Below are 60,948 nucleotides of genomic sequence, written 5' to 3' on the forward strand. Positions count from 1 at the left end.
TTCTCTTGATTTATTGGTTATCCTAAATGGGACAGGGAAAGAAAGTTGTGTGCATCAAAAGAGCAATGAGGATGCATACACAAGGCTGAAATTCAGTTTTTAGGGTACCTCACAAAAATCCGCCCAGACTCGGGAAAAAAGTTGGCAGACATGGGATATTTTTCACATGTAATAAAATGCAATTCCTGCCAGGCTACTGTTCTGATAAGCCACAAAGCCCTGTTTGGGCTGGGAGATGTTTGGGGGTGGCTGTGGGTTTTGGGGAGGCCAGGGCAGAGGGACCATACTGGTCTCTGTGCCTGGGTGGGTGGCTGTGCCACTGTGATTGTGGCTCCATAGCTGCTCAATTATCTCCCTCGTTTATTTTGGCATGATCTGAACAGCCCTGGAGGCCAAGGGAGACTTAATGGGTTTTATGGTATTCTGTAATCATACAAAGCTTGAACGTGTGGCAACATGATTGTTTTATTAAGGAGGAGTCAGAGCATCTGAAATTACTCTGGGAAATGCTCTGTTTGTACTTGGGTGCCAGCTAGCTGTCAAGCTTTACTTCTACACCCCCAGAAGCCTGAAGTTGCTTGTCTCCAGGATCCCCAAGCTTAATTTGGGGGGAGATGGAGTGGAATTGTTGCCTCCTCTTGTCCCTGGTACTTAGAGACCTGAGAAAAGTCTCTGCTGTGACCTGGGTGCCCCCATCATGAGGGACAGACTGTCCCACAGGGACTGCTGGTGCAAGGTTGCTGCATGGGCAAATCCAGCAGCAAATGGGACCATCTATTTCCTGTTCCCATCCCTCATTTCTAACCTTTGTTTCTTTCACTGAAGTCCAATATCTTCCCAAAGGCCTGGGCCAAACTCTGTCCTGACTGTAGAAAGGTTCAACAGGGTGAGCCAGCATCAGAGGAAACTACTTTTAAAGAAAACCAGGTCCACGGGATACCTGCAGCTCTTGAAATGCAGCACTGTTATTTCGAACATGTTTCTTTTTATTATTATTATTCCTCGGGAGGTTTCATTCCTCTCTATTTTTGGTACTGAGATGTAGGTTTCCATTATAAATAGCCACATATTATAATTCAGTCTGATAACTAGGACAAGGATGCGCTGGGCTTCTAGACTTTGGTTCCAGGAGGTGAAGAATGCAACATTTGCAGCCAGCTTTCAGACTTCCTCCGAGATCTTTATCTCAGGAAAAAAGTGTTCCTTTGAATCTGGAAAGTTTCCCGAGCTCCCCGGATGCAAATCACAATGGGATAATTGGCAAGGGCTCATTGCCAAGCTAACAAATCATAGAAACAACGCTTTGAAGCTCTATAGCAACTTTCCCTCAGAGGCTGAATTTAGACACGAGGGTTCCCACATCAAAGCTGGGTGATAAATATTCTTCCCATTTTACAGCCAGAGAAGCCGTGACATAAGCCTGTGCATCCTTGCATGCGATAATGAACCAAAGCCCTCTGCAAACATAAAAAACAAAGTCTGTGTGGTTTTTGAACACTGTTAAATGATTAATTACTCCGAAGACAATCAAAAGCAGGTTGCAAACATGTCCCAAAGAACAGAAACACTTCTGTTAAATAAAATAAATACAATAAATAAATAAATTACATTGTTCATCCATAAATAAGGGAGGGTTGACAGTTCAGGGCAACTATATGAGAAATGGCTCATTTACCACACCACCATCAACCAACTGTAGCCTGGCAAAAGTCTCTCAATTTATGTAATTTGCTGTGGGCTTTGGATCAGGACTTCCATCTATGTGTTTCCCAGCTGTTTGTTTCTGCAAAACAATACTTGTGGTCATGCTGCTGCACTGGGGCTGTGGAAGGGGAGGACAGATCTGTTCTCACATGGAGTCTGCTCATATATTAAATAACAGCAGCCAGTGGGGAGTATAGTTGGAACAGCTGAGGTCAGGACAAGAGGTCATGGGCACAGCTTGGAGCACAAGAGGGTCCCTCTGAACTTCAGGCAGCACTTCTGTGCTCTGTGGGTGTTGGAGCCCTGGTCCAGGCTGCCCAGAGAGGTTGTGGAGTCTCCTCTTTATAAGTCTTCAAACCCACCTGGACATGGTCCTGGGCAAGCACCTCCGGACGCTTGAGCAGTGTGGTAGAACTTGGTGGACCCAGAGATCCCTTCCAACGTCAACCCATCTGGGATCTGGATCCACACTGGGGATGATTCCTTGCTTTCTTCTTTACCCTTGAAATACCTTTCCCTATATGTCAATATAAGCCTTTGCTTATAGCTGGATATCTTTTCAAATGTCAGCAACAACCTGCACTATTTCTCACCCATGCTTCTCATAGCTTTCATGAGCAGCCATAACAGGTCTCAAATTTGGACTGGTTGGGTCAGGGTGCCCACTGCCTCCCAGACTCCTTGTCTGTGCTATACCTGCAGTCACAGAATCACAGAATCACAAACTGGTTGAGGCTGGAGGTCATCTGGTCCAACCCCTCTGCTCAAGCAGGACCACCTTCTGCAGGTTGTCCATGAAGCTGGATCTTACTTAGAAGGCTTCCAAACAGAGTGTTCCCCTACTCAATCAACACATCGTCTTTACTGTGCCACTGGGGAGAGGGAGAACCCACAATATATTCTGAGAAAGAGGTTGTTAGTTGGTAGATAGCTTAGCTCTGCATACAGTTGTGTTTATTAAGAGTCCTGGTTCCTCCCCGGGAAGCCAGTCTCAGATGTCTCCAACACCCAGGAGAAGGACTCGTGGGTTGGTAGCTGAAGCACCAAGTTACAGCCAGATTGGTCTCTCAAAATTCATAACAGCACTGAGCTAGGAAGAGAATGCAAATCACTCTGGGTTATATTCACATCTCCAAAAACTTTGACAGCAACCCATCACAGCCTAGAGTATCATTAAAGGATAGGATGGGTTCTCTCTCCACTGACCAAGGAAAATCCCACTTGATTTCCTCAGGTACGTTTCAGACACATGAAGTTATCTGCCTCACCCTGAAGTTCTCCATGCCTTGCATCTGTGATATGAACCATTGCCCCTCCTGCCATTTCAAAACATTCACTGGGATAATTTACATAACTTTTTTTCATTCTTAAATTAACAGCCCCTCTTTCCACTTCTGCCGATATTGAAAAGGGTTGGCAAAAAAGCTCCCTGAAGTGTTTAAATATTGTTCAAACATGAAATATAGTAAGATGCATTTTTGCTGTTTTCAGAATCAAAAGGTCCCATTTTTTTATTCTCAAAACAATAAATAAATAAATAAAATCTTTTATAAACAGAAAAAAAATCATTTTCATTTTTCTCTAGGTTGAGCAAGGTTGGAAAACTTCCATTCTTCTATTTAATTATATCAATCAAGACCAAGTAATTACCAGTGAAAATGTTACGGAAAATATTGGCAAGTTCAGAATATCTTTGGTGAAATGGAAAAAAAAATAAAATAAAATAGACTAATAGGAAATTCCATGAAACAAAACTCTTCTTCCTGCTCATCTCACTCTATAAGCCTTTGTGTAGGAAGATCTGTGTAGGACTGTGACACAGACCAGCTGCTGTTGCTGCCATCTAATTTTGGGTGACTCTACCTCATCATTGCGAAGTGCGTGTTATTACATTCCTGCTCTGACAATGTTTCCCTCCCAGATCAAGCACTCATTGCTCTGGGAGATCAAAAGACATGTTGGCTGCAGTACCAGCCCACACGGGCCATGTTGTTGCCACCAGGTTTCATGTAGAAATGCTGCTAATCCCATGGTCACGTGTAATGCAAAATGGGCATCACGGGATGGCAGCAATGGGTGCTGTGACAGGGAGAAGAGTATGTGGTAGTGTCCATGTGCATTCCTAAATTAAAGAAGAGAAAAAGAATATAAAATGAAGGATAAATGTCATTTAGCTTTCCATCTGAGGAGCTGAGATATTAAGAAACTCAGAAGAAATACTTCTACTTTGGGACACCGGTGCTGGAAAGACATTGAGAAACTGCAGCAAGTCTGTTGTAGGTGTTCAGGGGGCTGGGGCCCAGGAGGTACAAAGAAAGGACGAGAGTCTGGGTTTCTTTACTCAGGAGAAGGGAATGTAAAGGGAAAACCTTACAGCTATCTGCAACAATCCATCAGTAGTGTATAGAGAAGAATAGGCCAGACTCTTCTAGGAGATACACAGTACCAGGAAAAAAGGCAACAGGCACAAGATACTGGGAGAGCCTGGGAAGAGAGGCCATAATTGAACAAAAGACTCATTCTTCAACAAAGACAGACAAGCCTTCAGGGAAAGCATATGACTTGAACAGCCCTCAGGAGTGAGAAGGACCAAAATTAAAATAAATAAATAAATAAAAAATAAACCAGATGGATCTGGAGGAGATGTGGGTGAGGAAGGAACTATGCTTTAGCAAATGCCAGCAAAACTGAAGACAAAAACTTTGCTGTGACTTTTTTTGTGTGTGTGTGTGTGAAATGTATACAGTGAGGCAACAAGCCCAGAAGTATCCTAGGTGCAGACAGCTTTTACACCAGGTTAGTGGGAGCAGAGCTGTATGATAGGTTTGCATGGCATGTTACCTGCCCCTTGCAAGAGAGGCTCCCGAAACCATTACCATGTGGTTTCAGAACCCTGTTTCAATTCTGGGTGCAACTGCAAGACACAGGGCCTCACCCACACAGATTTTATGGTTTTCAGAGCAGATCTTAACCAGGAGCTGTGATCCATGCCATAATAGCTGAAATGCAGGATGCATGCTGACAAACTGGCCAGAGATCAAAGAGGTGAAGCGTCCATGGCCAACGAAGGGAGGGGAAGATTAGCCTCCTCCACATGCGGCTTGTCAAAGCAATGACAACTACGTGGACACGGAATTTAAAGCCATGGAGCAAGAGCACTGAGAAGGGGCTGCAATCATCTGTGTCTAATGCTTTTTAACTGATGAGGATCTCAAAAAAAAAAATCTCCTTGGTTCAAGCACGTCATGAAAGGGAGGGCCGAAGCACACAGCTGTGTGATAAATTCACGCCACTTGCTTCCAATTAAATCACAGGACCGTCGAGGTGTTGGGACCTTTTGATTTTCTCTGAAGTGCCGCTTTTTGTGCTCCATCCGATTTGCTACTCTCCTGCCTCTGTGGCTCCGAGGTAGCCAGAGAAATCCCCATCAAGGGCTGCCACACAGTCACAATTTAGTTTCTTTCCCAGTGTTCTTTCCCAGTTTCTTTTCCAGTATTCTAGCATATTTATTCTATGTTATTCATTTATTTATGTATTTATATATTTATTCTATCTATGTTCTTTATTCTTGCACATTGTGATGCCAGGCTTAGAACTATCATTAAAATACATTAAATGGAGAGCCTACCCCACAAAATCTCAGATGTTCCTAACATGGGAGTCTCCATCAGAATTAGTCAAGCTCCCTTGAGCAATCACCACTAAGTAATGGCTGTTTCCAGCCTACTCTGTCCTAAATGAGATGTTAACAAGGGGTTAGATTAATTGTAACCTGGCCAAATTAATTGTGCTTCTATCTTTCCACTGATTCTCAAGATAGCTATGAGGAATGGCTCAGGTGTAGATGCCTACACTGTAATTCTGTCCTGTTCTCAGTTACACCACTCCCTACAAAAAATATTTCCACTTAGAGATAATCCATCTGAAGTCTTGGTAAACTGTTACCTTGAAGGACTTCTGTGGTTAAAAACATGCACCTTATTTCTGGTCTGAATTTGTCCACCTTCAGCGTGTAGCACCTTGCTATGCCACTGGTTGCTGATGTGAAGAGTCCTCTTACATAATAACATAATCAGATTTCTTTTCCTCATAGAAGTTCTTGCATTGCTCATCCTTGAACTTCCACTCCAAGCATTTGCAAGCAATGGCATTGTACTAAAGAGAGGAGAAAGATGCTGCTCATTCCTCCTTTTCCCACTGTTCCAGATCAGAGGGGACATAACCTCATCCTTTCAGTGTTACATCCCATTGAAAACACATACAGCAATAATCCAAGGGGTTTTGGTATCTCTCTAGGAGCCCTTCTTCAAATATTTACCCACAACACTATGGTCACTTCCTAAATCTCTGCTCCCCAGAATCGTGTGTCCACTGACTGTGAGTTCCCCAGATCCCACAAAGATGCCTTCAGTGTCAAGAGGTGGGCTGACCATCTCCCATAGGGATATTGATGTGCACCCCAGCAAAATAAACAGCATTGGAAATAAAGCCTACTTATTTCCATGTCACTTAACATCTGTACACCTAGCCATCTCTCCATGCCCTGCTGGAGGTCTCTTTATTTTTGTTATGCCCAAAATCTCGTTAGAGGTAAAAGGGAAATGCACCTTACATTACCTCAAGAATTTATTGTAAGAATAAAGGAAATCTGAACAGTCTAATCAAAGCATTATGATGAGTGAAGGTTAAATTCTTAAAGAAAAAAAAAAAGGAAAAAAAAGTGCAAAGTACAATGCAGTTAAAATTGATACACAAATACTTCCTACTTTCTACCACTTTACCTGCTTTTATGTTCACTTTTCCACTAATGTTGCTTCCACATTATAGGGTGGTAGTGTGAGTCATTTGCATCCCAAACCCTTTGTAGGGAGGATTATGATGGTGGAAATGGATTCTTTGTCATCAGCCAAGGATCCACTGGGGGTCATTTTGATGATGTTTGCTCAAACACATTTACACCTTGCTTTTCCTTCCTTAGTCCACCTTACATCCAATTTAACTGTGTATGGTGCACTTTAGATAGGTTTGATTCTTTGTTCTTGTTGTTATCCCAAAATTTTGTCCACCTACAGGTCTGCATTTCTTTAACTAACATTCAATGAGTTCTTCACAGCTGAAGGGTCTCCAGAGCCAGCCTGACCCCATCTCTCAACACCCCATGCCTGCCCGTCTCCAGCACTTCCACCTCTCAAGGCATCTGCTGCTGTACCAGGTCTGTGTTTCTTTACAGCTCTTCATTACACTAGAGTCATAAATTCAACATGCAATAACTCCTTGTCACAGCTATCTGTGTGACCCTACAGCTGCACCATATGAAAACAAACAAAAGTAAAGCAAATTAACTATAACCGCTAGGTCAATTAGGAAAATTGCAATTACAGCTGAGCAAAGTCAAAATAAAGCTCTGGTCAGGTCAAGAGCAGTTCAGCCAGAGCAAGCCTAACAGGCCTCAGATTTGAGGACTTGCAAACTCAATAAAAAGCCTGTGGCCTATTACTAGCAATGCCAGTACTGTGCTTATTGAGCTGCAGGGCTATTTTGTCAGCTCTTGAAATTGGGAGACCATGGCTTTTCCTCTGTGCACCTTCTTGGCGAGATGAGTCTAGCTCCCCCAAAAAGACGGGCTCAGCTCACTTCTTCAAGCCCAGCAGTGGATTGGTTTCAAGTATTTTCGGTATCTTTGCCCATGATTTATACTCTCAGTGTCCATGGCTGCAGTGGTATTTTTAGTGGTGCTCACTACAATAACAATATAACACAATAATCTGGCTCCTGATGTATTTGTTTTTAAATGCTCTTTGACATGATAATTTTGTGATGTTCTGGGCCATGACTTCCTGGCATATCAACCAACACGGGGTAAGAACAGGGTAGTCTGAACCTTCATCTGAAATTCATGTCTGAGAAACAGCAGTGCTATGCAGGGAAAATCTTGTGATGCTTTATTTCTTTCTGAGTTCTGCTGGTATATACATGACACGGGTTTCATGTGCAGAAGTGCTGACATACACTTCTGGTTTACAGTGCTTTTCTGACAAGTGAGTAAGTAGCTAGATATTCTGGCTACATCCTAATAAACCTTCCGTTCATACACACACACTCACACACACAAAACAAAAATAAAAAAAAATAAAATTAAAAAAAAAACAAACACACGCACACAAGTCACTTGCATTAGGTCTTAGCAATAGCAAGATCACCAAAGGCCCGGTTTAATTCCTGGCAATGGGGCTGGTGGGAATATTTGTCACCCATCTTTCCCCATGGGATATATTCAGGACTTTTAGCACTCATCTCTCTATTGCAGCAGAGTACCTAGAGTAGTGAGTCACTACAGTGAGTAAAGGGTCAGAAAGGGTTCGTGAATGATACCTGGATTTAGGCAAGGTATCTTTGGTTAGGGAAAGAGCTGCTAGGGTGGACATGGGGCTGTAATAATGTAAATGGTGTAGGAAAGATAGACATGAAGCAGTCTCACTGCTGCTCATCTGTGAGAACAAAAGCTCTGAATGAACCTGTGAGGTAGAGCATTTAAAACAGAAACAAATTACCTTTAATGAAATGATGGCATAGAGCCCAAAAAGGTGTTGTGAAGGCTAGGAATGTGAATAAACTCAATGTGAAATAAGGTGTATTGACAGTGTTTCCTTAGCAATTACCAAAAGGAATGGTCCTGATGCAGCCCCTGGGCTAGCAAAATTGGAGGCTGCTAATTGCCAGAGCTGGCAGATAAAAAGGGAGAACCCCCATCTACCACAGTTGTTCAACAGAAAGCCACAAATCTCTCACACATCTCTGGGGACTAAGCTTTGGACATGGCTCACAAGCAGAAGACACTACAAAGCATAGGTTGGCAGCTAAGGCAAGCCTGCAACTGGTTTCCAAAGTCCTTCCATAACCAGTGTTGTTCCTCTGACCATCTCCAGTGCAGCACCCTGGCAGTAAGACAAAGTTGTTCCGGTGAAGGAACGACTTTTGAGCCACTTGGAAGCTGTGTATGAATCCAGAACTGCAGTTCATCCAAGCTTCATCTCACTCTGGCAATGGGAAGCAATGTGGGAGAGGACAAAATCACTGCAGAAACGTCTGCCAGAGTTTGTGCTTGAAAATAAGGGTGTTTGTGCTCTGGTGATCAAAATGGGTGGATCATAGGGAAATCAGGTCAGAAGGGGGACCTCAGGTGGTCTCTAAGCCCTATTTCCTCAGGGCTTCATCCAGCTGAATCATGAAAACTTCCAAGGATGGAAACTGCACCACCTCCCTTGGAAACCTCTTCTAATACACATGCTACACGGGAGACTTTAAATAGCACCTTTATTGTTGATTTCAAATATCATGCTACATGGGAGATTTTAAATAACATCTTTACTGATGATTTCAAATATCATAAGCAGAGTGATAATTCAAATATCATAAGCAGAGTGATAATTGCAGGAGGACATTTTTCCTGGTAGATCTTGAAAAGGGTTTTATAGGAAAATGAAGAATCAGAATATCAAATTCAGAATTCAGTAAATCCATACACAAGTCACCCAATCTTCCCAGTAGAGGTAGTTTCTCGCCTGTGGAGTTTGTGAAAGAAATATTGATGAAAGACCTCCGCCAGTAGGGAATAATAGGAACTGTCTTACACATCTGCTCCAAGACTGACAACAAAACCAAACTCATCCCACTATATAAATAATAATGAAAGGTGGAGCTGGTTTGAAATTAAGTAAAATAAAATAAAAAATATCAGAGGACAGGTGCACTATAAATAACCTTATCAAGCACTACAATTTTAGCACAACATTTTTATTCTGCTCAGAAGGGTACAGAAAACAAGAGATTTCAGCCTCCTTGGATCAGATCACTGGCATAGGAAGTTTAGTCTCCTGTCTCATAGTTTGAAAGTCCAACTTCTTACACACTAAGGAAATCTAGACAGAACAAAGAACCAACAAAAAACTGTGGGGTGGAGAGGCCCTGCCACATAAAAGTGAATTTAATCTGAGAAGGCTGTTTGATTCAGCTACTCTCCTGGTGAATACCTGGGGAAAAAGAATGCTCTAAGGAGGTGTGGAAAGCCCTTAGTTCCATGTCTTTTGCTTTAAATATATCACATACACCAGATTTTTTTTAGTTCAAAATCAACCAGATCAGCAAAGCAAAGAAATTCCAGAGTTATATTTGTGGGAGCTGTTGAAGAATCAACCCAAAAATTAGTGTTGGGACTTCCTGAGCTTTGTTTCTCTCATGGCAGGTGGGTGGGTACTAAAAACACAATTTGTGGGAGCTGTTGAAGGTAGTCCATGAGGCATCTTAATGCAAAGCTGGGCTGGGGTTCATTCTCTTCTTCATTGGGTTCTTTGGCAGAAAGGAACCTTCCTCAGCTCCTCATAATATAGTCCAGAAGAGAACGCAAAGGGAACTTGCTAACATGCCAACTGGGACAACCCTGACCCCCAAATTAGCTGTACCATCAGAGTTGCACAAGTCAGCGTAACAGCAGGTGACGGGGCGCGTCATGCCAATCCCATCCACATCAGATGGGATGCAGATGGAGGAGCACATCTTGGTGACGGTTGAGACTCCCACAAAGGGATAAACTGCAACAAAGCAAGGAAGAAGGAACAGTTAGGAATGGGAGGATTGAAGGAGAAATCTCTTTGTTCCTGGATGAAACATTAACTACATTCACCTCCAAAGTCTTAGTTATAGTTCAAACACAGTGGGACCATTTCGTGCCAGGAACATAAGAAACAGTTTCTGTTCAGCGATTCTAAGCTGAACAGTGCATTACCTCTTCTGTGCCTTGTCTGGCTCAGCTGTTTCCCACAGAAGTCCCATTAAACAGTTTGTCTCTTCTTTAACTCTATCCCGTATCTCCTTTCTCCATTACAAACAACCAGAGCCTTCCCAGATGAACCAAGCAAAAGAGAGAGCCTCCATCCTAGCAGTGCATTTCTGTATTTGGACAGGTTATGACCTGTAGGATCACCATTCAGACTGCTGATACCTTCCTGAAACCTCCAGAGAACTCAAGGTCATTTATGGTTGCCTCTAGTTGACCAGAAATTTGCTTTCCCACCTTACTGAGCCTGACTCACTTCTACCAGCCTCCCTACCCCACCCAGCAATCATAAACAGTTCTGTGGTCAGGACAGTACTGTTTAACCCACACCCATTGTGCAAATCATACAGACACTCTGGAGAGTCAGAACTCTCTAGTTCTGTACCTCAGATTCAAGTCAACACATTTCCTCTAACCATTCTCAACGTTGAGCATTAGCTATGACCTAAGTGCTCACTCCTCTGAAAATAGCAGGAGACTGTAAGACACTTATAAGTTTGGTATTATATAAATACCTTATCATAAAGGTATTGCTCCCCACACCAGAGGTCTGTGCTGGAGAAACACAGATTCATGTTAAAATACATGGATAAAGAAGCCTTGCCCTTACCCTCCTCCAGGGAATACATGGTTGTCTTGCACATGGTTTCATTCTCATTGCAGTTCTGGACCTTCGTGCACTTATCAACAGCTGTAGGTTCAATGCAGGAGTAGCACTGCAAGGTTTTGGCTATAAGGAGAACAAACATGAGACTGGACTTAGTGTAGACCATCAGGTTCTTCCCATGCTCATCCAGAAACCTCTGAAGAAGATCACTCTCCAAAATATTCATACGTTACCCAGGAATGGGTTGGTAAAATGTATTTGTTCCAAGGGGAATGAAAAATACATTAGTCTGGGCATCCAAACACAGCCTCAGCTTCAGACCCCTCTATAACAAGTCAGGAAAGAGAGAGCTACATGCAGTAGGACCAACAATACAGGAAAATCCTGTCTATAGTAGGCTGCTGAATGTTTCGGTCCTTCTCTTGTTTAGTTATCAAGGAGGGTTGGCAAATTGTTTTTTTTGTTTGTTTGTTTTTGTTCATTTGTTTGTTTGTTTTCCCCTTTGCAGGTAGGTCTGAAATAGTCCACAAAAGAGCTTAAGGGTAATTTTACATTTTTTTTTTGGTTCTGCACCCCAGAACATGCAGTATATATGTGTTGGGACATCCCAACATTAAATGAAAATAAATGAAGATGATTAAACAAACAGATCAATATTATATTCACAAACATAAGGAGGAAGAGCAGTTTGACCCACCTGCTTCTCCCTTATTGTTGTGGGGTAATTGCATTGCCTAAGACGAGGCTGCCTGTTCTGCACAGTGGCTGGATGCCAGCAAGACAGGCTTAGTGAAACACAACATTTCAGTGTTTGAATTCTTTGAAGATCTTGCCCCAGGTGCCAGCAGCCAGCTAAGACATGCAAAGAGCCAGGAGAAGCCCAACCCTTCAATTGTGCAATTTGCAAGATGTTTTTCTTTTAACCATTATCACAATTAGCTAATAGGCCCTGCTTCACATGTTTATGACAAGCCACTAACCATCCTGCTTGCCAACCAACCACATCCCCAAGTTGTTTTTATCTTTTATTACCACAGGACAGCAAACACACTTGTAGCTGATTTACCCCAAGTGTTCTTACTCTTCATCTGTTTTTCTCCTTGTCATTACATTAACAGAGCATCAGAAAGAGATCTGGACACACCGAGAAGTCAGATTTGAGTATGAATTGCACCAGGAGAATTTCATCTAGTGCTGACCACTGTTACCTGTCTCCAAAGACTTGGAGCTCTTGGGTAGGAGATTGTCCCTGAGAGAAGAAACTGTCTCCATTAAATTAACTGAGCCATGGCAGCAAGTTAAAAATGACCTTTCCCCCTCTCCTGAGATTCTGGTTCCATGAGAAGAATGTCTTAAAAGTTGTTTTAAAAAGATGACTCTGGGCACAATAATGGGCTGCATGGGGGGATGTTCTGGACTGCTGAGCTCTAGAAATAGGCCATTAAAAGGCACTTTGGTACCCAAGACCCCAAATCCAGTCCACGATAGCTTACCCTGCCTCGTCTCTCACAGTCTCCTAGCTTCCCTTTATCACTTTCCCGTTGGGCTGCAATTAGTTCCTAGACATGCAGAATAACCACAGCTTGAGCCCCTCAGTGCTTAAAGTCTTTGGAGCTGGAGAGGTTTCACAGTGAGATACCAAGGAGCCCAGTGCACAATGACATAGTGTTCCCAGAGCATTCCTGACCCTCCCAGAGCACTCCAAGCTGAAGACATCAAGCCAAAATAATTGACTTGTGTTTTCTATGACCCAGCCCTAGGGTTCCCAGGCAACACAAGCCATTTTTGGACAGGCTGTCCAGAGCAATTTGCAGGTCTTGATGAGGAACCCAACACTTGATCTTGGTCCTCTCTTCCACTTGCCAGCCAGACACCTGAAGGCGTAGCAATGCCTTGAAGGCACAGCAATGCATTTTGGTACCATCACAGGCCAGCAGCCCTTCCTTGATAGCATGCAGTCTTTTCTGGAAAATCCTTCTCACCCCATTTGTGTGACAGTCCTCGTGAAAATACTTTAAACCCCATTAAAAAAGAAAACTAGTTGGCTTATCTCAGCACACCTGAAACAAGCTGTTATAAGAGCAGGCTGAGGCAAGCAAGTCACTTTATGAAAATATACACTACCTGCAGCTTCACCCTAATTAACAACCCAGAAAGAGCCCTTTTATAAGTAGCCCCAGCAATTGGCTTGCTTTTATTCAAAGCTCACTTTGTTATCCTACTTTGTTCACTGTGGACTGATGCTTTGTTTGTGTTAATTCCCTGTCTGACAGCTGTCAAATGCGTCTTTAGGGAGGAAGCTTTGTCATTATTCTCAGATTTCATGATACTCATCCCCTGACAAGTCAAAGCCACAGAATTTGTGTTTATCTTTGAAATAAATAAATAAATAAAATAAATAAAATACAGAGGATTACATCAAAGGGATGGCAAATAAAAAGATCATTGTCCCCAACATGTGCAAACCTAGTATTTTCATTAACCTTATTCAGACTAGCAGGTTCAAACACAGATGAATATTTTAAATAGTAGCTATACTTATGAGAATCTTTTCTTTTTTTTTTAGGTTAAAAAAAATAAAAAAGAAAACACAAAAGTAGTACTTCAGTAGTCATAGTGAACTGGCATCTCACAAAGCAGGGAGGAAACACCATGACTTAAAGACTTTAAGACTTGGGATATAAAAACCCTGTTTTAAACAAGCTCTGGGATATCTGTCTGGCCTATCTGTGAAGAGTATATATTAGGGAAGGTAGCAGAACTGCAGTGATCCCTTTTTTTGATTTAAGAGCTTACAAACTTACACACAGACAAGAAGACATGCAATAGCTTAAAAAATGAAACCACAGGATGAGAATGAATGGGAACAAATTGCAAATTGCAAGCCTTCTTTAAAAGAAGAAAATACAAAACCTTAAACAATTTCAGTGTAGATATAACATCCTTTTTGGTGAGCTGAAAGAAAAAGAGGACACAAATAAGCAAAAGATGTTGGAATTTCTTAGAGATTTTGCCAGTTTCACTTAGATATTGCCAGATCTTCCACCATTCACCTCTAACTGCCTTTCTAGGAAATGCCAAAATTACACAGGTCCCATTCATGTCCAGAAGAAAGCTCAGAGATTCTGCAGATGCATCCAGGCTTTCCTCCAGCTTTGCAGAGGATGAAAGAGGAATCCACTATGCCAAATCCACTATGAAGTTTCCAAGATTTGCCCATGTTTGCCTGCTAAACCAAAGCATCAATCCTGATGATGTCTACCTAAATGGGATGGGGAAGTGGGCAATAAGCGATTTGGTGGCCCTGGAGCACACAGAAGCCTCTGTTCCCCAATTCTTGACAAAGTCTCTTTGAGCAGGATGACAAAAAAAAGTTTGGTGAGTTAATCCTAGACCAAATTTGTATCCAACCCCGTTGCTTTCCTGTTTCTTGAAGTGTTTTCAGATGACCACTTCCCCTAAGGAGATCTGACAACAAAGTTCCTTTCTTTCCAATCTGTCCTCTGTTAATTAAAGGCTTTCCTCTCTGAACTGCTGCCTATTGACAAGCAGACAAGAAACCCCAGAATGAATAAGATATAATGATGAAACATATATATATATATATATATACCCTTTCCTAGAGACCAATGACGACTGATCTCTGCAGCAGCAGCTGTGTTGAGCACATAAGGCACCCATTGATCTTGGTACAGCACAAGCTGCCCAAAGCTTTGGACTACCAGTGACTATGTCCTAATGATGATAGGACAGTCAGTGCATTATACAAAAAAGACACAAAAAGTCATGTTAGAGATAACAGGACAGTCAGTGTATTACACGAAAAAGGCACAGAGCTTCTGTGCCAGCCCTTACTCCCCAGACAGCATCCATCTTCTACCCCCCAAAAAACTCCAAAACTACTTTCTTTCTCCATCCACTTGCCTTCCCTGGCAGAACCCACTCTGCAGACCCAAAGATGGCAGAAGGAAAACATCCTTACATAAAAAAGAAAATAAATATATAAGAAAAAAATCCTGGGTCATTGTCCCAGCCAGGCATTCATAAAACTAGACCCTGCACTGGTTGGATCTGGATATATCCAGGGCATGTGAATATCCCAAGAGCAACCACAGCTCCTTACCCTGCATAGGACTTGCCTTGGACATCCAGAAAAAAAAACAGGTCTGAGCTTGGCATCAGCAATATAAAATCAATTTTTGAGCAAGAAGCTATTCTGGTGGCAGTATGAAAGGATGGGGAGTCTATGTCAGGATGTTCTGACCACCATGCAGTCACCTTCCAACATTAGAGGCTACGGCATCACTGCTCATGTGGGGCTGATGAGATAAGGGGATTTCCTACTGCCTTGGGAACGCGAACAGCTAATTGCCATACACCTCTCCATGCCTGGCTCCATGGAGCTGTTGATGGAAGGGAAGCAATCGAATTTCCCCACTGGACATGTAAGGGTAAGGTTTGCATAGCATCCCCAAAGAGAGGGGATTCATGGGGCTTGTTCTCTGTCTCCATGTCCCAGATTGATCCCAATATCAGGTTGCTGTTGTCCACCCAGCAAGGTGGCAGGTTGCCAGTGGGGACAGAAAAGAGGCAGGGAGGGTGGTAGGGGTCATGCTCATTATGGTGATAAACCCCCAAATCTTCCCTCAAAGGAGCAAATTTCCCAAAATACATCACTTTTTCCAAGGTGGTCTGGCAAAATTGTTCCTGGCTTCATGCAGACTGCACTGCGTTACTAAATGGAGCTAGAAAAATCATCCCTGCAGTACGTGGGTCACCAGCTTTGTGTCCCAGCCTGTCTTTCCCACTTCTGATGGCTGAAGTCTAATGAATTATGTGCGCAACATATAATTAGAGAGACCCGCTACACACACTGCATTAAACAGGCTGGCTGGCTTCAGGGTTAAATATCAAAAGAGGAGAATAAATTAAGAAGAAAAGGGAAAAAAAAAAAAAGAAAAAAAAAAAAGAAAAGATAAGAGTCGGATTGAGCAAGAACACATAAAAAGGGGGTACTGAAATTTGCATTAAAGAAATGAAGCAGTATAATCACCTTTCATATTTAACACTTCCTACAGAGCCTGAAATAACTGTCCCAATGAGACCGTGATGATCCTGTATGCCTGACAGGATGGAAATATTCCCAAGACAGGTTTTTGCTGAAAATTCCTCAAAGTCGGAGGCATGGGCCTCAGTGGGAACAGAGCACACTGCATCCCAGCCTTCACCTCAGTTTAGATAAATCGGAGTGGGAACTTACCAAACTCCATGCAAGTGATGGCAACAAAGAGAAGAGGCAGAAGCAGCTTCATCTTGTGTGGGCTCTCGTAGCCTGGTCACTAGGCTGCCACCAGTCTTCACCACTGGCTTTAATGGCACACCTCCTGGTACCTTGCCATGTACCGATTCCGACCCGAGATCCAATTCTACTGGAAAAACGAGTCTGATTGAGCTATAAATGTATTGAATGATCCACAGAGCAAGCCCCACCTCCTGCTATACCGTCATTTCTTTTCATGTTCCTTGGAGAAGAAAATGAGGGTTTACATGGTGGACAATAGCTGAGGTGCTTAAGCTGGATCCTTTGTGCCTAGGCATGATGTGCAAGCCTGGGGGTATTAAATCATTCCAGCACCTCCGCCTTGCCCTGCAGCTTGTTGATATTTCTTATTTTCTTGTAATGTTTAGAGGAACCTGGGTGGTTTCCATACACCTTGAGAAAAAGCATCTGTAGCTGTGAACAGCAAGGTGTTAAATCCCATGTGCTTTTTTTCCTCCATGCTTTTGTTCTCAGCAGAAGCCAGACTGGGATAAGAAGGGGAAAGCTGACTTCCAATCCCTTACTCACTAGAAACAGCACAGTTGAGTTTGGGGTAGTGCAATACCTCTCCCAAGGCTGTGAGCAGGGATTAAGAGGGCTGTGGATAGGAGCAAGCTGCCTTCCTTCCTCCTCTCCCTGCCCTTCAGGGGTGTAAGTGGTGAGAGCAGACTTGGGAAGGCAGCAGGACCAGGACATGAAAGTTTGGGCTGAGGAATTCCCTCAGGCTCACTATCCCAAGCCATTCAGGGACCATAGTGCCTGGAGAAGCCAGTCTGCTCTAAGCCAACCCTCTCCAAGCATGGTGACAAGCCCATGACTTCTTTCTTTGCCAGATACCATGTCTTTCTCATCCCCTAATCCTACTGCTCCAGGTATCAACCTGCCTTTCCTATGCCAGACCCATGTTAGTGAGTTCTATCTACTACTGCATGTGGTGGGCAAGTTGGACTGTGGGATTGCAAAATAACAGTAAAGAAGAGACTTTCTGTAGTTATCCCAGATGTTCCCCACACACCCAACACACATTTTTAATAAGGAAAGAAAGAAGGGAAAGCTGAAACAAAGATATTCTTAGAGATACTCCCATCATCTGTTATCTATCACACCATCGGAGGAACTTCACTCAGGGCTAATATCACTAGAGTTCTTGAAATGTTAAAAATAAATGGTCTTGAGGGTCTTCTCTTCCCAAATAAACAACTCAGCCCTCATCTGTCCAAACCTAAAGCTCCAGTGACAGTCTCATAATTTTAGCAAGTCCAGCCTCAGTTACAAGCAACAATTCTGGATGATCTATGCTTTTATGAGTTCAGACATATTGTTTTCACAGCAGCTCCATAATAAAGTCATTATGCTGATTATAAAAGTCTGGTAGTTATTTCCTGCTCTAAATTATCCAGGGAAAGGTATTTCAGTATATTCTTGGTCTAACATTCATCATGTTCAGAGGAGAATTTTATAATCCTGTTAAGGAAGGGGAAATACTCTGATCATATTTGCTTTGTTCTTAAGAAAAAAACTAAACATGGAAAGGGGTGTGGTATCTAGTTTCTGGTATTAAGTGGCCTCGGAAAATGTGCACTAGATGATTGGTTTCACATGTGCATCTGAAATCTGATCTTCATTACATTCTACATTTTTGGATGGAAGAATTTTTATAATGCTGAAACCTTGCTTAAATCCTGTGCATTCCTTCTGTTTGGAGGGTTGTTTTGGGGGGTGACAACACACGTCACTTGTTTACGGTTTCAGTTGATCCTATCTGCATCTAGGCAGCACCTGAAATGTTTCTTCTTTTACACGCACCTTATGCAATTGCTTTGCAGTGTTGGCAAGCAACCAAAGGAATAACGAGAAGTAATAGGAACATCCAAACAACATTTCATTGAACTCCTTTTCTTCTTTTCTGGGTATTCACAGCGTGTTGGGGGTTTTCCATTAATTACAGAGAAGGGAAAGAACAAAAAGGACACAAGCTATATAAATCTGCCTCAACAACTTACAAGATGAATTTGAGAAAAAAAGAAGAAAAAAAAAAGACATTTTCTACTGCGGGTGTTCAAATGCAGACAAGTACAAGAACTCGCTGCATTTTTGAAGCATGTTTTATCATAAATAAAAGAAAAAGGTCAATTGAATTTTTGCTTCCAACCTAATAAACCAAGCCACTTTCCTGTCCTACCTGGTCAACTGCAACAGTCTCCTGAAGAAGGCATCTTCATCTGGTAGAAGCAGTCCTGTGACACTTGCACCCATACAGGTAATATCCCATAACCTCACCACTTACTCCAAATGAGATATCCTCCAAATCCCTTCATCTCCCAGAAGACTTGCTCACATTCCCCAATTACCAGGCTGAGACTTGACAAGATATCCTAAGTTATGCCCTCTTTTCTGTGGTACAGCTACAGGGAGCACGGGCTGAATGTGTGTTTGGAGAGCAGGTACTGGTTTCAATTTAGAGCCTTCTTGACTTGATCACGTTAAACCCTCCATTTTCCTGACTCTGTTCATCTCTATCCACATCTGCTAGGAATCCCACAGCTTTCCATAGAGGAAAGACATATGAGCAAAAGCTATGATTGGATTCAAAGGTAGAGGTGGAGGGGTGCTGATATAACAGTGTTGCATGCTAGCACTAAGCTTGTGCTGCACACCTACAAGTACCTTAAACCTGATAATACTCCTGCAAGATGAGTAAATATTATATCAAGATCAGATATAAGGAAGCTGAGATGCAGAGAGGTTAATTAGGCTTATGGATCAAGGCAGTAGCAACTCCAGAAATAGAGCCGTCATTGTATTCCGCATGCTTTCACCACTAGTTAATGCTTCTTTTTCATGAGTACTCTTCTGCTATTTTTGTGCAGCCCTGATAAGAGGTGCACGAGTTACTGGAAGCAACAGGAGCGAGTGTTGTCCTTAAAGCCAGGTGCCTAGAAGTTTGTTCTTAGATCCGACAATGATTTACCAGATGGCCTTGGAAAATTAATCTTAGTTTCTTCATCTTTTACATTAAGTTAGGACACATTGTAGGTGAATCATAACCATGATGTAAGCTATGTATTAGAAATCTAAAAGGGAGATTTGTCAAATAATTCATGATTTTCTCCTAGTAACTTCAAAATAACCTCAGTGATGAAGGATGGATGGGGACTTGGCCAACCTGATCTAGTGGGTGGCATCCCTACCTATGGCAGGGGGCTGGAACTAGATCATCTTTAAGATCCCTTCCAACTCAATCCATTCTATGATTCTATGAAAGCCATTTAAAGAAGCCAGCAGTGAGGATTTGACTAATCAGTGAACCTGCTGCTGTGCAGAGGGATTAAATTATATGAACTTCACCTCTGATGCATCATCTCCCTCATCCATCTCTTGTGGACACAACTCTGCAGAGATGAGAGCCACATCACACCTAGAAAGAGAGGAATTAAACATCTATCTTTGCCCTCCTCCATTTCCTCCTGTGATAAGGAACATCTTTAAAATTTAAAGGGAAACCTGGAAAAGCAAATAAAAAAATAAATAAATAAACAGTGCCAAGACAGAATCTGGTCTATCCCTATGAATAATGTATCAGGCTCTGCAGTTCTCTTGGAGCCATTTCCACTCAGGCATCACTCATTAGCTCATTAGTCACAGCAGCCTTATTCCTACTAATTGATTTTACTACAAATCCCTACACTGTATGGCAAAAATCCAACACGTCTCGGGCTGGCTTTAAAACCATTATATTGGCACAGCTTTGTGAGACGTTTCAGCACTCCCTCAAGCCCATAAAGGTCAGGTAATTCCTGGAACTGAGTTGCTGGAAGGTGCCCTTGGGGAAAGGGCACTGGCCTCCTTGATCTGACCAGCCTTAGGCTCAAAGCACTGTAGTGGACAGAGCTCTGTGGTTTTCATTCCTAGTAACAATCATTCCTCCATAGCCTGGAGCTGCAGTTGAATCCAGAAGCCTAGGCAACTCTCTCCGCACTGGTTTTCACCTTGATATTGGACTAGGGCACGGGGGCTGTTGGCTAGTGCAGGACCTGGGGCTGGCAGATCAGATGAGACCCTGGGTCTAAGGGGTTTGCTGCTCTTCCCAAATTCCTACCAGACCTCACTAAATCAATCTCCTCTGCCTCAGCATCAGTGATGCTTTATGTAATCACCAGGATATGGGGAGGTAGGGAACAAGATGATTTATTTTTATAAGGATTCACGTTCCTTGTAATGATTCACCTGCTTTTTTTTTTTTTTTAAGCCTTTTTTTTTTTTTTCCTTTGAACTCTATGCAGGGACTTTTTACCCTTAGGTAATTATTTAGATTAATCTATGCTTAGCACTTAATTCTTTCTGGGTGGGACCTTCATGTTTGTCATTTGCCTGGCCAGTGACCTTTATATGGAGATAGGGGTCCTATAGAGGATTTTCCAGTAGTTAATAACTACCGAGGTGTGTTCTCCATCTCTATTCATAATGTGCATTGAAAAGATTAGTCATATCTTTATAGCTAGTGTGAATTTATATTCCTTCCATAACAACTTTTTTTAGTTCCTGCCTTTGTGATTTGTTTGGTTTTTTTTGTTGTTGTTGTTTGTTTCATTTTTTTTTGTTTTGTTTATTTTGCTTTTAAGCCAGTATCTTTTCCCTTCTCGACAACCTTACTCCCCTGACTTAGGGAGTAATCAAGATTATTTGCTCCAACCAGCTTTCCAAGGCACTGTTAATGATGCAGGAATGTAAATCACTTGCTCAGATTTTCTGTCACCCAGTTTAATTATCCCCTGTGTTTCTTCAAGCCTTAATTCAACGAACAAGAGATATTTTCCTAACTGAGTCACTTCTCATTGACCCAGAAGGGAATAAAAAGGACAATACATGTAAAACAGAAAACAGCCTGACTGAAAGAAAGCAGTTTTGTCTCCAGACTCTCTTTTTGGCTTCCTATAACTCTACAGTGCTTGACTTTGAAGCTGGAACTTCTGCTCGTTGTTGGCTGAAACCGGGTAGTAGTGTCTCCTTGAGTTCAGTTTGCTCAAACCAGCAGAAAGCCCAAGAGCCTTGGAGCTACCTACATGGCCCAGGTGATAGAATTGGACCTTCTCCCACCAGATGCTATCTTCAGATGCCTGAAAGTTTCAGGAAAGTGCTTCTGAATCAGAAGCTGCTGGCTCCTGGAGCTTTTCTCCCAGTGATATGAGGGAAGGAGCTCTGCAGCTATGGAGTTGTGGTTTCCCAGCCAGGTGAGCAGTTCAGCCTCTCTGATGCTCCTTGCAAATTAGTAAAGAAAGGTCTGAGAGCAGCTCACAGGCACCTGCCATCCGCTGCTCTCCCATCTTCCACCAAGCTAGTCACCTCATAGAAAGATATTGAGTAGGTGAGGCATGGTTTCTCCCTTGTGAATCCACGTGGATTACTCCTAACCACCTTCTTGTTCTTCTTGTGCCCAAAAACAATTTCCAGAATTGGTTCCTCCATTACCTTCCCAGAGACAGAGGTGAGAATGACTAGCCTGCAGTTCCCCAGATTCTCCTTGATCTTCTTGATGAGAGGACTGACATTTGCTTCCCTCCAGCCGTCAAGAACCTCTCCCATTTGTCATGATTTTTTTAAAGATAATCACGAGTGGCCTTGCAATGTCACCAGCTCATTGTCACTGCCTCCAGTCCTTACATCTCCACGTTTTTTTTTTTACCCAGAGAGGTTGTGGAATTTTCTCCTTGAAGATCTTCAAAACCCACCTGGACATGGGCCTGGGCACCGAGGTGTAGGTAGCCCTGCTTGAGTGTGGGTTGGACCAGATGGCCCCAGAGGTGCCTTCCAACCTCAACCATTCTGTGAGTCTGTAATTCTTCAATTCCTTGTGTTCAAGTATGATGTCCACTAGTGTACCTCTACTTGTTGATTCCTCTGTCACCCCCAACCATTGCTGTGTTGTAAAGACCCCATATGAGGACAAGGACTTGCAAAACTGGGCCTTGTTCTTGTTGTCTGAAGAAGGCCAAACCTATTTCTTCTTCCTGCCCTGTATCAGACATCCACTACAATATCACTGCTGTTGATCTACCTGCTAATCCTATAAGCTTCCAGTTGACTCATCACTCATCCCTAGGCAGAGCTCCACTCACTTCAGCTTTTCTCACATGCAGTGCTATTCCTCTTCCTCTTCTTTACCTTCGCAGTCTGTCCTTCTTAAACAGCCTGTGTCCATCCTTGGTATCACTCCATTATGTGAGCTGTCCTGCCACATTGCTGTGATCCCATGTTTTCATGTGTTTTGGGCAGGGTTTGACCATAGGAGATACAAGAATTTATGAGAACTGGAATTGTTCAGACTGGAGAAGAGAGGGCTCAGGCAGTCTAACAACACCCAAAAGAGAGGGTCAAAGAGAAGGCTGTGCTGAACTGTCCTTGAGGATCCTCAGGGACAAGACAAGCAGCACTAGCCTCAAATTGCTGGAAGGGAAATATTTCTCTATGTTGAGTGTTCAAAACTTGGAACTACTGCCCAGAAAAAGCCTGTGGTGTCTCCATACTTGGGATGCAGCCAAGAGCATGCTGAGCTAAGTCACTTCTTCCTCCTCTCCAGGCTCCAGATACGCTTCTTGCTGCATGATGTCCCTTAGCAGAAGGGGTTTGTGGTCCTGGTGCATCAACAGACCCACCCCAGGACAACCTACCAAGTTCTTAAGGACAGATCTAGGGCCTGCTACTGCCACCTTCTGACAAGAGAATGAAATACCAATGCATGATTCTAGCTCATTTTCCCCTCACTATGAAGGTATTACTAGGATAATTTTTGTAGTTTTTTTTATTTTCACAGTTTCCAAAACAGTGTTTCATATTCCATTGGCTCCAACCAGATTTAGGATGAGTTACATACACAGGAAAATTAAAAAAGAAAACAAACAAACAAACAAACAATCTACCTAAGCTGCCTTGAACAAACCATGAGTTGAACTCCAATCTGCAATTGATGAGCAGCAATGCCTTGCCCTCATAAATGTCCTGAGAATTGCAAAATGGTCACTTACAAAGTACCACTGCCCCACACTTATTGACTGCTTGTACTTGGTATTTGTGATCTTTCTTTTAATAGTTTTATCCGTGATACTACATGGGTGCCTCTCCTAGAAGCAGGAGGTTTGCATGGTCTGCGTTCAACAAGCAGCCCTCGTGTAAAACTCAGATTCTCCTGCAGGAATGGGTGACTGCATCCCCACAATTTTGGCAATGAGAAGACAACCAAGGAGCCAGAAGCACCTGGTGCTCAGGGACAACAATGTGACATTGCTCCTAGTGATGTGGGCACGACAAGGACCTGTGTGAATCACACACAGCTCACACAGTTGTTATTTGTGTTAATTGGCACGGAGAAGGAGAGAAAGGCACGCTACTCACACCTCTCCCCCCTTGGGTTTGATGATGTATGTGTTATATTTGAGACGTGCTAGATTGATTCTTGCTATATAAAGGACAAGTGTTATTAAGTTAATGGCAGCTTGGGTGGCCACGTGTCCCTGTGTCACAGGAGGGGCCAGGCCACCAAGCCCTATGGCCATTGTACTTTGCTTTAAATATCTTTTTTTTTTTTTTTTTTCCTTGGGATATGATAAACAGGAAGATCAGAGCATGTTTCCACAGCGATGTACCTCCTATCTTTCCAGCTTCTTTCCATCACAGCTGCTTTTCAAACTGTGGGCTCAGCATTGCTTCCTTGGGATGCTGGCTTCCCATTGTTCCCCATAGCCTTGCATGCGGACCTCAATGCCCACAAACTGGGAAAAAAAAAAGAAACAAGGGAAAGAAAATGGAGACACAGCACTGGCAGGGAGGTAGGGCTCTTGATTCTGTTGGGTTCTTTCTTCCTTTAGCATTCAAACCTCAAATTTTGGCTTGCAAGCTATCTACCCATATGTTTATCTCAAATTCTTACATTAAACTAGCAAAAGAACCTGATTTCTGGAGACTCCTCTCCAGCTCCAGAACTCTTCCTTCCTCCAAAGCCTATGTGTACCATGGCTATAGCAGAGGCATGAGTTTCTGATCCGGAGGGACAGAAAAGGGCAGGGATGGAAGGGCAGGAATGCTGCTGCTGCAAGCCCGTCCTCTAGCGCAGGGTGTCTCATACCCTGAGATGATCAACACGTCCTTGGAATGCCAGTGAGAAAGGTCTGCAGAGCCAACTGAAACTGAAACAGCAATCCGTGTTGTTTTGTTTCCAGAGATACTTTCGGGCACTGGTATCACTACATCTCTTAATGAGGCTCACTGGGAAATACGGGCCTTAATGAAGGAGACACCTCTGGTACCTCTGGGTCAAAACACTGATGGTGTCCCCTCTCAGATCTGGTGAAACGGCACCATTTTACATGAATTTTCTGAACAAGAAACATGGGACAGCACATCCTGGGCCTGCCTGGAGACAGGCAGGTCCACATGTGGAAGAGCAGGAGCAGGAACATGGGAGGCAATGTGAGTAAAAAGGACAGGAATTCCTGGCACAAGGCAGGTATAACCTCCGGGGGACAGGTTTCTTCTGCCCCCACTTGCTGTGAAGTGCTGTCCCCTCCCAAAAACACTCTTAGGCTACAAAATATGGATTGAAAAGAGAGGGAGCAGTGGAGAAGGCCCTTTCCCAGGAAGGACAAAGTCCAGGTTAGGGTTATCCAGAGAAAAGGAAAGATATTTTTATTTGTTTCAATCAGATTACGGCTGTTCCTAAGAAACTCCTGAGAGCCCATTGTTGTTATTCTGCATTTACCATACATTCCCCAGGGAACATAATCTCCTTCTCCCGTGAGACTGAGCTATTTGGGGTCCCCAAAATAACAAAGCTTTAAACAAAAATTGCAACTACATATCTTGGCAAAGAAGCAGGAATTCTCTCCAATTCAGGAGAGTGGGGGGAGGCTCCAGAGCAGTTTCCACAGCACTGTAGCCCCGAGGAGCTCAGGAAGAGGAGCAGCTGCCCACAGACACCCACACAGGGGCCATTATGTGCCCAAAATAGCCATCCTCTCCAACAAGAGTGCAGGCTCAAAGGACAAATCCTATCTCCATTCCTATGAGGGTCATGGCCATTCCGTGATATTTATGAGCACAACTATTGAAGGCAAAGACAATCTCTGTTCTTTATCCATCAACAGGAAAAGACTCCAATGGCCTTGAGATGACAAGTACAGATTTATCCCTCCCTATAGTCTATAGGCTCAGCTTCATGTCTGTGCTCTTTTTGACCAGCTTGTAATGCCCAGCACTGGGCTTTGAACCCAACCCGAGTTGTTTCTTTCAAGAAAGCAAAAGAAAAAGCAAAGCAAGAGGTAATATCTGTAATAAATATCTGTAACATAGAACCATCCAGAAAAAAAAAATATATTGTTCCAAGTGTACCTTTTTTATTAATTCCATATAGTTTTATTAGAGTATAACAAACATTAAGTAACATACACTACACATATACTTATGTTAATATATTGAAAGAAATCAATATTTCTTTATTCTGCTTATTCTGTTGCAATAAAGGCAATACACAATTACAAAGCTCACACATATGTATTAGTAAAATCAACATTTCAATGTAACCATCCCAGTGAAATGAGATCATTCAACAAAGCTGAAATAAAATGTGTCGATATATTTTTTTTTTCTGTAACACTTTATTGGCCTTATTATAATTTCATGAAGTGTTTCGGTTTTGATGAAGTGGTAGGTTTGGGGCTGGAAAAGTGTTCCCTTGGAAAATGTTGGACCTGGGAAGCCTTTTATGCCTTTCATTTCTCAATTTACACTAAGAGCACAGAGCTGGACAAATTAATACATTCAATCAACTTCTGATGCCTCCGATTCTCTGCTTTGCATGCAATTATCTGGTTAAAGGTGGCTCACCCTTGGGTCCTGACTCTCAGTTTTGTGTTAATGGTTTCTCCTTGACCTGTGAGATCTTGGCTTCAAAAGCATCTCTCCAAGGTTTACCACAAGCCAGTAGATGGCAGGATTGACCCAGGGCTTCGCTTCCCTAAACACCACGAAGAGTCCTAGCAAAATGCAGACTTGGGTGTGTCTATCTCCGTTTCAGTTCAATACCCTCAGACAGCAGCTTTCCAGGGGAGAAGTAATTCCTCCAGAAGTTACAAAGGAGGATTCAGAGACATCTCCATCCAAACAGCCAAGACTGATGGCACTTCACTGCTGAGGACGACAGTAAAAGAGCCCAGCTTCAAGGTGCAAATCATTGGGCTCACAGGAACCTTCTGATGGGGCCCTAAAGCTCCAAGCATCCTGATGTGCACCACATCTGCCTTCCCCAGAGAAGGGAGAGCATTGGGCACCTCCAGCTCACAGCCTCCATGGACCAGAACTACCAGGCTACCTTCAGGAGTCATGGACCAACAACCACCTTTATTACAAAGGTCTCCAGGACTACAGTCACTTCTAGTAGCACATAACTTCAGTAAATCAACACCAAGCAAGGACATTCTTTGAGTACCACAGTCAAGTAACTGGCCCTATTTGTTCTGGCTGTTTGTTCAAGGACGTCACCTCAAGCCTGTGTTTTCCAAACAGAGAAGGTCTGCTGTTTTGCTAAAAAAAAATAAATATATAAAAATCTCAAAAACCATTGGAAGAACTTTGTTTTATTTTGTTTTTTTGTTTTTTTAAGTCCTTTTGGCAAACAACAAGCCCAGTTGAACCTGAGCAGAGAGGACCGGTGCTGCAGTGAGCTTTGAGCATTTGCAGACAGTACATAAAAAATGGGAGCCCTTGTGACGTTAACATAGTGGTAGATGGCAGCAGCTGCCGTTGAAATACAGCCATTTCCAGGATGGAAGCACAGAAACCATTTTCTCATTAGCGTGCTCCAAAGTGGGCAGGTTTTGACCTAAGCTGTTCTCATTTTTCAGCAAAAACTGTTCCAGGATATTTTATGCTTGTACAGAGTGAAGCTGCCTCCCCTCAAAGCCTCCCCTCTTGTCAGGAAAAGTGAAGATGTGAGTTCTCTGCTGAGATTTCGATCTCTAATTCCCCAGCCCAAGTAAGCACTTCAGGGCAGTCCCATCATGGCCCTCCAGCTCCAAATCAGGCATTTGGTTTAACAGCCTCCAGTTTTAATGCTCTGTAAATGCTGGGCTCTTACTATGTATTTCATTTGTATTATTAATGTTTTTAATTACTACGGTTGCACATTTTCAGGCCTTTCACTCCTGGGCTTTACAACAGCTGAGGTTCTCACATGATTTCAGGTGCTGGGGATTTGGGGGCAAAAAATATCTACAGTGGGACCAGGAAATGTGAGAACTGTTCATAAAATGCCTGGGATTAAAATATTGAATTACATCTCCTGCATTTGACAGGCTGCCATACCCTCTCCGTCTCTCCAATACACATATATCTTTCAGGGAGATCTTTGCCAGCTGTGTTTGAAAGGAAAAACTGCAAATATATCTTCTTCCATAGATGAAGTGTACAAGAATATACTGCACTAGGAGGGAAAGAGAAAACAAGAGTGAAAAGGGAGGGGGGAAGGGGAAGAAAACAAACTTCTCCATATGCAATATGCTCGTCATCTATAGGGTCAAGAACATGTGTGACCCACTGTGAACCTGGCAATGCCACTAATACAGCTTTGTATAGGGCAAGGATCCTGCTGACCACACTTTCGCTAGCCCTTGCTCACTTGCATAACCAAGTCCCTGGCACAAAGAAACTCTGAAATACCAATATAGGAAGGAATGGACCATTGGAAGGAGTAACCAGGTCTCCCAAACTTTTTTGTAGCTTTATCCTATGGGATTGTCCAGTGTGGCATCTTCGGGATAGACTTGTAAAGGCGTGAACATGCACAAGGACACAGCTATGCTGATGGCTTTTAAAACGAGCTCTTTGCTTGCAGTAGAGCTGTTGCAAGGATAATTAAGTCCAGAACCAAGTCTATCAGGTAGCTACAAAGAAGAGCTAAAACCCTGTTGCTGGAAAGGCAGAACATTGTGGGTGCTGTCTTGGTCTCACCTGATGGCATCCCCATCCCTCTGATCCACAGTAATCCCACAGGAACTACACCACCTACTCACACCATGCAGCAAAGAACAAATTTACCCTGAAAACGAGGTTTCTAACCCTCTCAGGAAGAAGGCTTAGGCACAGAGAAGCTAGGGAACAGTAATTTAAAGACTTTTGCTGGCTTCTTCCCTGGCTTGCCCTGTGCTACCTGATGTGCATAGCAGAGGGCCAGACTCTGGGGCACAGTGAACATTGAGCCCTGTGGTCCCAGCAGGATTAAGCCCTGCTGACCCTGGCAGATGACAAAGGATGAGATAACCAGAGGAAGGCACATCTCAAGCCCAATGAGATAATGGAGCATGGTGCATTCTTACCAGACTCATCACCTAATTGCGGGTCATATCACGATGACCAGTAACTCCCGTTCTAAATGCCGTCATTAGCATCTATGTCACTTTAATTAAAAGATGGGGAGAAGGAAGAGGAAAGAACATGATAATGCATTTGCAGCTAGATGTCTGTACAACTGCGCACATACTTCATTGAAAAGAAGCTGCTCATTAGTGATTTAAGTGGGGACAGCGGTATGATTCTCAAGGTCAGGCTGGATGGGGCCTTGGCCAACCTGATCTACTAAGTGGCATCCCTGCCTACAGCAGGGTTTGGAGTTAGGTGATCTTTAAGGTCCCCTCCAACCCAGGCCATTCCATGATCCTGATTCCATAATTGAACAGCACATGCTGCTTGGGAGCTTGTTTTTTGGGCACGAAACGGGAGAAACATACGAAGGAGGGGAGGAGGGCAAGGTTGAAAAGTGGCAATGCTACACCCAACTTTTGCTGCTAGAGAAAAAAAAAAAAAAAAAAAAAAGCCCAGTGCACCTCTGATCAACCTGTGGAAGTGACAGCAAGTTTTTACCTAAGTTTATGGTCAATTTTGGCTTTTTTTGGAGTCTAGCTGGTAGGAAAAGATAATCATAAACCGGCACAATGCAGAGGCAGCAGGAGGACACATCTCCCCCAGGAGAGCTGAGAGCTTCCAGAAGCAACGCTGTTGAGAGACCTGGGAAGATCCTGGGATCTGGAGGACAGCAGGAATGGCAGGTTTGGCAGTGAAGTCACCTTCCGTAGTCCTTACACACACCATCAGCCCGTCCACGGGTTGCAGGTTGAAATTAAATATCTGACCTCTTTGCCTCAGACTTGACCAGATTTTGCAAACAGACCTGTTGCCCTGGATCATTTTAGGTGTTGCAGCTTTCTCCATTATCACCATCCCAAGTCTGTAAGCTGGGAAATCGAGGCACCAAGTCTCTGTAATAGGCAGACTAATTTGTACGGGTCCTGTTCCCAGTGTTAGGAGCAACGGGGTTGACTCAGAACCACGGCTGGCACTTGTCACTAAAATGCACCTGGAAAAGGCGATGCTTGAGAGATGTGAAAGGAACTGCCCATGGAGTGTTTTATCAGGGCCCACAGAAAGGTGAGGGACAGGGAGGAGGTGAGCTTGCTGCTCAGAGATGAACTGCTGAGATGGAGTACTCAGAAACCACTCGATAGGGTAGGAGGCCCTCGTGCTGTGCAAAACATTTGTATTTTCTGTAACAGTGTTCCTAATCTCTCTGGTGGCACCAAGGAAAAACACACAGCACACGTCCCAGCTCAGGTAACAACAGGAGCATGTTTATTCAGGTCTGGCACTTACAGAGCTCAGAGGGACAAGGTACACGTCATTTGTTTTCCAGAAAAAGGCAGCCCAGGGTTGGAAGAAATTTATAAAAAGAGACTCCAGCTGCAGGGGCCAGGAATGTGTCTCCCTTGGGGTCATGCATTCCCCGTGCCTGGGCCACCCTCGTGTTGGGGCACGCTGGTGCCAGGCATCTCCATGGAGGCAGGACCATCTGAACGCTTGACAGAACGGTGTCTGGGGGCAATCGTTTCGTGGTGAGTCCCAACCTTGATTTAAGCAACCTTAGAAACTGGGGGAAACAGGTAAAAAAGCAGAAACCCTTCCGAAACAATCCACCGGGAGGTGCAAGAGTGCAGCGGGGTAGGTCCGAAGGAGGAGGAGGAGAACGGTTGGGCCCAACCGCCCAGGTCTCTGATGCTGGAAGAGCATAAAGTCTGGGAAACGACCACCGCGGAGGCCTGCTGAGAAGTAGAGGATCTCCTTGTGGGCAGCGATAGAGAAAATATTGGCTAATGAGACCCGCGGCAGCCCGTGGAAGACGGGGCACCACGTTGCAGAGGTGGGCTCGCCGGGGGTGCCCCCACCGTCCCCAGGGCACCGGCTCTTCCTCGGCCAGCCCCATCACTCACGAGCCCTGAGGATGTAGAAGAAGCTGACCAGGATGCCCAAGGCCAGGACGGTGTAGCTGGCTTTCACATTGCTGGAGCCGCTGATGTTGCAGAGGAAGGAGTCGCAGCAGTAAACAGAGGCAGCCGCTATGCCAACGTTAATCCCGGCACTGGGGCAAATGGGAGAGCATCCTTTGGAGATGGACTGGCCGGACTTGCCACCTGAATTTCAGTGGGGAAGGGGAGAGGAAGAAAAAACAGAAAGCAGACGGGTTTAAAACCTTTCAGCCTTTTGATATATTCTGCAGAGGAAACAACAGCACCGAAAAAGCTAGAGTGTCATGTGCAGCTCAGAGAGGATGTAGCACTTCTCGTCAACCTCAGCCAGCCCACACACTTCGAGAAACACCCCCACCTACTTTCCACACTGCCCCTAGAGACCGTACAACCCAGGGACAGCCCTCCCAGGCTGCTGGCCAAAATTTGTCTGCCACAGCTCTGGTGGAGAATGTCAACAATCCCACTTCAAGCTTGACCCTGGGGCTCCTCAAGCTGGAGAGGGACTCGTGAGCGAACGCCACGTTACGAGCTCAGCTCGAGCTCAAGAAATAGGAAGCCATTAGCACCGTGTGCTAAGATGACAGGTTTATAAAAACTCCTGGCCTCCATTTGTGCATGCACAAGCCGCCCACATTATGGGCTCTGCAACTTGGGCATGCAACACTCTTCTCTCCGGCGTGTTGGAAGGAGAGGCTGAGGGAGAGCAGGGCAAGCCAGGATGGGATGCGAGCTCTGCAATGCCACCAGGAGACCTGCCAGAGCAGGCTGCTTATCTGGGAGACCCCCCGGAGCTTTCTTGGTGCTTTTTTCCTTCTATGAAAAGCAGGCATTTAGGGAGGGAAGCTGCAAGTTCCTGGCAATCCCACCACGCCTACAGAGGGCAAAAAATCACAGGCAACACAAGCTAGCACAGAGCAAAAGCAGGAAGAGTAACCCTGGACCTTTCCTGCATAGGAAGCCTGCAACACCCTCGACCTCGACTCTTTCACCAGCAATCTCCTCTCTCCACCCCTAAGTTCCCCTCGGACTCCTGGCATCAGTGCAGACACGTGGGCTTTAATGTGACTTGGTTTGGCAGCACATCTCTCGCAAAATGCCATTAGGGTGGTCCGACACAGCTGCCACACAGAACTTTCTCCTTTCTCCAGCCAGAGGAAGGAAAACCTTCGCGCACTTCCCCACGTAATCCCGGAGAGCAGCTAGGAAGACTCACCAAGTCCCACTCCAACGTACGTTGTCACACAGTAGTTTTCATTCTCCCCGCACGTGACAGGCTTCAGGCAGCCCCAGTTGGAGGATGCATCCGAGCAGGAAAAGCAGACGAGTGTGTGGGCTGCAAGAGAAAGGCATGGCTCAGTTAGGGGCTGGTGGGGAAACATCGCTGCTCAGAGGTCCCCACCTCCAGCACGCAGCACTCACGGCATCCAGCCACAGCCCGTGCTTGCTGTTCAGGCTGCGTCGATCTGTGACAGCCTTTTTGCCCCCCAAATTTGTCTGAGTGTTCAAGCACAAGGGATAAATTTTAAGGTTTTGGTTGGGTTAACTGCCAGCTAAAGCCTCAATGCAACTGCGGGTCAGCCTGGTGCTTCATGGCATGCTCTTATTTGCACCAAGAGCTGGTCCAAGCAGCGGCTGCCAACCCGAAGGCAGGTTCAAGCTTGCAGGTTGTATACTGAGATTTGGGCTTATTCACCTCTGCTACCCTGGACACCAATGGGAACTGCTCCAGGTGTGACTACAGGTTCGAGCTTTTCGTGGCCTGCCTTTGGCAGCAGGGCACAAAGCTTAGGCTACACTTGAGCTAACATACACGGTAGAAACGATTTCCCAGCCAAAGCAAGCCCAGCGCTGCAGCAAGACCTGCAAGGACTTGCAGTGCCCCATTACCCTGAGAGTCACAGCACTATGAAAGCATGCTGCTTTCAACCAACCTTTCTTATGTGGAGCAGAGGAAGAGCAGAGAAGCACGACTTCCTACAGGGCAGGTTCCCCAATGTGGTCAACCCTGCACCAGCAGGATGGATTGCACCGACTAGTTCCCATCCCACATCCAAGGAAGGGGAAAGATTGGGAAACAGCATTCAGCGGAGGGAAACGGTCGCAGAAACTGCCTGGACTAGTGACTCAGCATGGACTTGTGTATTTGGCAGTGGATGGATGATCTTCTCTGTATTTTACATATTAAGAGCTTCACATCCACTCTGCAATTGTTGACCTACATATGCAGACAGATCGGGGCCATTCCCAACACTTGACGGGCTCTGATTTTGGAGCCCTCTGCAAACCTTTCCGTGAGGCCCTGCCTTTCTCTTCTGTGTTTATAGGATCCAAAATGGAGGGGAAGCAAATTCAAGATGGGAAGCACAAGGTTGCCTCATTCCTGCTCCTACCCCTTCCAACCCCAGGACAGATTTTCCTAAGGAGGTGATGCTGGAGGAGCCCTGATAGAGCTCGCTAAGTCTTGGCAGTCCCTGCTGTGGTGTATTTTGAAGAGTAAGTTGGATAAATATTAATAACAGCTGTCCTGCTCCGCCACAGGCCTGCCTGACCTCTTGAGGTCCTTCTCAATCCTGTTTCTCTCAGAAAAATATAAAAAAGCCCTTTACAGGAAAATTGGAAAAAAATAACAATTGTGCTCAGAAGAATGACTTTTGAGCAGCCACGGCCAAGGCAAGGGATGAAAACAAAAACATAATAGCATATCTCATGAAAACATATTAAAGCTGGTTAGTGGGAGGTCCTGAATGTCACGCCAGAGTAGCCAGATGACTCTGGAGACAAAGCCAACACCACAACCCCCTAGCAAGAATTTCTTGGGCTGTCTCATACAGCCTTCCATGCTCATCAGTCTGCCAACGATCCTTGCAACAAAGCAGAGTTACCTGAGCATGCCAGCACGGCAGCCACAACCTACACAGCGCAGCCAGGATTACAGGGCCACCAGCTGAGTCAAAGGCCTCAGGTGAGATTCGTCAGTGGACGTTGCCCCTAGGAGAGGGGAGGAGGAGGGAGCCAACCACTGCATCTGCAGGCTGTTGTCATCCCTTGCTGAAACCTCAAAGCATTTCCATGCGTGGTATTTTTTGATCTCGTTGGCCAAAACTCAGCTGCAAACTCAGGCTGAGACCTTGAAGAGAAGCCTGGCTCTCTCCCTTTCCCCTCTTCCCCATGTCTTTGCACTCAAGTCTCAGGCGACCTGTCCCAAACCCTTCTCCTTGCAACCACCCTGATGGCAAACTGAGGCCCAAGGAGGCAAAGTGACTCATCCCACCTCAGGGGAATCATCTGCAAGCAGGAATGAAGTGGATTATAGGCTTCCCATGGACATTATGGCAGCACATGTGTCCCCGTATGTATTTGCTCACCATGCTGAATGCACAAGTTGAGCGGTGCAGTGCTATACATTAAGCCTCAAAGATTTCAGATGTGAACACATCTGAAATATTTGTATATGCAAACAAAAACGCCTCTAGGCATGACACTTTCTACTGCTAAATCTATATTCTTAACACTCTGTCCTGTCCACACCCTGTCCCTTTTCACACCTATTACCCCTTGCCTTAATGTAGACTAAATATTTCCAGGATGGGTGAGATGGGTGAGCCCTTTGGTATAGTTTAGGAGAGGAAACATTTAGTTTTAACTCCTGCTGCTTTCTGCTTAAGCAAAACAGATAACTAAAGGACCCACTGCAGAGTGGAGAGAGCAAGCAGGCTGCGTGCCTTAGACAGAAGGCACAAGAGGGGAGCAGAATTATTTTACGCGGCTGGAGCCAGAGCTAAGAGTTGGAGCTCAAGGCTGTAAAAAAAAAAAAAAAAAAAAAAAAAAAAAAAAAAGCCTAAGTCTGAACAATGCATAAGAAAAGCCTCGTTTTCACCAACTAGAGAAGGCAGTTTTCTTCAATGTGAAGAATGTATGTGTTTATTTGTTTGCTGTTCAGCTCTTTGGAGGAACAAAGGGCTTCCAACAGAAGATCATTTGGGGTAATTCCTCAGATAAGAGGTTGAATCCATTCTTGCAAAGAGCAATGCAGGAAAAAGGAAAAAAAAAAAAAAAAAAAGCCTTTAGGAGCTCGCTCCAAAGCTCAGCGGCCCCACTGAAAAATGCTGTTGCTTCAGCAGCAATTCCGTTCGGTCTCTATGTCAAATGTTCTTTCCTTTACATTGCTCTTAGACAAGATCCATATGCCAGATCTTCGGGGCACTTTGAACAGTGGGCAAAGCTTTTCTTAAAAAAAAAAAACAACAAACTCCCTGCATATGCTGGAAGTGTTCAGGGAAAAGGCAACCTGGTTAAGAAACCCTTTTGCTTGGCTGAGAATTTACTCTTATGCTGAAAGATATTTTTTTGGGGGGAGGGGGAGAGCATTAACCCTATTCCTGCCTGGGCCTGGACTGCCCGGCTGGAACTGAGCACACACCAGCTGGGCTCTGATGGAGACCCAGATCTTGGACTGCCAGTTGCTTCGTGGACCCCATGGAGAGGGAGGCACAAGAAGGGTAGGAAACAATTAGTTTCTTCTTATTGGTGTCCTCGGGAGGCAGGAAGGGTCGGTGTTTCCTGAGCCAGAGTCTCAGACGACCAAGAACTCTCCTGTTTGCTCTTTGTTTGGCTTCTCCAAGCAGTGACATATGGAAACAATACAGGGTTTTGCATAGCCCCATGGAGTTTGGAAAGGCAGAAATGGAGTCATGGGGATTACGGACCTGTGACTTGGCCAACTTGCAGTTTAACACCCAGCAACAGGAAGCACATTCTCCCCAGCTTCAGTGGCAGCCCCAGGAGTGCTCCACAGGGCCCTTTCCCTTGGGGGTCACCTCCCCACACACTGTTAACCCCAGGCTGTCCCTGTGGATGCTGGGGAACGGCAGGAGCCAGGGTCACAAGTGGTTCTACCCAGACTTTGCTCCATCTGCCATTGTCGGGGCTGGGCTCCATCTCCCCTCCACCCTCCTTCCCCTCGGCAGCATCTCAGCCCATTTCAGCGCCGTTATCCCGGCTCGCTGCACCGAAAGGGGGAGCGGAGCCATCCCTGGTCTTTGTTCGAGCTGCAACTGGGAAAAGCTCCAAAATATAGCCGTACACAGCTGGAGACACACACCCATATACATACATGCACGGAAGCCCCGAAGTTCCTGCTGCAAGGGGGACACTGCCGAGCGGCAGGTCTTGGGAAGACCCCCACCACCCCAAACCTCCGCCAACCCCCAGCACGGCTCAGTCCTGCCCCCCCAGCCCTTCCGCAACCCTCACCCCACCTCCCGCATTCTTCCAACTTCCAGAGCACCCATTGCAAGACGCAGCATCTCCCCCACAGCATCCCCCCCCTCCCTCAATAATTTCCCCCCGAACCGGGGGCTGGGCAAAAATATATATATATATAAAAAAAAAAAAAAAAAAAAGAGGTGGGAGGAGGGAAGCAGCCCCCATCTCTTACCTCTCTCCACGCACAGCACCGCAGCCAACGCGGCGAGCAGGAGCGCCTTCATGGTGCGGCGGTGGGGCCGGCGAGCTGCGCAGGGAGATGGGCTGCGCGCAAGGCTGGCGGCAGGGCTGGGCGGTGGAGGCGGGGGAAGGACACCGGCTCCTCCCAGCGGGCCGCCCCTGCGCCTCGCGCCGCCTTCCCCCTCCTGGTCCCCGGCCGCGCCAGGTTTCGTTTCCCCGATCGGGAGAACCGGAGCGGGGAAAGCGCCGTGTCCTGTCGTCCTCTCACCCCCCCCCCCCCCCACCAAACCCCTTGGGTGCGGCTTTTTATGCCCTTTTTATGCACTCTGGGTGACCGAAAGCAGGGCGGGTGGAGAGGTAGTTATGCTTTGGTCCTGCAGTTCGCTGATTTCCCTTCAAGGATTTTTCCTCCTCGCTTTCCGGTCGTCTCTGTTTCCGTTAGCAGGGGGACCCCCCCACCCCCCGCATGCGGGGCCTCACCCGTGCACAACGTGCTTCATGAGCAGCCCCCCCCGGCATCCACAACTCTCTGCATGCAGGAGGACCTACTGCATTGGCCTCAAGTTGCACCAGGGGGTGTTTACGTTGGAAATTAAGAGACATTTCTTCTCAGAAAGAGTAGTCAGACATCAGAACAGGTTATCCAGGGAGGTGGTGGAGTCCCTGGGGGTGTTTAAGGTAAGGTTGGACATAGTGTTTAGGGACGTGATTTAGTGGGTGACATTGGTAGTAGCTGATGATTGCAGCAGGTGATCTTGAAGGTCTTTTCCAACCTTAAAGATTATGTGATTTATGCCCCTGTACATGCACAGATCTCCTGTGTGCACACACACCTGACACATCCACAAGTGCCTCGTGTGCATATTTACCATGTGCATGGAAATCCCTGTGTGCAGGACCCCTTCATACATGGAACCCTGCGTACACAAACTTGTAGATACGCTAGACCCCTGCATGCATGATGCCTCCTCTTCATTTACAGACCTGCTGCGTGCACAGCCCTCTGCATGCAAGACCCAGGCAAGTAGGTAACCAACTTCCTGACCTGTTTACTGGAGCCCAAACTTGATTACATACAGAGGGCTGGAAAGTTTGAAGGTGCAGAGCCCAGTAGCAGGAGTGGTGTGGGATGGCCTGGAATGCTTGACAGGACAGATCTTCAAAGCATACGGTGGTCTACCAGAAAGCTTGTCAGGAGCAACCCCGGTTCAGCTGAGCAAATTCGGATTTTTTTAGAAATTTTTCAAAAATAGCAAAGCTCTTCAGAAAATGAGCTGGACAGAGAGTACTGGGGGAGGGAGCTTGTGAAGTTGGCTGCTGAGGGAGCCTGGGAATGCAAGTTTGACAAACTCTGTATACCACAGATGGGTTTAATTCTGCAGAATCAGCATTCCCTGGCAAATGTGCCTGTCGGAAGAAATTCCACCTCCCATGTTTTCAGAGTGCATTCAGAAACCTCTACTTGGAAATCAAATCCATGCCTGCAAGCTCCCACTTCCCCCATCTCTCTTAAGACTCATTTTTAATTCTCATTGCCGGTTATTCTAGCAGGAACTGACTGAGAGTGGTGCTTTTCTGTGGTCTAATACCTTCCACTGAAATAGGCAGCTGGGACTGTTTCATTCTCTGGTTTGCAACTCAAATGCCAAAAATCTGGGAAGTTTCAACTTTGTGGTAGCCTGAGTAACTGTAATTCAGCCTGTCTGTGCACCATCATTCAGATAAACTCACAAGATGTCTGTGTCACAGAGTGCCCAACAACCAAGTTCAACTTTTGTCTGTAAGAGTCAGTCTGGCTTTTTGTGGCATACATGTGAGTAACTTCATGGCATGTCAGCTTTGGGGTGCAGCATCAAAGGTTTAATTTCTGGGTTTCGGGAAGGCATAGCATGCTTTTTTCTGCTCCCCTGTTCCTTTGGTGTCTTGTAGGCTCCCCCCATCCCAAGCAGACATGGACAAAGGCCTACAACTTTCTAGTTTTCTTCCTCCCCAAACCCCAAATCTAATATTAGCAGTTCCACTGCTTCATGGATAGGATCCTGTCTACTTCTGGAAAGGAAGAGAGAGGACCTCAGAGTGACAGGACACAACTCATCACCGGATCTGTAGTCATCCTGGTAATACTGAAATGTCTGGGCAGGAGCAGCAATAATTACAGGATACTTACAAGTGGAGCAGGTGGGCAGAGTACCTAGGGACCAGTTTTGCTGTGGTAGATGGCATGGGAGATGTAACCAGGGAAGGAAGCCCTTTCGAAAGCTCACTGGTCTAAGTTCACACCTCCCACCTCCTTACCAAGGCTCTACTGGGGGAGCAGTCTGCAAAGCTCAACACAGCACCTGTCTGATGGCAGGCCTGTTCTAGAGTAAAATACAGCAATGATCCAGCCTTGCAGGCTTGGGGCTTGTTGGATGGCTTTGCTGAATGGCTGTGTTCCAACTGTGAAAGCAAGGTAGAAAAATAATCCTTCAGAAGAAGAGGCAGGCGATAAGAAAGGCAGCAGGAATGTGGCCTGTGCAAGGGAAAGGTGGGTGCAGGTAAAAAGATTTGTTCAAGGTAAAAGGAAACGGAGAGGCGGCTGGAACTGAAAACAAAGTGATGCTAGGGTAAACATTACGTGGCTTGCTTGTGTGCTGGGGACAAATGGCTAGTTCTAAAATAAGGAAATTAAGATAATGGCAGCTCCCTTCACGGGTCAAGAGAGCGGGTTAGCAGGGATCAGTGCAGCAATTAAAACAGGAATTACTAGGTCTGCAAGGCTTCACTGCTGAACTGACGTTTCGGGAGTTTGAGTTTGAAATGTGGGCCTGCTAAAAGCTTGCTAAGCATCTGTAGAGACAAGTGGCATGCAGAGGGCTTCCTTCACCACCAATTTTCTGTTTCAGGGCTTGTGGGGAACTACCTAAACCTGGCACAAGAGGCTCTGTGAGGCACCTACACCCCAATGGAGTTTGCAAATGAGGTGTTTCCCCTGCTTAGTGGAGCAGAAGGGGCTTCACAGAGCAAATCTGCTAAAGCCACTTTGCATAGATTCCACAGGAAGGGCACAACCTCCTTTCTTTTCACTAGTTACATCATTCTCTGCAGGTTAGGAGAAGAGCTCAGACTTCTGGGTTGCCAGAGAGGATAGGGGCTGCTCTGTGGAAGAGTCCTGTCCCACCTGCCAAAGGTGTTAGATGTTGATATTGATTTAGTAGAGAAGAGGGCCAGGAGGACACAATTTGTTCTTTAGCCTGGCATTTAGGTCCCTTGCCTGGGAGAGCAGGAGACCAGGATCTTCATCCCTGGTGCAAGGTGTGTTTCCCCCAGACAGACAAACCTCTTTGCCTGGAGCAGTCTGCTGCAAGGTAGCATGGCATAAAACCTCTCTCTGCTCTATCTGCTGCCACAGCAAATGGTGCTGGAGCCATGATGCACCATCCCCGGGGCTTCCACTCACACCATCCAGCTCCACCTCATTGGGTTGATTTCATATCCCAGCCCCATCATCCCACCCCTGGATGTTTCTCCTCCTGAAACCCCTGTTGGCTGCTCCAGAACAGAGCTTTCCAGCAGATCTTCAGGCACATTCATCCAAGGGAGCTCCAGACAAAATATTTTTTGTTTGTTTATTTCCTTCTTTGTTTTGCATTGGAGTTTCTTTGGGTCTCCTTGCTCACTGTCCTCTGTCACCTTGACACATCAACATCTTTGTTGTCCTTGTCACCATGCCACTTTTTCCTGCAGCCCGTGGGGACACACCTGAGACACCTGTCAGCTGCTGAGGTTCCTGAAAAAGTGTGTGTCTAATCAGGTGGATCTTCGGGCTGCAGCATCTGCTAGAATAAGACCTTCATCTGCTCACTCCAAGAACAACCTGCAGTCACAGTCAGGCTGTCAGTTTTATGAACTTTCATTTCTGGTTGATATCAATATTTCGTATTTTTCCTTCTTTCCCAGAACTCTTAAGGTGAAGGTGGTCCCCTGGCTGCTGCATGCTGAATCGGTATCCGAGAAATCACTCTTACTAATTTGGGTCTGCATGACTCACCCCTTGTCTTGCTTATTTATTTAAGGCTTTTGACAGGAAAAGAACTGCGAAGCTTAATACAGAGGTCAGGACTCAGGCAAAAAGTTAAGCTCTGGGTGCTGCTGTGATTTCTCCACTTTGCTGGGAGTCTGCTGGAGGATACGTCCCTGTCTGGTATGACCAGGCTGCCTCCAAAGAAAAGTTGCTCGAGAATTATGCCCTCCAGCATTATAAACTGACTCCTCTGCCCAAGCCTGAGCCTTTTGTCCTTGCCTGGACTATGTAGTAGGGGTGCATTTCTCCAGCCGTGTCCTGAACAGACCTTGTACCTTTACCATCAGTATTGTAACTCATCTCCTAGATGGCCACTGGACTTGAGTTGTGGCCTTGTCTCCAGTCCTATCTGCTATCAGGCCTTGGACCTGTGTAGTAGGTATACCCATCTTCAGTCCTATCTCCATCCCCTGGGTGAAATTTGGACCCATGCTGTGTAGCTTTCTTTCCATTCATGGCTTCTTTTAAACCACCAGTGAGGTTCTGCAGCCCCCTGCAATGGTTCCTGTGCAGGGGGGGCCTCATCTCTCCAAGCCAAGACCTAAATGCCTGGTTGTTTGGGGGAGGGAAGAGGCATTCCAGACCCTTCCCATCCCATCCACCAAAAATGTGCCTCTTTAAACAAGCAATCTGGCAGGCTCCAGGGAGGCCACATGGACCACACTGAATCTGTAAACAAGGTGCTGGACTAGTGGACTTTTGCAGTAGAAATCCTAAATTAGGCACAAATGAAATACAAATGGATATGATGTGTTCGTGTGTGTAAGCACCTAGAAGAAATGGCAGTGCAATGGTTAAGCGGAAAGGCGTGTGTTTTCTGCTCTAAGCATTCAGTATCTGATTTCATTCAAATGAAGAGGACCAAGGAACTGACCTTACATAAAAGAATGGAGAACAGGGTGTGAGCCATAAAACATCCAGATAAAGAAAGCAAATGAACTGGGAAATTCACGATTTTTTGCCTAGAAGAGGCAAAATAAAAGGGGAAGTGAGCCAAAACAGCATCCTCCCCTCTAAAGGCCAACAAAGGCAAATCCAAAATCAGTTTGTTGTGCTCTGCCAAGAACCTCAGAGCCATGATGAGTACTTCATAGCTGTCATCTCTTGTCTAAGTGTGGCATAGAGGTAACATTGGCCAGATCTCCCAGGCACACACGTGTGTGAGAAAGCGATCAACTTAAATCTCTAAGAATAAGTGTGAGAGGGCAAAATCAACTTTCTTAGAGATTTTGTATGATTTTTTTGTTTTTTCTCCCAGAAAATATTGCACTGAGTTTTATTGCACTGTAGATGACGGCAAGGAGTTTCTTGTTCCCGGGAGCAGAGTCTGCAGGTTATCTAATTACTGATTACATCTGGTGCTGGATCAGGCCCTGGAGCCAGGGGCAGGTCCCATGTGAGCTGTTGTGAGCACCAGGCACAGAGCCAGTGCCTGCTTCCTGGCCCTGCTGCACCAGGACTGATCCCCCTGCCATGCATGATGAACCCCATCATGCATGGTGAGGGTGCTTTGCATGGTGTTTAAGGGTTTTCTTGGATGAAATAAGGAGAAAACCCTACGTCACTCACGTTATGCAGAGCTCTCTCCACTCGTTGGCTCAGCACATCTAGAACTTGTACTGCCGACTGAGGTCCTGGGAAGCCTGGAGGTGTTCTGGGAGGTTGAACACATTTTGAAGTGATGTTCCTACATGATATCAGTGGAAGAGCATCTTTGTGTCATGTTTGGTGTTAGGCACTGGTGTATAAAAGTCAAGCCTGAACAGCACAGTTATGCTGTAATGAAGGAAAGGTGGCCAGCACCCTCAGCATCTCCATGCCAATGATAGAAGGGAGATGGAGTGGGCCAGGAAAGGCAAACGAGTTCATTCTCTATCCCCAGTTCATTCTCCATCCCTATCTCCCCACTAATGGGAGGACAATATTTTCCATTGTGCTTTGATGCACCTGGATAATGATGCTCAAGCTGCTGATGCCGGAGGCAGTTCTCCCAGCAATCGACTCCAGCTCTTCACCATCCCTTAGATGTGAAAGAACTTTTCTGATCCTATCTACAAGGTCCTTTTGTGGCCATGTGAACCAATCCTAGAGCAAAACCGGGGAGAAGGCAGCAGTCCAGGTGGAAGGATCTCATCTCATCACACTCCAGTTTATGCTTCCCAGTGCGAAGTATGCGACTTTTCAATGGACTGCAGAATTCTATCAGAATTCTATCTTTTTCTTTTTCTGTCCCAGTTCCTCCCCTCCCAGTTTGACATTTGTTAAACTTGTGATCTCTTATAGCACCCATTACTACTTCTTTATTTTTGCTAAATTGCTTCAAGGGATATTTCCTCATCCTGTATTTGTGCAGATAACGGGTCTGCACTAACTGCAGAGCTTTGTGTTTATCCTTACCAAACTGCATCCTCTTTCTCAGACCATCACTTACATTTACCAGAATGGCCCAGAATTCTCTGACTTGCAGATTTTACCAGTTTGTTGCCTGCAAGCTCGTTCAACATATTCTCTAATCCATCATTTGAACTCTTAATTACAATATTGCATCATACCAGAGCCATGGCAAGCTGCAGAGAACCCTGTTTGATAGATCTTTTTGCTTTGACAGCAAAGCCATTGACAGTTATTTGCTTGTGACTTTAGCTAGACTGCATTTTCTTAGCTTGCTTATAAGACAGCCATGTGATACAGTGCCAAAAGCTTTATTAATGCTGAGGTATGTGACATACCACTTTTACCCTAACTACAGATTTTGCCACCTTGCCGCAGGTGGGAATAACACCCATCTGTCACAAGGCTCTTGCTGTTCGTTCCCATCTCCTTGATAGCCCCTGCAGCATTACAAATGGTTTGGTGATTTATTTCAAATATTTTTTTCCCATCCATGGGGCCTGGGCTGACTGCTCTGTATTTGCCCAGTCTCCCCCATCCCCTTCATGACAGTGGGTGCAGCATTTGGAGGTATCCAGTCTTCTGCAATCCCCAGATTTTCCTCTTGTAAAGACACAGGAACAGGTAAAACAGGCTGGGTTTGGTTGCTGTGATGCCAAAGATTAATTTTCCCACTGCCTCTATGCCTGGTCACCACTTAGCCTGGCTAATATCCCTTACTGCTGTGCATATTCATACTGGAAAAGCCACCTTTCCTTTGCTCAGGCCTGTGGCCTGCTTCCTTTTAATGTTCTGGGTTTTGATGTGTTCGCTAGCTCAGCTGTGTTGATCTTAGGAACACGAGCAGCAGCAAAACATCTCCATGTTAGATGTGGTTGGTCTCCACCTGCTTCCCCTGCACTGTGCACGTACTGCAGGGTGCAAGAGAAAACATCTCTGAGTCTGGGTGTGGAACTCAAAGTTGTTGGGGTTGCAGAGCAGATCCTGTGCTAAAGGAGCACCTCGAAGCACCGTCTAGATGTCTGCTCCCAGCAAGTTGCAGCTAATCCTGCAGCTAATCCTCTTCCCTCTTTGTTTCTCTCAAAAAGTTTCTGTGATTTCCCACTCAGAGCATCAGCTTTAACAAAGTTCCTTCATAAATCCTACCCATGTGCTCACTGGTTTTGACTTTGGCTCCTCATTCACAGCCGTGGGCTTTCAGTCCAAGAGCTGGATGGGTGCTGGTGTGTCTGGTAGAGCAACTGGGAAATCCTTTTAAACACAGGGAAAACCTGGAGGCACTTCACCTGCGGAGGTTTGATCAGCATAATCCTGGTATGATCAGGTGCTCTGGCATCCAGAAATTTCAGGAAAGAAGGGAGTTTCCTCTAAATTTGTAGATAGGGAGACCTCGAAACTCCTCTGACCCTTTTATTCTGCTGGAGCATCCGTTTGGGCGCTGTCAACAGGAAGCACTGAAGCCGGTGTGGCGAAGAGGAAGGGAAGGCAGCTGGGGCCTGCAAGGGGACACGTAGCGATAAATGCAGAAATCTGCTGGCAGGAGAAAGTCCCTGTAAGCAGAACCAAGCAGTTCCTTTAAAGAGTGCCTGCTTATCAGGGATCCCGGCACAGAAGTGGAAGACCACAAAGGGGAGTCCTCAGTAACAGCTGGTGGGTTTTAAGAAGCCCACCTTGCCCTCCAGACCCTGCAGCACTGCTGCTGTGGCAGATACCTGGCTAAGGTTTGCTCTCCCTCCTGCCCATCCTGGTGCCCTGCACGCCGCCAGCCCCAGGGGACTTCTCAGCCCTTGACTCTTCCCTCCCTGCCATCTGACCTCACCCACGAGCTCTTTGATTTTTCACGTGCAGTGAAACTGGTTGAGATATAAATTGCTCCGTCTGCTTCCCTTTTCCTGCGCCAACTCGCCTGGCGGTAAAGGCAGTAACGGCTCTGGCCCCGAGCCCAACTTTCCTGGAGTTTTTTGCAAGCACCCAATATACTGCAGGGCCTACGGGAAGAAGGGACTTCCCTCTGCTTGGGGTTTTATTGATGCATGTGTTCGTGGCATCGGGATGCAGTGCGGCCACCACAGCCCATACCACAGCTGCCGGCCCCTTCCCTTTGCGGCTGGGCATCTCCTCCTTCCTCTCCATTTAAAAGTTTTTCCCTTCCCATTTCTCCCTCATAGCTTTCCTTCCGTTTTGTGGTTGACTTCACCAAAAGAAACTTAACAGCAAATTTTTGTTTGGCCCTCTCGACATCTGTTTTTCATCCCTGGGCTGGGCTCACCAGTATGCTCGGATCTACGGGTGCCAGTAGATCTACGGGTGCCATCATGGGAAAATAGTTGCTTCGTAATCCTGACAACATAAAACATCTCAGAAACGTGTATCCTTACAAAAATGTGCAACCAAACCATGGCAGACTTTCAAGATGATGCTTTAGACAAACCAAAGGTCTCATTTAGCTACCAAGTACATCTCATAAAAAAAAAAAAAAAAAAGAAAAAAAAAAGAACAAAACAAACAAAAAAAAAACTAACCACAAAACAAAGGCCTTAAATTGTTTGGATGAGTTCTAGTTTCCCCTAGAACACAGCTGAGCTAGTGACACTGCCAATTCTTCTCCTTTTTATTTTTATTTTTTTTTCAGAGAAGCAGCAGGGGCTATGACCAGGAAGCTCTGGGTTGTTTATGATAGTATTTGGCTGCCTGCCCTTCTTCTTCTCTGTAGACACCCCCAGGCCTCATCTACAGAGAGTTTCTGTCTCCCCTCAGCTGCAGCTCTTGCTGGGAGAGGAGGGAGCAGAGAGCCTGGAGCGCAAAACCAAAAACAAAGCCCAGCACAATCAATCGTTTCTGTGCCAGGAACATGGTTTTGTAGAAACCATCGCATGATCTCTACATGACTGGGGTTTGGCAACAGCTCTGAGGTTGGTTTGGCCCTGAAAAAAAAAAAAAAGAGGGAAATAGATATGGAGACATCTCCTTTTCCAGATGGACCCCATCCATGTCACCCCCCTTCCCTCCTCCCTCCGTCTCCCCGCTACCAGACGTTGCGTTTCCTCTCTCAGCCACATTTGTTCCTCTCTGCCTTTTCCCCAAACCCTGCTGACGAGTCAAAGCTGGGAGACGAAGAATGCTCATTTTAAAAGTGATACACTTACAAGAGCAAAGATCCAGGGGAGCCAGAAATCGTTGCCCACTGAGGCTGGAGGAATGTCCAAAATTCTGCCAGAAATAAGTTTTACCCCTCTTTGTTTGTTTACGAGCTGCTTGACCAACGTGAGATAATCAACCTACTGTGGCCAGAAGAAGATGCTGAATGTCCCCTCAGTGCTGGCCTAACTATTGGGCTATTACTCATGTTTCAGGCAGGGTGGGTTGTTATTCCATGCAGTGCTCAGAAACTCGAAGTGACAAAAATATGTCTTCAAGGACCTCTTCAGAGCAGTAATGATGTGAAGCCTGAACGTGTCAAAAGGGCTATCTTTTATGTGTTTCCTTGAGTGACTTGAATGTCTGGAGACACTTAAGATTCAAGTAAGCTTAGGAAATCAATGAGAGTTCAGCACCTACCTTATTTAGACTCTCAAAAATCGCAAGGGAAGCTCGTCTGCAAAGTACAACTCTTGAGAGCAGTAATTATCCCAGAGCTACACACTTTTATTTCAGACAACAAGGCCATCGTGGGGAGCTTTTCCTAACCCATCACAGTCCACATACAAAGATGTAAGTGATACTGGCCAGGACACCCAGGGACATCACTCCGTAGCTGCTTCGCTTGCTGCTGACTCCATTCACATTGCATAATGGTTTCTCACAGCAAGAAATCCTTTGAGAGGCTTGGTTTTGTTGCTGACTTGCTGCTGGGCACGTTGGGGAGCACATCTTAGAGATGACATACTTAGGCTTGTTGGGCTCTAATGAAGGGGGAAAAAGAAAGAAGGTCAAATGTAAGAATCGTTGTTCTCACATTTCTAAGTGTAAGGTGTTCTAAATCTGCACTGGTGAATATAAAAAAAAAAAAAAAAAAAAAAAAAAAAAAGGCCAGGGACCAGTGCCCAAGGCAAATATGTTTTTGGTTCTGGACTAGCAGCAGTCTGATTATGTACACACTGCTGCAACATGATGCTGGGGCTCCATGGTACATCTGTCCCAGGTGAAATTATCCTGTGTGGGTGGCTTTCAGTTCAGGTTGCCCAAAGCAATGTTCAGGTAGGATCGCTGCCCACCAGGATGGTTCTCCTGCAGCGGAGAACCTTGTGGGTGTATTTTATGGGAATACATGGAGGTGCTTGAAGGTGCAGAACCTCAAAGGCAAACCTGAAGGGTTGTGCATGGCAGAGGGAGTCAGCTGTGGAGCAGTTTTCTCCAAACATTTTTGTAAATCAACCCTGGGAGTGAATATTTCCATGGCAAGAGCTAGCTGGAGAGGTCACAGCAAAGCTTGGGGGAGAAAACCATGAAGCAGTGCATTCAGCTCCAGGCTGGAGTTCACTCCCTGGTGTTGCTGTACATAGCATCAGCATTGCCCCAACCCCTGGTAATAATATCAAGTATTTAGTGTTGCTGCAGTGATTGCAATAAGGAACAGGGTCAGTGTCTCCTAACAGTTGGTGACTGGGGTAATTGTTTGCCTACGTGAATTCCTGGGACTCCTGCTCTACAGCGCAAACAAAAGCATTGTTCAGAAACTTACTTGTTCCAATGTTGTCACGTATAGTCACACAATATTTCTCTTCCTTTGCACACATGGAAATGGTCAAACAGTTCTTGTTGGACTCCTGCTCTTGGCACACATAGCACATAAACGGATAAGCTGGAGGGACGACAAAAATAAATAAATAAATAAATAAAGAGCAAATTTCATGGTTTAGGAACTACAATACCTGCAAACCAAATATCTACATTTTCCTCGTTATAGCCTGATGAATGCTTGTGTGTGAATGACCAGTGACTTACTTTATTCCGTGACCCGTGGCAGCAATGTTAAATCCCTCTCTGTCTCATACGCCTCAGACTGCGAAGTGTTATCGATCTGTTTGCAATCTCTGGCAGCAGTAGATGTGAGTGGAATTCAAGGATTTGGGGTCTTTTATGATGGAGATTATTGCTGAGCAATAGCTTCTCTGTCCTTTAACTCTGCCACGTGCATTGCCCATTAGTTCTCAGTCACTTCTGCACAAAGTGTACACAAGGCTTGCCAAGGAGGACGTGAGGATGCCTGAGACCCAGAGCATTTTGAGGAGGTGGGCAATGCAGGAGGTGGGAAAAGCATCTTGCTTCTCTTTTATCTGGCTGGGAGAGTGAGTACAGTCACAGATCTTTTCGTGAGGTCCAACACCACCAGCTGAGCTGGCCTAACCTCAGTCCTAGGAAGTCTGGGGTGACTAGTCAGATGCTCTGCTGAACTTCTGCATGCTGCTGTAAGGTGGAGAATAAATGGGAAGTCTTAACCAAAAGTGGGATTTAACTGGAAAATGCAGATTTGGTGGTATACTTCAGACGTCTGGAATACAGATACAGAAGATGATCTGCAGCAAGGTCAGACAATGATGAGCTGTCCTGTCTGTCAGGGATGCTCATCCTTGCCCTGAGATGCAGAAGGTGGTGGGATAGACCCCTGATAAGGTTCTGGGAAGTGATGATGCAAAGGAAGAGGAGCAGAAACAGGACTGTGTAGGAGAGAGGATTAGTTTCTTTAAAAACACGGTTATTTCTGGAAGGGGAATCAACGCAGAATGCTTGCCAAGTTCCTGGTAAGTCTGGGGAGGCTGTCAGTACAGAAAGGGCAGAAAGCAACGTTCCTGTGAGTGCAGTTTGGCCTGATAAGAAGTCAGCCTCAAAAAAGTGGAAGGGCAATGAAGGTCAGAGAGAACATTAAATGAGAAGTCTGAGGGAAGGGAAGGGAAGGGAAGGGAAGGGAAGGGAAGGGAAGGGAAGGGAAGGGAAGGGAAGGGAAGGGAAGGGAAGGGAAGGGAAGGGAAGGGAAGGGAAGGGAAGGGAAGGGAAGGGAAGGGAAGGGAAGGGAAGGGAAGGGAAGGGAAGGGAAGGGAAGGGAAGGGAAGGGAAGGGAAGGGAAGGGAAGGGAAGGGAAGGGAAGGGAAGGGAAGGGAAGGGAAGGGAAGGGAAGGGAAGGGAAGGGAAGGGAAGGGAAGGGAAGGGAAGGGAAGGGAAGGGAAGGGAAGGGAAGGGAAGGGAAGGGAAGGGAAGGGAAGGATTGGGCTGATGCTGAGAAATATATAACATATATTTAATATATAATATTGTGTAGCTTTGTGAAACACATTGCACTAAAATAAAAACTGGCCACATAATACAAGATGAGGAACAACAGGTTAGGGTACAATTAAGAACTGCAGTGTAAACAGCGGGAGCCAACAGTGTCACACTACAGCAATGAAAACAAATGTCACTCAAGGGAACACAAACGGCAACGTCATGTGCAAGATATGCAAAGTGCCCTTTCCACTCTGGCAAGACCTCGTCTGAAACATCGATGTCCTAATCTGTATGCGACACTTCAAAAATATGCGAAGCACTTGGAGAGGGACCAGAGGAGAGGGAGAGGTGGTCAGAGATCTTGAAAACACAACCTTGTGGAAAAGGTTGGAAGCATTTCGTTTGTTTAGTCAAAGTGAGATAATGCTGAGGAAAGACACGGTGACCTTCTTCAAGCAAGCAAAAAGAAACTGCAAAGAAGGTCGTAAACTGTTCTTCACAGCCTATGTTGAAAACGCAAAAGAACTGTACAAAAAGAGAGGGGCGTTAGATATTTAGATTAACTCTCTAGAGAGAAAAGCATCTGAGCAGTTCCAGGCTGTTCAGTCTTCTTTGTTGGAAATTTTCAAGGCCACATCAGACAAACGTCTACCTGGTCTGGTCCAGCATTGGACCAGGGAAAAGGATCATGACCTTTTAATATTTCTTCTGGACATATTTCTACTCTGTCAAGTTCATGGAAACAAAGGACAACAGGCCCTGTTGGTGGGCTGTGACATCAAGAGTTTTGATCAAAAGTTGGCACAGAAAAGGAATGGAGCCCCAGATACAAGAGAATAATCAAATAGTTCTGTCCAACACTGCCTTTGTCTCTGTACTAGACCAGAAAGTTGTGATCTTTTTATCTTGAATGTGAAAGACTTGAATTAGAACAACTAGCTGTCTCTGATCAAGACTGGGCTTCAGAAAGCTGCTGTACAAAAAGCTGTCCTAATGTCCATTTGCAAGCTAATGCTAATATAAAATGTCATCAGCCCGCTAGAACAATAAGGTACACCATCATGAAATGCGTCCTGGGTCTCTGTTAGCCTTCCACATTGTCCTACGTAATACTGAGGATGTTGCCCTTGATAGTTACTCTCCTGTCTCCATTTTGTGTGATATCACTCAGGATAGTGATTTCTTTTCAGTTACATACCCCTTTCCCCACCCCAAAACTGACCAAAACTTGTGATCTTCCAGGCATGCTGCAGTGCCATCTGTCCAAAAACACGTGGGAGTAAGAGGTTGATACATCAGAGAGCAAGAATTAATTAAATGTCTTTCTCAACCCCTGCTAGATACGTATCGTGGTTTCTGGGAAACCATCAGGTGTGGGGGAAATACTGGCAAACTAATCGTGCAAGTGGCGTGTAGCAATACACGTGTATCAGTCCCAGAAGGAGGACACACATCTAGAATAACACAGACTTTGCTTCGGAAGGAGGATGCCTTTAGCATGACATATGCATGCAAAAGTTCTTTCACCTCTGACTCTGATTTCACCTATAAAAATTCTCAGTGCTGCGTTTCCTAGGGAGCAAGACACACGCCACACCGCGCAGCTCAAAACAATGAAAGAAGCAGCTGTGAGGAGAAGTCTGTAAAACACGTAAAACCGATATGGGTAAAAAATATGTCTTGTTATGACTTCTGGCACTTTCAATGTGCATCATTGGGAAAGATCCCACAGACCACTGCATGTACATAACAGCATCTGGTGCAACACAGTTAGAGCTTTATCACTTGGTACCGCCTGCTGGGTGGAAGAATTAACTTTATCAGGATCTTATTCCTGCAGCAAATGGAGAGCTCATGGTTAATCAAGGTATAGATGGAAGTTGGCAGCCATGTGGCTGCGGTGTTGCAATACTGCAAAGCTGGTGATGGCCCCCCAAATTCCTGCCACATAGAAAAATTAACGCCATCCTCTCTATAAGCCTTATTTTAATTAATAACAGCATTAAAGGCTCACCTTGCTCCACGCACAGGACAGCAGCCAGCAAGGTGACAAGAACAGTCTTCATCTCCACCAGACGCTCTCCGCCAGACTGGGAAGGTGTTCGGAGGGCAGGTTATATACGTTTGGAACAGCAGCAGTTTTACAGGTTCCAGATGTCTCGCGGGTGGACATGAAATCAACCCAAGGGTGTGTAATGTGCATGTGGGAGTTCTCCATGCTGGAGCCCATGGAACGGGATAGCACCTTGGGGAAAAGTCCCTTTAGCTCCCCGTTTATTGCTCTTCCAGTATTATGAGTAATGGGAAATGAGGAGCTCTTCTCTCCTCTGGCTTCCTTCACTTCCTTCTATCTTTCTTCTCAAGGGAAACAGCAGCTGCACTGATGAAATAGTGGAGCCTGCAGGCACAGGGAAATAGTCCTCGCAGTGCATTTTTGTAATCCACTTAGATTGTCCATGCATGATGCACCAGGGCTCATACCGCTTTCTTTAATTATGCTGCAGAACCAGAAGGCCAGATTCTCAACTGGCCTACACTGATTTAGCTCCAATAACATCAATTTTACACTAAATGAAATTAGCTGATGGCTTTTTACACAGAAATTTTTCCTCAAATTTTCATGTTGGTCTTCATATCTTTATCATTTTTCTGTTACCTACAGATAATCCCTGTGCTCATTCCTCTCTTGGTTGTACTTCTCGAATACCTTTCAAAATCCCATAAATGTTTTATTTAATGACATTTTGCTTCTATTTTGGGGATCTTTCAGAGGGTCTGCTTTTCTCCACACCCAGCAGTTTCTGGAAATCAGACCTCTGCTTGTAATACCACAAATTGGTGTATTGGAATTGCCAGTCTACTCTGAAAAAGCCATCTCTCACAATATCTTTTTCAATCTCTCCTCTTAAATCAGTCCATTTCCCTCTATTCCTCTGTGTTGCCCTCTTCTGAATTTCTCAAGATCTGTTTCTGACATTCTGGGAAATAAACCGTAATAGGAGCTGCATCTTGTAAGAGCTCGTGCTGCCATCTCAATGTTCCTCGAAGGTGAGATTAGTCCTGCACAGCAGGTAGCAGAACACACAAAAGAAAATGTTGCCAAAACTGCCTTTTTCTGGTAATTATGGAATAACCTGAAGGTGGTTCTCTAGGAGCAGCCATTAGTAGGGTATTTGCTTGGTCTTTGCAGCACAAGGGGTTGTTTCCTTTGTGTCTGATATGATTCACTTAAACACTGGATGATTTCCTTATCCTCATGAGTTTCTGACACTTCTCAGGCCTTCCTAGAACTGCTCCAGGAATGACATCGTCAGGAGGTGAATTCCAGTCTTGTTCAAGGCTGATGTCAAAACAGACATCCCTGCTCTTGGTTTGGGAGATTTGTGAGGTCAGCAGGGGTCATGCTGGTGATGATCAGATTGAACCTTCTGCTTTTCTGAGGTCAATTAGGTTTACTGTCCAAATGTGTTAGGAACAGGTTGCTCTTCCTAATTAGTGGGTGTCTCCTCCTGCTGGTATTTTGCAATGTGGATAAAAGGAAGCAACCGTTTTTCCTTTGTTTTGGTCCTATAAATTTACCCATGGACTTCTGTACTGTGTATTCCTGCTCCCCTTTCTCCATAACTGAAAGACTGATCCACTTATTGCCATATCCCCCGTCACACTGACCTTGCCAACACCCGTTTGTTTCTACATGAACCTTCATGCAACAGGATTTTGGCTCGGTCCATTCATCAAGTCACCAGCTAATTAGTCAGCAAGTGAGGCTAAGCTCTGCCAACAAGTGTGTACTGAATCTAAGAAGAGAAATTTGAATAGGAAACCAGCTCTTCTATGTCAAACAGTTATCTGGGAGCTGTCCTCAAGATATTAAAGTCTTGGTTATTACTTAGGCCTACTGTAATGCTGGAGCATGCTCTCTTCACAGCGTCTAGAGAGGGCTAATTGAGCCCAGAGAGGCCCAGTGACTAAGTTGCAGTGCTTCTTTCTTTCTCAAGAGGACAGATTACGAAACTTGAAGCAGTCAGAGGCAATAATTAAGCAGCCAAAGTGGGGAGGCGTCTCCTGCTGACCATCATCACGGACATCAGCCTGAAGGAAGGTCTGGAGCAGGCCAAGCAGGGACACCAAGGAAGAAGTAAGATTGAGGAATACCAAAATAACTATGGGGGCTGAGTCACCTCTGTTGAGTGATCTCATCGATACCCATTTGGGAAAACGAAAATGGACCTCAAAATGGAGCCATGAGTTGGCCACATGACAATAGAGCCACAGCTAATTGTGAAAAGGGGTTGTTTTGCTACTTTCCATGACTTTCAGAAACATTTTAGACCCAGTGAAGACCTTTTTCTGATCTTACAAATCCATCTTCTCTCTTGCTTTGTCACTAGTGCGCAGGGTGTTGATCTGATCTGGACAAGTAAGAAAAGAGGAAGAGAAGAAAATTGATATTGTGAGGGAAAACAGAACCAAAGCATTCAAGGAGAGCAGAAGGCAGTATAGAACCTCCATATCAATGGTGATAAAGCCCTGAGTTAGGGAAAACAAGGACCAAGGTCACATCACCTCCCACAGGTGCCTAATTTAGGCAGGGCAAGGCCTCCTTGGCTGATTCAGGTCCTGGCACGGTGACTCAGAGCACCAAAAAACGAACTCTTATATAATCCAGGTAGAGAGAGCCAGCTGCCTCCCAGGAGAAATCCCAACTATCTGAGTGAGATGCCCTTCACCTCCCCAGGAGCCCTCCAGGCACCCCAGATTTCTCTGCAGGGCACGTTGGTGTTTTCATGGGAGGACTACACAACCATGGTAGCCAACAAATAAGAAAACTGGGGTGGAGGGACCCGGAATTAGACACCTGTATCTGCCCGCCAGATGTCACCTCAGGATTTCTCAGGGAGGCTGGCAGAACGGAGTCTCCTCTTACACAACACCTACTGCCGAGGAGGGTTCCCAGTGGAAGCTTTCATGGTTTGAGGACCTCCTGTGCCTCAGGACAATTCAGATAAGACAGATAAGGAACCTTTTATGTAAACAGAAATGTTGTTCAATCTCAGTGGGTTGTGTTGCTGGGCAGGAGGGAATGTAAAACCTGTGGGGTCAGGGAGAAACCAGGTGTGAGGGAGGCAGGCCGTGGCCCGCAGATGGAGCTGCTTCCTTCAGGACAAGAGTCCTGTCTTCTCAGTGGTGTTCATAACTCCTCCATGCAATGGCCGTAAGCAGACCATGAAACCCTGCATGTGTTCATCCCCTTTTCCCACACGTTCTTCCTTCACGTCCCAGCTTTCCTCCCATACCATAACAGAGGCTCCTGCCAAGCCCAAGTAGCACAGGACATGACCTTATTTTAAACCTGTGTGCCAAGAGCAGCTTTGTCCTCACAAGCTGAGCAGGACAAGACCTGTCCTGCAGTCACCAGTACTGCCCCAGCTCAATCTTGTACAAACTAGTACTGTCACTAAGAAATCCTAAGCCTGTGGATAGCAAAGATTTGAGGTTACTTCAAATAGCTTGGTCTTCACCAACATATTGTCTGGATGCGGGGCATTAGATGACCATCCAAGGGCACAGAACAGCTCTTGTGTGTTCGAGATGGTTAGATGTGTGTGCCACAAGAATATCTCTAAATTTGGCAGGATGGGAAGAAAGGTGAAGGGGGTAGACGGGACAGAAGACTGGAGCCAGCTCAGCTGAGGGATGGCAGCACAATATAAACCATAGGGACAACCAAGAGTCTCATGGCTAAAAATAGAGTAAACTTGGCCAACAAGGAGAAAAAAGAAGGAGATGAGGCTATAGCAAGAAAATAGAGGTTGGAAGCAAAGCCCAGGGACTGCATAGCCAGACACTGGACATGGAGGGGAGGAAGGGTGGGCAAGAAGGGATTAGAGTAAATTGGGGTAAGAGGAAGCTGTGAGACCACATTTCCTTTGCAAACCTGCTACAAAGACCTAGGAGTTGTGAGCCTTGCTCCTTTTGCTCTTGGCACATCCCCACAGCTCTCCCTGTGTGGTGAGCCTATGGAGCCAGAACCAGCTGGGTGAGCTGCACCCAACTAATTACCCTGGGAGATCTTCGTCACAGTAACTCTAATGAAGAGTTTCCCCAGCTCAGGAGAAAGCATTTCAGCCTCACATGACTTACTTTGGAAGGGTTTAAGTGAGCAGACATCTCAGTCACAGCTAGGATTATCTACAAGGAAGGTCAGCACAAAGGAATGTGTTCCTTCAAATTTTAACCCAGGTAGAAAACTTGACTATCAGACGTAAGAGATTTGTTTTCAGAGTTAATATTTTGTTACAGATGAAGCTGAAATTTCAACATTCCAGCAGACACATGGTAGAAACTGCCTGTCTTTTCTGAGGAGTTTCCTTTAAACACCATGCAAGATACTTTTCTTCCCTTTCAAGATAATCCGTAATGCTTATAAAGCAACTTTCACTGGAAGATCTTAAATCACTTTAAAGAAAATTTAATGCTCAAGATCCCTTCGTGTTGGTCCCTCCTTGTCCCCTCTGTTTGCCTGCTGGAGAGCTCAGCAGCCATTTCCTCTCCGCCAGCTGACCCAGAAGAGAAATTGAATGCAAGTCAAATAGAATGCAGTTTACTCTGAAATGGAGTCACAAAATGACACTTCTGCCAATAGAGAAGAAAAAATAAAAAAAAAGAAAGCCTTAGGAGAGGCTTCCTGAAGTGAATGCAAAGCAATTGCAATATATTTCAGCGTTATTTCAATTCAGTTTGCAGACTAACGCCTCCACTTTTGTTGCTGCTAACACGGACGCATCCAGCCGCTATGTCCAATGTACCATACCACACACTCACACAATAGTCTAAAATAACACTTTATTGTGCCCAGCTTCTGCTTAACAACTATAATATCAAAGGCTTCCTCAGCAAAATGATGCAGGGCAGAAAATAGTATAAAGGGAAAAATGGCACAGGGGAATGGGAAGGCCAAAATGAAGGGGAAAAAATGTATGGAGTTACTAAGTTTTGTAGTAGAAGAGATGGTGCCTATATGGTACTCTCATCCCTTTCTCTTCCAAACACCATTTTGAGGTAGGGCCATACTCTTGTGCTTGCTCATCAGAGCACAGAAAGAGCAAAAATATTTGCCGATGGGATGTGACACACCAAGTGGAGAAACAGGGCAGGGCAGCATTGACCCCAAAAGAAACTTCTGTACAGACGAGATCTGGAGCCCTGGCAATGCAAAGCCAGGCAGCTCCTTTCCCCCAGCCCCTTTAAAACCCCAGCCGGAGGATGCAGGCAAGGCTGGCCAAGACACCCACAGCTATCATGGTGTAACTGGTTTTCACGCTGCTGGCCCCGCTGATGTTGCACAGGGAAGTCTCGCAGCAGCTGGTGGCAACACCAGCAATGCCAATATTCACGTCAATGGATGGGCAAAATGCAGAGCATTTCTTGGTGATGTGCTGCTTGCGGTCATTGCCTGAAGTAGGAGAGAGACAACAAGAAGAAAAGTCAGATTTTATTTATTTATTTATTTATTTATTTTAAATAAAAGACTATCTGCACAATGTCCACGAGGGAGTATATTGTTCTATACTTAATGCCGTTGGTTTTCCATTGGGCTTTGGTTCATCGCATTGTGTTTTGTTTATTTGTGACCTATGGAGACCATCCCTAGACCTTAAGACTCCTATGTCATTTTCACGGCCAGCTGAATGCAACCTGAAGCAGGGATTTGGAGATCTAATGCATTTGTACAGAGCAAGATCGCGAGACTTCATCGTCACCATGCCTTGGCTTTGCTCCTTCCACAGCACCCAGTCCTTTCCAGTTCCACCACCTTTTAAATATATATGTGAGCCTGCAGGTTAGACAAGGGGTTTGTGCAGAGAAATCTTTTCTTTGCCATTGTTTCCCTCTCCTAGGTGTGCTTAATAATACGCGTGGTATTGTTGCGATATATTGCGACAGAGATGTGCTACGTTGAATTCCCACTTGCCACAAGATTTCCTCTGCGTGCCATGATGCCTAATTTTTCTGCCACACCTTCTGGTGGGAGGACACCCTGCAGTCAGCCTAACGCGATCCCCATTTGTCATCAAACCCCTAGGACAAGCTGCACACTTACCGAGTCCTGTGGTGGAATATGTTGTCAGGCAGTACTTCTCGTGGTCAGAGCACGTGGCTATATTCATGCACTGTATGTTGGACGATGCATCTTTGCATGTGAAACATGACAGGGAGAAAGCTGCAAGAGAAGCACACAGCACACATGGCTCAGCTCTAGGGACATGCCCAGGAGCACAAAAACAGTGGTGCTGGCCCAGACTGAGGGTCTGGCAAACCCAGCAGACACAGACCAGGAAAGCATAAAAACAGGGTAAAAATGTATGAAACTTCCCCCCAGAAACTCTCCTGGATCCAAATTACTTGAAGCTCAGATTCCTGACACTGATGTGGTTTGCTTTTTTAGCAACCCTCCAGGGATCTCCCTTATGGATACCTACGTGAGTCTCTCTTAAAATTTTGGCATCCCTGAGGGTGCTTTTGGAAATAGCTCCCCAGTCTAACGCTACTTGTAGCCTGAAGTCCTTCTGAGCCCTTTCTAACCTGGCTTCTTCCAGCCCTGTTGTGTGGCCAACAGTTCTTGCATGGAAAGAGACCCGCTGAGTCCTGTCCACTCCCTTTCACAACCTCTTTGAGGTATCTGGAGAGCCCTGACCTACACAACCTTTCTCAGAACAGGCAGACCGACAGTCAATTCTTGAACTCCTTTGAATACCAAAAGGAAAAGAGATCTGAGAATAACCCCTGTGGCCATGCAGAGTGGGAACTTTTTGCTGCATGCCTCCTCAGCATATCTCGATGAGGAACGAGCAATGCTGCTCTGCACCTCACTGTTTGATGGGAAGATGGATGCTTGCATTTGACTGCTTCAGTTTTGGAGCTCTCCTGTGTGCTAGGAGGCAATCCTGGACCTGTAGACGACAGGGCTCAGCAAACCAGCCCCTGAGCTGCAGCACAGCCATTAGTGGGTGAAGACTGTAGCACCACGGAATTTGTACATCTGTAAGACTGCATCTGCAAAGCGCTGTGCTAATCTGCGTGAATGAAAACAGTTTGCACACAAGGAGGCTCAAGCAGCCTCATTCATAGCAAAGAGATCCTCAGGGAAGGTTTCTTTGCATGATAAGAGGAATTTCCTGCTCATCTGTTTATCTGCAGCAAACACTCCTGCAGTAATGTCACCCAGTGGGGATTAGTCTCATTCTTCACATTCCCGGACTATCCCTATCTGTGGCCAGTTAATATTCATCATATTCTTGTACCAACACTGGCCTTTAGTTTTGTTTCCCCTGCTCTTCATCTCCCTCGCCCTTCTTCCTCTTTGCCCGAGCTTCTTTGCCCTTTCTGGTGCTTTTTCCAGCAATTTCCCAACCTCATTTCTGCCCGTGTTTGACACTAGACAAGTCCATCTGACCGAAAGAGGATCCCCAGTGCGCAGGGTGCTGCCAGCCAGGACCTGACCCCATCTCAGGTCATGAATTGAAGTGACTAGGGCGTTCACTGCATTTCACAGGAAGCCACAAAATAATAAGAAGAATAAAAAAAAAAAAGTCATATAAATAGTCATCCTCTGTGTACACAGCCTCCTCCACAACCACAGCTAGCAGCATCCCTTTTGCTCCTTCAGTGGCCACCTAGCACTGACCTTCACTGTCCCCTTGTGGCTTCTAGTCCTCACAAATCATTCAGTATTGTCCTCATGCTGCAGGCAACATTTTTGAGTCTGGGACCCTCCTTTAGGCCACCTGCATGCAAACTGCTAATTCCTCATTCTCTTGTCTTGTGCAAACCCCACACAAGCACTCCACCCTACAAGGAACCACCCTTTCCTCCTAGGATAACTTTGTACTACCAACCGAGTTCCCAAACTGGGTTTTCCAGACGTGTAATTCATTTTATTCATTAATTAATGCAGCTTCTTTAATCAAGCCCATTCAAAGAGAAACTTCCTGAATCTACACAGAAAATAGTGGCGCTCACTGGATGCCCAAGCCCTGTTTCATCCCAGCCTCCCAAAGCTGCTAATTTAGGAGTCTAGATGCCATGGGAGGAGGGCAGGCACACGCAAGGTGATTTTACCAACCTCCCTCTGTGCTCAGGAGGTTTCTCTTGTGCTCAGCATTTACTACAGACAACTCTGGAGACACGTGGCTGCCTTTGAAGGTCCTCTGCCTGTGCCCAGGAAGACCTCTGCTCTAGAGGAAAAGGAACATTCCTCAAGGAAGATTTTCACGTGAATAATTCAAGCCACGCATACAAACAGCTTACATATGTAAAGCGTTAGCAAGTGCAAGCTCTAGCAGATGCAGGATTTGCACCGTTAAAATCGGTGAGGTTCAGGATTAATTGGAACTGCTACCAGCCTTCTGGCTACATTGCACAGCAAAAGTGGTGCTGCCTATGTGTTAATTTTCACTGACTCCTTTAGTAAGTTTGCTGTCTCATTACGTGATCTTTGTAAAAAATGTGATTACAGTTGATAAGCTGCAGGAAAGGATCCGTTTATCACCCTCGAGTTTCTCAACCCCATTGAGCACAATGATTTAGCACACGCCAGGTTTAAAGCCTCTGAAGTCCCGGGCTAAGAACATTTGCAGCTTCAAATTAACTATGAGCCTCAGTGCTCTGCTAGGTGGAGACCAGAATGGCCGTTAATTTGCAGGTAAAGCCCTACAACAGAGCCAGAGAAAGATTCAGTTTGCAATAAGGCAAAAGCCACATGAGCCGAGGGAACCAAATATTTCCCTTGAAATAGTCAGAGGGATGCTCAGATAAAGGGAAAAAGTTATCAGAGTGAGAATGGGACTCTGCATCTCGATTCCAGGTCTGGGATTACTGTTGGCGATGTTACAGCTCAAAGCAATGAGCTGCAAAAAAGGGATGAGAGCCAGGCTGCATTTTCTTATGGCGTGACCATCTCTACCATTTCAGGCAATTAAATCTTGTAATTGCTTCCAATAAACAAGCAAGTAAAAAAAATAAAAAAACACATGCTTTACTTTATGTTACATTTGCAGCCTTATTGCAGATGTTACCACTTCCCTATCCACAACTGCATAAAGCAAAATTAACTCCCCTTCTCATGGAGCTGCACCAAGTCTCAGGGCTCCCTGCATGGAGCTGCTGCAAGGGCTGAGCTGGGCCAGGTGAGGTGGGTCCCTCATCCCCCACTTCAGCCCCTCAGCATCCTTCCAACATCTCCTGGTGGGGATACATCCCCTGGCTGGAAGACCATCTGCTAAATGAAACTGGTCAGCTACTTCTTATTCTGAGAAATGCAACATCCTCTAGAGCGAAACGAGGCTCAGCGTTGCCATCCATGCTGCAAAATCCCCTCGTCTCCCTTGAGAAGTCAAAGGCATGCCCCAGCTCCGGGGTCTTGCAAGCACAAAGCAATCCCTGGCGACTCACCCCTCTCCGCGCACAGGGCTACGGCGAGCACGACGAGAAGAGAAGGCTTCATCCTCTGCAGGTCTTGCAGCCTCCAGAGCGAGCAGGACTCACGCAGGGCACTTTTTATACCTCGGCAGTGTTTGCTTTGATCCCGGGATAATAACTATGGGGTTGAAGTGTCAGATGATGAATGATTGAGAGGGATGTGTCAGTGCTTGTGTGGGGAAATACGTTGGAAATCTAAACGAGCGTGTATCTATCCCCCCCCCCCCCTTTCCTTTCTGAATTGTTTCACAATGTGGCTTGCTCAGCTGGTACTAAGTACGCAACAGTTTCTAATTCTGGGTAAGTGGAGGAAAAGCAAAACACGAAAACAAAACGGCGCCCACGTGAGAAGAGGAATGTTCGCCTCTCCGGGCTCGCTTGGGTCTCAGCGCCGGCTGAGGATCCTGTCCTCGCACACTGTTTTCGTGCGTATGGAAATGGCTTGAATTTGAAATGGAAATTGGGATCGAAACGTCTTCAAAATGTCTCCCAGGATTGTCAGTGCAGCTAGATCACAAGAGCAATCTCGTTCCACTGCATTTCATAGGGGACCAG

The 60,948-nt window shown here is 45.6% G+C and overlaps 4 protein-coding genes across 5 annotated transcripts; all 4 read right to left on the bottom strand.

Moving 5' to 3' along the window:
* Window positions 1-9,477: 9,477 nt before the first annotated feature.
* LOC137851876 (ly6/PLAUR domain-containing protein 2-like) lies at window positions 9,478-16,569 on the bottom strand. Of its 2 annotated transcripts, none has more exons than XM_068672972.1 (3): window positions 16,405-16,569; window positions 11,148-11,267; window positions 9,478-10,292 (listed from the first exon to the last, which is right to left on the bottom strand). In XM_068672972.1, exons 1-3 carry the CDS (start codon window positions 16,454-16,456, stop codon window positions 10,081-10,083), a joined length of 384 nt encoding a protein of 127 aa, XP_068529073.1. In that variant the 5' UTR covers window positions 16,457-16,569; the 3' UTR covers window positions 9,478-10,080. The 2 variants fall into 2 exon arrangements, with proteins under 2 accessions (XP_068529073.1, XP_068529074.1); XM_068672973.1 differs by lacking the exon at window positions 16,405-16,569 and adding an exon at window positions 11,842-12,042.
* A 13,544-nt stretch (window positions 16,570-30,113) lies between these two features.
* On the bottom strand, window positions 30,114-36,417 carry LOC137851548 (lymphocyte antigen 6E). The gene is made up of 3 exons (XM_068672773.1): window positions 36,247-36,417; window positions 32,023-32,142; window positions 30,114-30,971 (listed from the first exon to the last, which is right to left on the bottom strand). The coding sequence occupies exons 1-3, from the start codon at window positions 36,296-36,298 to the stop codon at window positions 30,763-30,765; spliced, it is 381 nt and encodes a 126-aa protein (XP_068528874.1). The 5' UTR covers window positions 36,299-36,417; the 3' UTR covers window positions 30,114-30,762.
* Window positions 36,418-46,329: 9,912 nt separating this feature from the next.
* Window positions 46,330-55,595, bottom strand: LOC137851549 (lymphocyte antigen 6E-like). The gene is made up of 3 exons (XM_068672774.1): window positions 50,927-55,595; window positions 47,390-47,509; window positions 46,330-46,610 (listed from the first exon to the last, which is right to left on the bottom strand). The coding sequence occupies exons 1-3, from the start codon at window positions 50,976-50,978 to the stop codon at window positions 46,399-46,401; spliced, it is 384 nt and encodes a 127-aa protein (XP_068528875.1). The 5' UTR covers window positions 50,979-55,595; the 3' UTR covers window positions 46,330-46,398.
* A 146-nt stretch (window positions 55,596-55,741) lies between these two features.
* On the bottom strand, window positions 55,742-60,595 carry LOC137851550 (lymphocyte antigen 6E-like). Its single transcript, XM_068672775.1, has 3 exons — window positions 60,367-60,595; window positions 57,017-57,136; window positions 55,742-56,368 (listed from the first exon to the last, which is right to left on the bottom strand). Exons 1-3 carry the CDS (start codon window positions 60,416-60,418, stop codon window positions 56,160-56,162), a joined length of 381 nt encoding a protein of 126 aa, XP_068528876.1. The 5' UTR covers window positions 60,419-60,595; the 3' UTR covers window positions 55,742-56,159.
* Window positions 60,596-60,948: the final 353 nt, after the last annotated feature.

This window comes from Anas acuta, chromosome 2 (genome assembly GCF_963932015.1).
Source record: "Anas acuta chromosome 2, bAnaAcu1.1, whole genome shotgun sequence".
NCBI classification, from domain to species: Eukaryota; Metazoa; Chordata; class Aves; order Anseriformes; family Anatidae; genus Anas; species Anas acuta.

Excerpts from the sequence above, each read along its gene's own strand:
- LOC137851550 (XM_068672775.1), bottom strand. The coding sequence starts at position 60,418 with ATGAAGCCTTCTCTTCTCGTCGTGCTCGCCGTAGCCCTGTGCGCGGAG. Across the intron at positions 57,137-60,366 it reads AGCCCTGTGCGCGGAGAGGG|CTTTCTCCCTGTCATGTTTC; the intron begins GTGAGTCGCCAG and ends CTTCTCTTGCAG. Across the intron at positions 56,369-57,016 it reads ATATTCCACCACAGGACTCG|GCAATGACCGCAAGCAGCAC; the intron begins GTAAGTGTGCAG and ends CTCCTACTTCAG.
- LOC137851549 (XM_068672774.1), bottom strand. The coding sequence starts at position 50,978 with ATGAAGACTGTTCTTGTCACCTTGCTGGCTGCTGTCCTGTGCGTGGAG. Across the intron at positions 47,510-50,926 it reads TGTCCTGTGCGTGGAGCAAG|CTTATCCGTTTATGTGCTAT; the intron begins GTGAGCCTTTAA and ends TCGTCCCTCCAG. Across the intron at positions 46,611-47,389 it reads ACGTGACAACATTGGAACAA|AGCCCAACAAGCCTAAGTAT; the intron begins GTAAGTTTCTGA and ends CCCCTTCATTAG.
- LOC137851548 (XM_068672773.1), bottom strand. The coding sequence starts at position 36,298 with ATGAAGGCGCTCCTGCTCGCCGCGTTGGCTGCGGTGCTGTGCGTGGAG. Across the intron at positions 32,143-36,246 it reads GGTGCTGTGCGTGGAGAGAG|CCCACACACTCGTCTGCTTT; the intron begins GTAAGAGATGGG and ends TTTCTCTTGCAG. Across the intron at positions 30,972-32,022 it reads GTACGTTGGAGTGGGACTTG|GTGGCAAGTCCGGCCAGTCC; the intron begins GTGAGTCTTCCT and ends ACTGAAATTCAG.
- LOC137851876 (XM_068672972.1), bottom strand. The coding sequence starts at position 16,456 with ATGAAGCTGCTTCTGCCTCTTCTCTTTGTTGCCATCACTTGCATGGAG. Across the intron at positions 11,268-16,404 it reads CATCACTTGCATGGAGTTTG|CCAAAACCTTGCAGTGCTAC; the intron begins GTAAGTTCCCAC and ends TTCTCCTTATAG. Across the intron at positions 10,293-11,147 it reads CATGTATTCCCTGGAGGAGG|TTTATCCCTTTGTGGGAGTC; the intron begins GTAAGGGCAAGG and ends GCTTTGTTGCAG.